Raw genomic sequence first — 72,089 nt, 5'->3', positions numbered from 1 at the left:
CTGCTGGAAAAAAGACACAAAGTGCTGGAGTAACTCAGCGGGCCAGGCAGCATCTCTGGAGAAAATGGGGATGGATAGGTGACGTTTCGGATTGGGATCCTTCTTTGAACACAGAAACATGGAAAATAGGTGCAGGAGTAGGCCATTCGGCCCTTCGAGCCAGCACCGCCATTCAATACAATCATGGCTGATCGTCCAAAATCAGTCCCCGTTCCTGCCTTCTCCCCATATCCCTTGATTCCATTAGCCCTAAGAGCTCTATCCAACTCTCTCTTGAAAACATCCAGTGATTGGCCTCCACTGCGTTCTGTGGCAGAGACTTCCACAGATTCACAACTCACTCTCTGGGTGTAGACTCCCACTTTCACGCCTTGATTCAAAACCTCTGCCGAGTTTAAAGGACCTAAAAAAAGAATCAAGATCGCAGTGATCTACGAACTTCCATGACTCTGTTCTCGAACTCCTACGAGTCTGTCTACGAATTCCCACGGCTATTTCGATGCCCTCCTTACGAGTAAAAAGTTGCAATTTCTTTCATCCCGACCATTTGTTTACTTGTGGACATTTTTTATCGGGCTGGAAAAAACGTCCCGACTTACCTGATGCCGCGAGTACCTACGGCTGGCATAACGAGCCGCTGCGATTTATCTACAAACTCCTACGGACATTCTGCGCAGTTTAAATCAAGGGGAAAACTCAGGAGAATTTGTGAATTACCTCGTGAGAGTGGGACAGGCCCTTTACTCCACTTACACCAGCAGTTTGTAGTTGTTTTTTGTAGACCAGCACCTGCAGTTCTCCTTTTTGAACAGCCCACGCAACCAGGTAGTTTCAGCAAACTATTCCAATAATGCACAGATGTAACTACAATGGTCCCCACCAGTCCCACTAACTGGGGACTTTCCGCACTTACAGTGCTGAGAATAATGGATTACAAAGGGACTGAAATGTACAGGGCAGTGCGCGTTTTATCACAGATAACAACAGTGAAATACACTTTAGGGGAGCAGTGGTAGAGTTGCTACCTTACAGCGCCAGAGACCCCGGTGTGATCCTGACTACAGATGCTGTCTTTGCGGAGTTTGCATGTTCTCCCTGTGTCGGCTCACTACTGCTACACACTTGCACTGACACTTTACACACCTCATGGGTTTCCTCCGGGTGCTCCGGTTTCAAAGACATGCAGGCTTGTAGGTTAAATGGCTTTGGTTGTAAATTGTCCCTTGTGTGGCTGTCGTAGGATAGTGCTAGTGTACGGGATGATCGCTGGTCGGCCTGGACTCAGTGGGCCGAAGGGCCTGTTTCCACGCTGTATCTCTAAACTAAACTAAATGTGTAGGAAGGAACTGCAGATTCTGGTTTAAACCAAAGATAGACACAAAATGCTGGAGTAACTCAGCGGGACCGGCAGCATCTCTGGAGAGAAGGAATGGGTGACGTTTCGGGTCGAGACCCCTCTTCAGATTGCTAAACTAAACTAAACTTGTACTGTATCTGGGAAATTTGTCTAAGATGTATCTCAGCGCTTGTGTATAGTGATACTTGTACTAAACGGTATACAAATATGAATTTCACTGACTCTTGGTACATGAGAAAATAGCGTCCTTTAATCCTTGAACTGTTGAAACGTTAGAAATAGATCAATAGATATTTTACTAAGTGCAAAGCTGCAAGAAAGATATAGCCTTGGGAATATGTCTGAACAGCTCACTTACAGACAAGGTCAACTTTGCATGGGTAATGGTATTAGTCTATATTCTCAGCAACGATTCATTCAAGTGGGGAAAGGAAGGTACACCCTAACTAAAATGACTAAAATGTGGTTAGATTAGATTAGATTATTACTTTATTAATCCCCTTATTCAGGGGAAGGCACAAAGTCCAGTCCCCATCCTGTTGTCCACCAAACGTCTCGGAGAAAATCTACGTGGTCACGGGGAGAATGTACTGTCCTCCGTACAGACAGCACCCGTGGTCGGGATCGAACCTGGGTCTCTGGCGTGTCTCGGAAGATGTGGGATTCATCGCCAGTTAACAGGAGGTCCTTGCAAGCAAAGACAGACACAAAACGCTGCAGTAACTCAGCAGATCCGGCAACATCCCTGGAGTCATAGAGTGATACAGTGTGGAAACAGGCCCTTCAACCCAACTTGTCCACACCGGCCAACAATGTCCCAGCTACACTAGTCCCACTTGCCCGCCTTTAGTCCATATCCCTCCAACCTGACCTATCCATGTACCTGTCTAACTGTTTCTTAAATGTTGGGATAGTCAACTACCTCCTCTGGCAGCTTGTTCCATACACCCACCACCCTTTGTATGAAAACAGTTACCCCTCAGATTCCTATTAAATCTTTTCCCCTTCACCTTGAACCTATGTCCTCGATTCCCCTACTCTAGCCAAAAGGCTCTGTGCATCTACCCTATCTATTCCTCTCATGATTTTGTATACCTCTATAAGATCTCCCCTCATCCTCCTACGCTCCATGGAATAGAGACCCAGCCTACTCAACCTCTCCCTGTAGCTCACACCCTCTAGATCCTGAAAGAAAGGAATAGGTGGCATGTCGTGTGTTGAGACACTTCTTCTGTCCTTACAACCTTATGATAACAGAAGCTGTTTCTTGAATCGGTTTTCGAAAGGCAGTGTGATGTGTAGATGCAGTCGTTGAGGCTGGGGGCTGATTATTTTTAAGGCAAAGATACACAGATTCTACGGGTGTCGGGTTTAAAGGACCTAAAAAAAGAATCAAGATCGCAGTGATCTACGACCTTCAACGACTCTGTTCTCGAACTCCTACGAGTCTGTCTACGAATTCCCACGACTATTTCGATGCCCTCCTTACGAGTAAAAAGTTGCAATTTCTTTCATCCCGACCATTTGTTTACTTGTGGACATTTTTTATCGGGCTGGAAAAAACGTCCCGACTTACCTGATGCCGCGAGTACCTACGGCTGGCATAACGAGCCGCCGCGATATATCTACGGACTCCTACGGACATTCTGCGCAGTTTAAATCAAGGGGAAAACTCAGGAGAATTTGTGAATTACCTCGTGAAAGTGGGACAGGCCCTTTACTCCATACACCAGCAGTTTGTAGTTGTTTTTTGTAGACCAGCACCTGCAGTTCTCCTTTTTGAACAGCCCACGCAACCAGGTAGTTTCAGCAAACTATTCCAATAATGCACAGATGTAACTACAATGGTCCCCACCAGTCCCAATAACTGGGGACTTTCCGCACTTACGGTGCTGAGAATAGTGGATTACAAAGGGACTGAAATGTACAGGGCAGTGTGAGTTTTATCACAGGTAACAACAGTGATATACACTTTAGGGGAGCAGTGGTAGAGTTGCTACCTTACAGCGCCAGAGGCCCCGGTGTGATCCTGACTACAGATGCTGTCTTTGCGGAGTTTGCATGTTCTCCCTGTGTCAGCTCACTACTGCTACACACTTGCACTGACACTTTACACGCCTCATGGGTTTCCTCCGGGTGCTCCGGTTGCAAAGACATGCAGGTTTGTAGGTTAAATGGCTTTGGTTGTAAATTGGCCCTTGTGTGATTGTCGTAGGATAGTGCTAGTGTACGGGATGATCGCTGGTCGGCCTGGACTCAGTGGGCCGAAGGGCCTGTTTCCATGCTGTATCTCTAAACTAAACTAAATGTGTAGGAAGGAACTGCAGATTCTGGTTTAAACCAAAGATAGACACAAAATGCTGGAGTAACTCAGCGGGACCGGCAGCATCTCTGGAGAGAAGGAATGGGTGACGTTTCGGGTCGAGACCCTTCTTCAGATTGCTAAACTAAACTAAACTTGTACTGTATCTGGGAAATTTGTCTAAGATGTATCTCAGCGCTTGTGTATAGTGATACTTGTACTAAACGGTATACAAATATGAATTTCACAGCCTCTTGGTACATGAGAACTTGGTACATAAGTGCCCTTTAATCCTTGAACTGTTGAAACGTTAGAAATAGATCAATAGATATTTTACTAAGTGCAAAGCTGCAAGAAAGATATAGCCTTGGGAATATGTCTGAACAGCTCACTTACAGACAAGGTCAACTTTGCATGGGTAATGGTATTAGTCTATATTCTCAGCAACGATTCATTCAAGTGGGGCAAGGAAGGTACACCCTAACTAAGATGACTAAAATGTGGTTAGATTAGATTAGATTATTACTTTATTAATCCCCTTATTCAGGGGAAGGCACAAAGTCCAGTCCCCATCCTCTTGTCCACCAAAGGTCTCGGAGAAAATCTACGCGGTCACGGGAGAATGTACTGTCCTCCGTACAGACAGCACCCGTGGTCGGGATCGAACCTGGGTCTCTGGCGTGTCTTGGAAGATGTGGGATTCATCGCCAGTTAACAGGAGGTCCTTGCAAGCAAAGACAGACACAAAACGCTGCAGTAACTCAGCAGGTCCAGCAACATCCCCGAAGTCACAGAGTGATACAGTGTGGAAACAGGCCCTTCAGCCCAACTTGTCCACACCGGCCAACAATGTCCCAGCTACACTAGTCCCACTTGCCCGCCTTTGGTCCATATCCCTCCAACCTGACCTATCCATGTACCTGTCTAACTGTTTCTTAAATGTTGGGATAGTCAACTACCTCCTCTGGCAGCTTGTTCCATACACCCACCACCCTTTGTATGAAAACAGTTACCCCTCAGATTCCTATTAAATCTTTTTCCCTTCACTTTGAACCTATGTCCTCGATTCCCCTACTCTAGCCAAAAGGCTCTGTGCATCTACCCTATCTATTCCTCTCATGATTTTGTATACCTCTATAAGATCTCCCCTCATCCTCCTACGCTCCATGGAGTAGAGACCTAGCCTACTCAACCTCTCCCTGTAGCTCACACCCTCTAGATCCTGAAAGAAAGGAATAGGTGGCATGTCGTGTGTTGAGACACTTCTTCTGTCCTTACAACCTTATGATAACAGAAGCTGTTTCTTGAATCGGTTTTCGAAAGGCAGTGTGATGTGTAGATGCAGTCGTTGAGGCTGAGGGCTGATTATTTTTAAGGCAAAGATAGACAGATTCTACGGGTGTCGGGTTCAAAGGACCTAAAAAAAGAATCAATATCGCGGTGATCTACGGCCTTCCACAACTCTGTTCTCGAACTCCTACGAGTCTGTCTACGAATTCCCACGACTATTTCGATGCCCTCCTTACGAATAAAAAGTTGCAATTTCTTTCATCCCGACCATTTGTTTACTTGTGGACATTTTTTATCGGGCTGGAAAAAACGTCCCAACTTACCTGATGCCGCGAGTACCTACGGCTGGCATAACGAGCCGCCGCGATATATCTACGGACTCCTACGGACATTCTGCGCAGTTTAAATCAAGGGGAAAACTCAGGAGAATTTGTGAATTACCTCGTGAAAGTGGGACAGGCCCTTTACTCCACTTACATCAGCAGTTTGTATTTGTTTTTGTAGACCAGCACCTGCAGTTCTCCTTTTTGAACAGCCCACGCAACCAGGTAGTTTCAGCAAACTATTCCAATAATGCACAGATGTAACTACAATGGTCCCCACCAGTCCCAATAACTGGGGACTTTCCGCACTTACGGTGCTGAGAATAATGGATTACAAAGGGACTGAAATGTACAGATAACAACAGTGAAATACACTTTAGGGGAGCAGTGGTAGAGTTGCTACCTTACAGCGCCAGAGACCCTGGTGTGATCCTGACTACAGATGCTGTCTTTGCGGAGTTTGCATGTTCTCCCTGTGTCGGCCCACTACTGCTACACACTTGCACTGACACTTTACACGCCTCATGGGTTTCCTCCGGGTGCTCCAGTTGCAAAGTCATGCAGGTTTGTAGGTTAAATGGCTTTGGTTGTAAATTGGCCCTTGTGTGATTGTCGTAGGATAGTGCTAGTGTACGGGTTGATCGCTGGTCGGCCTGGACTCAGTGGGCCGAAGGGCCTGTGTCCACGCTGTATCTCTAAACTAAACTAAATGTGTAGGAAGGAACTGCAGATTCTGGTTTAAACCAAAGATAGACACAAAATGCTGGAGTAACTCAGCGGGACTGGCAGCATCTCTGGAGAGAAGGAATGGGTGACGTTTCGGGTCGAGACCCCTCTTCAGATTGCTAAACTAAACTAAACTTGTACTGTATCTGGGAAATTTGTCTAAGATGTATCTCAGCGCTTGTGTATAGTGATACTTGTACTAAACGGTATACAAATATGAATTTCACAGCCTCTTGGTACATGAGAACTTGGTACATAAGTGCCCTTTAATCCTTGAACTGTTGAAACGTTAGAAATAGATCAATAGATATTTTACTAAGTGCAAAGCTGCAAGAAAGATATAGCCTTGGGAATATGTCTGAACAGCTCACTTACAGACAAGGTCAACTTTGCATGGGTAATGGTATTAGTCTATATTCTCAGCAACGATTCATTCAAGTGGGGAAAGGAAGGTACACCCTAACTAAGATGACTAAGATGTGGTTAGATTAGATTAGATTATTACTTTATTAATCCCCTTATTCAGGGGAAGGCACAAAGTCCAGTCCCCATCCTCTTGTCCACCAAAGGTCTCGGAGAAAATCTACGCGGTCACGGGGAGAATGTACTGTCCTCCGTACAGACAGCACCCGTGGTCGGGATCGAACCTGGGTCTCTGGCGTGTCTCGGAAGATGTGGGATTCATCGCCAGTTAACAGGAGGTCCTTGCAAGCAAAGACAGGCACAAAACGCTGCAGTAACTCAGCAGATCCGGCAACATCCCCGGAGTCATAGAGTGATACAGTGTGGAAACAGGCCCTTCAGCCCAACTTGTCCACACCGGCCAACAATGTCCCAGCTACACTAGTCCCACTTGCCCGCCTTTGGTCCATATCCCTCCAACCTGACCTATCCATGTACCTGTCTAACTGTTTCTTAAATGTTGGGATAGTCAACTACCTCCTCTGGCAGCTTGTTCCATACACCCACCACCCTTTGTATGAAAACAGTTACCCCTCGGATTCCTATTAAATCTTTTCCCCTTCACCTTGAACCTATGTCCTCGATTCCCCAACTCTAGCCAAAAGGCTCTGTGCATCTACCCGATCTATTCCTCTCATGATTTTGTACACCTCTATAAGATCTCCCCTCATCCTCCTACGCTCCATGGATTAGAGACCCAGCCTACTCAACCTCTCCCTGTAGCTCACACCCTCTAGATCCTGAAAGAAAGGAATAGGTGGCATGTCGTGTGTTGAGACACTTCTTCTGTCCTTACAACCTTATGATAACAGAAGCTGTTTCTTGAATCGGTTTTCGAAAGGCAGTGTGATGTGTAGATGCAGTCGTTGAGGCTGGGGGCTGATTATTTTTAAGGCAAAGATAGACAGATTCTACGGGTGTCAGGGGTTGTGGGGAGAAGGCAGGAGAATGGGGTTAGGAGGGAGAGATAGTGGGAGTGTCGAGGACCAGAGGTCATAGCCTCAGAATAAAGGGACATCCCCTTTTAGAAAGGGGATGAGGAGGAATTTCTTTAATCAGAGGGTGGTGAATCTGTGGAATTCATTGCTACAGATGGCTGTGGAGGCCAAGTCACTTGGGTATTTTTAAGGCGGAGATTGATAGGTTCTTGATTAGTGCGGGTATCAGGGGTTGTGAGGTGAAGGCAGGAGAATGGGGTTAGGAGGGAGAGATAGATCAACCATGATTGAACGGAGGAGTAGACTCAATGGGCCGAATGGCCTAATTCTTCTCCTACCACATATTTTTTTGGGATGGGATGGGATGGGCTGGGTCCACAACTCTCTGTAATGTCTTGCGATCTCCGGCAGATCAGATGCCTAACCAAGCTGTGACGCATATCCAGATAGCGGTGTAACTGTGTAATCGATAAGATGGGAAGACATTTCAGTTTACATGAAGCCCGACAATAACTCCACTGTCTTATGGTTTTCTAAATGCTCCGTTGTTAATTCATTCATAATGCATCTGAGCATTTTTCCCACGAGAGATGGCAGGATAATCGGCCGTGATATAATTATGATGCGTAGTGCGGAGGATCCTGACAATACAGCTCATCCCCTCCATGACCCACTAGCCCCTAGAGCTCTATCTAACTCTCTCCAACATCCTCTCCATATCCACTCTATCTAGGTCGTTCACCTGCCAGCTAAACTCATGGGACACAAGGTCTATATCTCCAGGGATGTAAAGGAAGTAGCTGCAGAGGTAAGGATATGTTGGTTGGAATTAGTTTAGATTAGTTTAGTTCATTATCACCATGTGTACCAAGGTGCAGTGAAAAGCTTCTGTCTGTGTGCTATCTAGCCAGATAAAAGGCTGAATGATATCTGCTCCTTGACCTACAATGGGGGTTATTTTCCAATAAGCCCATCATAAATCAAAAATATCGTAAGTCGAAAACACATTTAATACAATGTAGACAAAAATGCTGGAGAAACTCAGCGGGTGAGGCAACATCTATGGAGCGAAGGAATAGGTGACGTTTCGGGTTGAGACCCTTCTTCAGACTGATGTGGGGGTGGGGTGGGGGGGAAGAAGAAAGGAAGAGGCGGAGACCGTGGGCTGTGGGAGAGCTGGGACGGGCAGGGGAAGGAGGGAGAAAGCAGGGACTACCTGAAATTGGAGAAGTCAATGTTCATACCGCTGGGGTGTAAACTGCTCAAGGGAAATATGAGGCGCTGCTCCTCCAATTTGCGGTGGGACTCACTCTAGCCATGGAGCAGGCCCAGGACAGAAAGGTCGGATTCGGAATGGGAGGGGGAGTAGAAGTGCTGAGCCACCGGGAGATCAGGTTGGTTATTGCGAATGCAATGTTTAATACAATGTGATCACTGAACCGGAAGTGGCATCGTAGAGTCGGGATATCGTAAGTCGAAGCATCGTAAATCGTGGAGCATCTGCACATGAATATAGTCAAGCCGTCCACAGCACAGGTTAACGGGTGAAGGGTACAGCATTTAGTGCAAGATTTCACAGTAGTCCAATTAACAATAGTTCAAAGTTCTCCAATAAGGTAGGTGGGAGGTCGTGACTGCACTCCAGATGGTGAGAGGACCATTCAGTTGCCTGATAACAGCTGGGACAAAACTGTCCCTGAATCTGGAGGTGGGCGCCTCCACACTTCTGTACCTCTTGCCCGATGGGAGAGGGGAGATGAGGGAGTGGCCAGGGTGAGACTGGTCCTTGTTATGCTGCTGGCCTTGCTGAGGCAGCGTGAGGTGTAGATGGAGTCAATGGAAGGGAGGTCGGTTTGTGCGATGGTCTGGGCTGCGTCCGCACTCTGCGATTTCTTCTGAGCTTTGACGGAACTTCCAGAGGACTGGAAGTCGGCAATTATTGCATGAGTGACAATAGACAGTAGGTGCAGGAGTAGGCCATTCGGCCCTTCATGCCAGCACCATGTATGATGGACAGGCGGGATACGTACAGACAGAAGTAGACATTGTTACCTAAGATTAAAGTGGAAGTGTATCTCGGTTACTATTCCCCCTGTTACTATTAATAGAAAACAAGGTTCCTATACGTGTCTGTGAAAAGGTACATTTGAAAAGGAACCTGTAGAACTGAACAAGAAGTGAGATTGCAGAAAAAGTGAAGTTAAAACCACGGGAAGAGTATCTAACTCTGTGTAATTGTGGAGTTGTAATTCCACAATCTAACTCTGCCTCGGTCTGGTCTGGCTCGGAACAAAGTGTTAGTGGCGGCACGGTGGTGCAGCTGGTAGAACCGCTGCCTCACGGTGCCAGAGAACCAGGTTTGATCCCGCCCTCAGGTGCTGTCTGCGTGGAGTTTGCACGTTGTGTGTGCTTCCTCCGGTTTTCTCCCACATCCCAAAAGTCGACCCGAAACGTCACCCATTCTTTCTCTCCGGAGATGCTGCCTGTCCCGCTGAGTTACTCCAGCATTTTGTGTCTATCTTCGATAGGACCGCACAGCGCAGGAAATAGGCCCTTCGGCCCACCAAGTCCGCGCCAGCCAGCAATAGCATACTGTAAAAGGCCCTTCGACCCACCGAGTCCGTGCCGACCAGCGATCCCCGCACATTAACACTATCCTACACAGACTAGGGACAATTTACATTTATAACAACGCCAACTAACCTACAAACCTGCACGTCTTTGGAGTGTGGGAGGAAAGCAAAGATCTCGGAGAAAACCCACGTACAAACTCCGTACAGACAGCACCCGTGGTCGGGATCGAACCCGGGTCTCCTGCACTGCAAGGCAGCAACTCTACTGCTGCGCCACAATGCCACCACAGTTTATAACCATATAACCATATAACAATTACAGCACAGAAACAGGCCATCTCGACCCTTCTAGTCCGTGCCGAACACGTATTCTCCCCTAGTCCCATACACCTGCGCTCAGACCATCACCCTCCATTCCTTACCCGTCCATATAACTATCCAATTTATTTTTAAATGATAAAAACGAACCTGCCTCCACCACCTTCACTGGAAGCTCATTCCACACAGCCACCACTCTTGAGTAAAGAAGTTCCCCCTCATGTTACCCCTAAACTTATGTCCATTAATTCTCAAGTCATGTCCCTTTGTTTGAATCTTCCCTACTCTCAGTGGGAAAAGCTTATCCACGTCAACTCTATTTATCCCTCTCATCATTTTAAAGACCTCTATCAAGTCCCCCTTAACCTTCTGCGCTCCAAAGAATAAAGCCCTAACTTGTTCAACGGCTTTTTAGTTTTAGTTTCTAAAAAGAATGGTAATATTTGCATATGTACAGTGCATTCAGAAAGTATTCAGACCCCTTCACTTTTTGCACATTTTGATGCATTACAGCCTTATTCTAAAATGGATTTAATTCTTTTTTTTAATCATCAATCTACACACAATACCTCATAATAAATAAGCAAAAATAGAAATTTTCGCAAAGTAATAAAAAATAAATAACTGAAATATCGATATTCAGACCCTTTACTCAGTACTTTGTTGAGGCACCTTTGGCAGCGATTACAGCCTCAAGTCTTCTTGGGTATCACGCTACAAGCTTGGCACACCTGTATTTGGGTAATTTCTCCCATTCTTCTCTGCAGATCCTCTCAAACTCTGTCAGGTTGGATGGGGAGCGTCGATGTGCATCTATTTTCAGGTCCCTCCAGAGATGTTCGATCGGGTTCAAGTCCAGGCTCTGGCTGGGCCACTCAAGGACATTCACAGACTTGTCACGAAGCCACTCCTGCTGTGTGCTTAGGGTCGTTGTCCTGTTGGATGGTGAACCTCCGCCAGAGATCCGGGTTCGATCCTGACCACGGGTGCTTGTCTGTACGGAGTTTGTACGTTCTCCCCGTGACTTGCGTGGGTTTTCTCCGACATCTTCGGTTTCCTCCCACACTCCAAAGGCGTACAGGTTTGCAATGTGTCGGATAATAATAATAATAATAATAATAAATTTTATTTATGGGCGCCTTTCAAGAATCCCAAGGACAACTTACAAAAATTTAGCACCTAGAGGAAAAACATGTAAGGGGAATGAAATAAATAGTAGAGACATGACTAGTACACAAAGTAAAGACAGAATTCAATACAAAACATAGTATGAGGCAATGAAACAGATGAAAAGGGACGGGGACGTGGGGCTCAGGATAGGCAGAGGTGAAGAGATGGGTTTTGAGTCTGGACTGGAAGATGGTGAGGGACACGGAATAACGGATCAGTTGGGGGAGGGAGTTCCAGAGCCTGGGAGCTGCCCTGGAGAAGGCTCTGTCCCCAAAACTGCGGCGGTTGGACATGTGGATGGAGAGGAGACCGGCTGATGTGGATCTGAGGGACCGTGAGGGTTGGTAGGGGGAGAGGAGGTCAGTGAGATATGTGGTGTTAATGTGTGGGGATCGCTGGCCGGCACGGACCAGGGTGGGCCGAAGGGCCTGTTTCCGCGCTGTATCTCTAAACTCAGTGGGCGGGCAGCATCTCTGGAGAAAAAGGACAGGTGATGGATGCCTCAGGTCCCGACATTAAGGCCCTTCAAACTGGAAACAGAATTATTGCTCAAGTAATTATTTTGATTCACGGCTGTCAAGTAATGCTGGGCGTACCGTTGAAGTCAAAATACATCAACAAGGTCTGGGATGTTTACGTTTAAAGCTGAATAGGCAGCTATTTTGGGTTTAACTGGAACTGAGTCATGCACCAAAAATAACAGGCCCTTTGGCCGACTGAAGCCACACAAAGCAACAACCACCAGCTTGCTAATCCTACGCTAAACCCATGTTGGTCTCAAATCTTCCAATCAACCTCTCCCACTGTTAGAAACATAGAAACATAGAAATTAGGTGCAGGAGTAGGCCATTCGGCCCTTCGAGCCTGCACCGCCATTCAATATGATCATGGCTGATCATCCAACTCAGTATCCCGTACCTGCCTTCTCTCCATACCCCCTGATCCCCTTAGCCACAAGGGCCACATCTAACTCCCTCTTAAATATAGCCAATGAACTGGCCTAATATAGCCAATGCTCTGCACACCAGGGGCAATTCACAGCCATCAACCCCCTCCCAAGGTGAAAATTCACCGACCAACTACTCACTTAAGGGCGTGACCCACTTAGGCGTTATTAGCGTGTCATTTGCGCTACATCATTTACGTGTCACGACGCACACGACGCGACATCGTGCCGTGACGCCCACGTGACATGCGCATGGCGCGTGGTGAGACGTGGTGGCGTGGGCAGTGACGCACGGTCGCGCACGGCGCCCCAGGATTTTGGGATTCACAAAATCTTCGCACGCCACCTGCGTGACTCGCAAATAACGCCCAAGTGGGACAGGCCCTTTACAACTCATCTGCACACTAGCGAGAATTCTACAGAGGCCCACTCACCTACCAAACCATGTATAACACTACACTATAAATCCCCCTCCCATTCCGTCCTCACACTCCCTTCGTCCTTATAATGACTTCCGCTTTCCGAGCCCCCACTCCCTTTTACAAAAAACAAAACTCAGTCCGAAGAAGGGTCTCGACCCGAAACGTTACCCGTCTCCCATTCCTTCTCCCCAGAGATGCTGCCCGTCCCGCTGAGTTACGCCAGCATTTTGTGCTTCTCCCACACCGACCTTTCTGTCCTGGGCCTCCTTCACTGTCAGAGTTAGAGCCAACACAAATTGGAGGAACAACACCTCATGTTTCAGCGGAGTGGAGTTATATTTATGATTTCTCGGTCCTCTGGGCCTATTCCTGCATCTAGTGGTTCTTGATAGATCACTAATAATGCCTCCACAATCTCTCCAGCTCTCTCTTTCAGATGCCTGAGGTGTAGTCCATCAGGTCCACCTTCGGACCTATCAGTTTCCCAAGCACCTTCTTAGTTTAGTTTCGAGACACAGTGTAGAAACAGGCCCTTCGGCCCACCAAGTCCGCACCGACCAGCGATCCCCGCACATATCCTAAACACACTGGGGACAATTTTTAAACATGCACCAAGCCAATTAAGCTACATACCTGTTTAAGAAGGAACTGCAGATGCTGGAAAATCGAAGGTAGACAGAAATGCTGGAAATACTCAGCGGGTGAGGCAGCATCTATGGAGCGAAGGAAATGGGGCCGAAACTTTGCCTATTTCCTTCGCTCCATAGATGCTGCCTCACCCGCTGAGTTTAACCTAGATACCTATACGGCTTTGGAGTGTGAGAATCGAAGATCTCGGAGAAAACCCACGCGGGTCACGGGGAGAACGTACAAACTCCGTACAGACAGCACCCGTGGTCGGGATCGAACCCAGGTCTCCGACGCTGCGAGCGTTGTAAGGCAGCAACTCTACCGCTAGGCAAGGCAAGGCAAGGCAACTTTATTTATATAGCACATTTGATACACGAGGCAGACTCAAAGTGCTTCACATAAAAACATGTCATACAATAAAATGAAATAATAAAATGAAATAAAATAGAAGAATTAAAAGAAAATAAAAGCAAAGTTAAAAATGCATTATAAAAAGTGCAAAAGTTTAAAGTGCAATGTAGTTAAGATTTAGCTGAAAGCTAAAGTAAACATAAAAGTTTTCAGTCTTGTTTTAAAAGTGGTCAAAGTTGGGGCAAGTCTTCAATCTTCAGGAAGTTTATTCCAGCTATTTGTTGCATAGTAGCTAAATCCTGCTTTCCCATGTTTTGTATTTACTCTGGGAATTACTAACAGATTGGTCTCAGAAGATCTTAGCGGTCTAGAAGGCTTGTATAGTGGAAGCATGTTAGTGATATACTTTGACCCTAAACCATGTAGTGATTTATAGGTGAGCAGCAGGATTTTGAAATCAATTCTCTGACATACAGGGAGCCAATGCAAGGATTTAAGAATTGGTGTAATGTGTTCAAATTTGTTGGTCTTTGTTAGAATTCTAGCAACAGCGTTCTGAACAAGCTGTAGCTGCCTGACAGTTTTTTCGGAAGACCGAGGAGACCGTTACAATAATCTAGCCTACTAGTAATATAGGCAAGTACAAGTTTTTCTAAGTCTTGAGCTGACATGAGTCCTCTTAATCTTGCTATGTTTCCCTTGAGATTCTCACATGACGTCACGCCCTACATAGACACATCACACCGTGGGACAGAAAGCCTTGTTCAAATCCATCTCTCATACGCACACACACACACACACACACACGCACACACACACACACGCACGCACACACACACGCACACACACACACACACACACACACACACACACACACACACACGCACACACACACGACACACGTGAGGTGTGGAGATGGAGTCACGCACGCACGCACACACACACGCACACACACACACACGCATACGCACACACGCACACACACACACGCACGCACACACACACACACACACACACACACACACACACACACATACGCACACACACACACACACACACACACACACACACACACACACACACACACACACGCATACACACACACACACATGCGCGCGCACACGCCGCACACACACACACACATACGCACACACACACACACACACACACACACACACACACACACACACACACACACACACACACACACACACACACACACACACACACACACACACACACACACACACACACACAAAAATTGGATCAAATGCCCTCGTCTGCTCCTAATTGGTTTGGGTTTGGTGTAGGTCTTGTAGTCTCTGTCGAGCTGACCATTTAACATTTTGTAAAAACAGGTCAAACGGTGAGCTTCACATGTGTCTTGGAGAGGGTTCCACCCCAGAGAATTCAGAAGTTTCGTGACACTCGCTTCTCTCTCATAGGTGTTAGTAACAAATGCCTGGAGAGGCATCTGCTAGGCAGATGTTTAAAAGACATTTAGACAGGTACATGAATGGGATATGAGCCAAACCTGCCAGCAGAAAGACTATGACGTACATGTTGCAATCAAGCCGTCCACAGTGTACAGGATAACATGAATTACGCTTTGTACAAGAGAAAGTCCAATAAAGTCTGATTAAAGATACTCCAAGGGTGAGGTGGATGGGAGGGAAGAACTGCAGATGCTGGTTTAAATTGAAGATAGGCACAAAATGTGGTAGATGGGAGGGTCAGGACCGCTCTCTAGTTGGTGCCAGCGCTGTGCCACCGTGCATGGATCAATGTGTGCACTTGGTGTAATGGCAAATGTCCAACTTTTCCAGTGTCCTCTTTTCCACTTGCCATTACTACACAGGTACAGTAGAAGTGATCTTACACGGACCTAATAGAACAGATCTTCCTGACGCTATTTCCAGTTTAGTTGGTTGTTTATTGAAGTAGTTGTACAAACAAAGAGATGAATGAAACTGGTTTTCCTTATTCTGCATGCAACTTGTAGCTGGCTGCTCTGTCCCTGGTCTGGGAAGAACTGGATGCTCTCCCTCCCTGTGCCTGCCACTTCCTGTCCCCTATGTCCTTATATATACACCAACCTGTGCCCCTAATGACTGCCCCAAGTCAAGTTGGGAAAAGGGGAAGTACAATGGCATCTGGGGGTCCTTGCTCATCAGTCTATGAAAGTAAGCATGCAGGTACAGCAGGCAGTGAAGAAAGCAGATGGCATGTTGGCCTTTATAACAAGAGGAATCGAATATAGGAGCAAAGAGGTCCTTCTGCAGTTGTACAGAGCCCTAATGAGACCACACCTGGAGCATTGTGTGCAGTTTTGGTCCCCTAATTTAAGGAAGGACATTCTTGCTATTGAGGGAGTGCAGCGTAGGTTTACAAGGTTAATTCCCGGGATGGCGGGACTGTCATATGTTGAGAGAATGGAGCGGCTGGGCTTGTACACTCTGGAGTTTAGAAGGATGAGAGGGTATCTTATTGAAACATATAAGATTGTTAAGGGTTTGGACACGCTAGAGGCAGGAAACATGTTCCCGATGTTGGGGGAGACCAGAACCGGGGGCCACAGTTTAAGAATAAGGGGTAAGCCATTTAGAACGGAGACGAGGAAACACTTTTTCTCACAGAGAGTGGTGAGTCTGTGGATTTCTCTGCCTCAGAGGGCGGTGGAGGCCGGTTCTCTGGATGCTTTCAAGAGAGAGCTAGATAGGGCTCTTAAAGATAGCGGAGTCAGGGGATATGGGGAGAAGGCAGGAACGGGGTGCAGATCGGGAATGATTAGCCATGATCACATTGAATGACAGTGCTGGCTCGAAGGGCCGAATGGCCTACTCCTGCACCTATTGTCTATTGTCACGCTGCCTCGGCAAGGCCAGCAGCATAATCAAGGACCAGTCTCACCCCTGATCACTCCCTCTTCTCCCCTCTCCCATCAGACAAGAGGTACAGAAGTGTGAAAACGCACACCCTCCAGATTCAGAGACAGTTTCTTCCCAGCAGTTATCAGGCAACTGAACCATCCTACCACCAACTGGAGAGTGTTCCTGAGCTAACATCTACCTCATTGGAGACCCTTGGACTATCTTTACTGGACTTTATCTTGCACTAAACATTAAACCCTTTATCCTGTATCTGTACACTGATTGTAATCATGTATAGTCTTTTTGCTGAATGGATAGCACGAAACAAAAGGTCTCTAATTGTACCGTGGTACACTTGCCAATAATCTACTAAACTGAACTATGTTCTAACTAGGTAGTTGGCCAACCCCTTCCCAATGACAGGGCAGTGCAGCAGTAGAGTTGCTGCCTCACAGCGCCAGAGTCCTGGGTTCGATCCTGACTACGGGAGCTGTCTGTACGGAGTTTGCACGTTCTCCCCGTGACCTGCGTGGGTTTTCTCCAGTTTCCTCCCAACACTTCAAAGGAGTACAGCTTTGTAGGTTATTTGGTCATGGTAAAATTGTAAATTGTTCCTAGTGTGTGTGGGGTAGTGTTAGTGTGCGGGGATCGCTGGTCGGCACGGACTCGGTGGGCCGAAGGGCCTGTTTCCACGCTGTATCTCTCAACTAAACTAGAAAATCTCCACAGTCTTTATCCCATTGACATCATCAGAGCTAAAGGCATCGAGGGAGTGGCAGTAAATGGTGGTGCTGTGGGTGAGGGAGTAGGGAAGAGAGGATGTCAGGGAGAGGCGCCTCTGTGGCAATGACAGCCTCTTTCCGACCGCACCCTCCCCCTATTGTCCCAGGCTGGGTCAACCTCATCCACCCTTTGGCAAGTCCCCATTTGTTGACAGCATTGCAGGAAATCTGATCGCAATAAATCTATTTTAGTTTAGTTTCGAGATACAGCGCGGAAACCCAACGGGTCCGCGCCGACCAGCGATCCCCGCACATTCACACCATCCATCGCCCACTAGGGACACAGAGTGGACCTCACCCCCAAGCCCGACTCTGTCCACAAACCACCAGCTGAACATGGAGCTCAGGTCCAAGATGGTCACAAAATGCTGGAGTGACTCAGCGGGACGGGCAGCGTCTCCGGAGAGAAGTGGACGGGTGATGTTTTGGAACAGGACCAGGCAGCATCTGTGGAAGGTCTCGACTCGAGACGTCACCCAGAGACGCTGCCTGTCCAGCTGTCTATCGTCGGAGTAATCCAGCATCTGCAGTTCCTTCCCACACAATGAGCTCAGATCCCTCGCTGACCCACCAGCAACTCCATGAGGATTGGGCCGAACCGGCAAAGCTAAACGGCCAAGAATATCTCATTCCATCTGGAAAAAGACCACAAGCCACAACCTTATCCCAGCTGGATTATATAACTCAGCAGCAAACTGGGGCCCCACCACCATTATTTAATTTAATTTAGTTTAGCTAAGTTAAGTTAGGTTTTGTTTGGTTTGGCTTAGCTTAGCTTAACTTAACTAAGTTAAGTTAGGATAGGTTAGGTTAGACAAAAATGCTGGAGAAACTCAGCGGGTGAGGCAGCATCTATGGAGCGAAGGAAATAGGCAACGTTTCGGGTCGAGACCCTTATTCAGACTGAGGTTAGGTTTGGTTTGGCTTAGTTTAGAGATACAGCGTGGAAACAGGCCCTTCGGCCCACCGAGTCCGCGCCGACCAGCGATCCCTACACACTAACACTATCCTACACACACTAGGGACAATTTAGAATTTTTACCAAAGCCAATTAACTTACAAACCTGTGCGTCTTTGGAGTGTGGGAGGAAACCGGAGCACCCGGAGAAAACCCACGCAGTCACAGGGAGAACGTACAAACTCCATTCAGACGGCAACTGTAGTCAGGATCGAACCCGGCTCTCTGGCGCAGGGTAGAGCCGCTGTCTCACAGCACCAGAGACCCAGGTTCAATCCCGACCTCGGGTGCAGGCTGTGTGGAGTTTGCATGTTCTCTCTGTGACCATGTGGGTTTTCCCAAACACATGCGGCCCGCAGTCTATTGCCCCCTAATGTGTAGGGAGTGGATGGGATAACTTAGAACTGATGTGGGCGGGTGATCGATGGTCGTCATGGACTCGGTGGGCTGAAGGGCCTGATTCCAACCTTTCTTTCAATCAATTAAGAACCAGTGGCAGGTTTGCTGGGAATACTTCGAACAGTCATGTCCTTGTTGGCGATTGCAGGGGATTGGAGAGATGCTGCAGTTAGTGTGGATCCGAACAATGTTTTCATGCAACAGTGTTCATTTCTGGGCAGGGTACGAACATTACTGGAAGCATAACATCCCGGCTATATCATCCCCGCAGAGATGTTCGGCATGCTAGTTCAGGTTTAGTTTAGTTTAGAGATACAGCACGGTCTCATTGAAACATACAAGATTGTTAAGGGTTTGGACACGTTAGAGGCAGGAAACATGTTCCCGATGTTGGGGGAGTCCAGAACCAGGGACCACACAGTTTAAGAATAAGGGGTAAGCCATTTTGAACAGAGACGAGGAAACACTTTTTCTCACAGAGAGTGGTGAGTGTGTGGAATTCTCTGCCTCAGAGGGAGGTGGAGGCAGGTTCTCTGGATGCTTTCAAGAGGGAGCTAGATAGGGCTCTTAAAAATAGCGGAGTCAGGGGATATGGGGCGAAGGCAGGAACGGGGTACTGATTGGGGATGATCAGCCATGATCACATTGAATGGCAGTGCTGGCTAGAAGGGCCGAATGGCCTACTCCTGCACCTATTGTCCATTGTCTATTGGAATCAGGCCTTTCAGCACACCAAGTCCGCACCGACCAGCGATCCCAGCACACTAACACTATCCTACACACACCAGGGACAATTTTACACACACACCAAGCCAATTAACCTGCAAACATGTACGTCTTTGGAGTGTGGGAGGAAACCGGAGCACCCAGAGAAAACCCACGCAGGCCACGGGGAGAACGTGCAAACTCCGTACAGACAGCATCTTTATAGGACTTTATAGAGGTGTATAAGATGATGAGGGGAATTAGATAGTGTGAATGCACCGAGTCTTTTATCCAGAGAACAAGAACCAAGAACCAAGACGACATGAGTTTCAAGTAAGAGGGGAAAGATTCAATGGGAACCTGAGGGGCAACTTTTTCACAGAGAGGGCGGTGGGAATGTGGATCTTGAGGCAGGTAGTCGAGGCAGGTATTGTCACAGTATTTAAACGACATTGGGACAGGTACATGGATAGGAAAGGTAGAGACGGGACATGGGCCAAACGCGGGCAGGTGGGACCATTTGACGTATTGGAATATTTGGGCCCCTTAGAAACATAGAAATTAGGTGCAGGAGTAGGCCATTCGGCCCTTCGAGCCTGCACCGCCATTCAATATGATCATGGCTGATCATCCAACTCAGTATCCCGTACATGCCTTCTCTCCATACCCCCTGATCCCCTTAGCCACAAGGGCCACATCTAACTCCCTCTTAAATATAGCCAATGAACTGGCCTTGACTACCCTCTGTGGCAGAAAGTTTCACAGATTCACCACTCTCTGCGTGGAAAAAAGTTCTTCTCATCTCGGTTTTAAAGGATTTCCCCTTTATCCTTAAGCTGTGACCCCTTGTCCTGGACTTCCCTAACATCGGGAACAATCTTCCTGCATCTAGCCTGTCCAACCCCTTAAGAATTTTGTAAGTTTCTATAAGATCCCCTCTCAATCTTCTAAATTCTAGAGAGTATAAACCAAGTCTATCCAGTCTTTCTTCATAAGACAGTCCTGACATCCCAGGAATCAGTCTGGTGAACCATCTCTGCACTCCCTCTATGGCAATAATGTCCTTCCTCAGATTTGGAGACCAAAACTGTACGCAATACTCCATGTGTGGTCTCACCAAGACCCTGTACAACTGCAGTAGAACCTCTCTGCTCCTATACTCAAATCCTTTTGCAATGAAAGCTAACATACCATTCGCTTTCTTTACTGCCTGCTGCACCTGCACCATATGATGTGCTGGCCCTGGAGAGGGCCCAGAGGAGGTTTACGAGAACAATCCCAGGAATGAGTGGGTTAACCTACAATGAGCGTTTGAAGGCACTGGGCCTGCACTCGCTGGAGTTTAGAAAGATGGGGGGGGGGGCCTCATTGAAACTTACAGGATAATGAAAGGCTTGGACAGAGTGGATGTGGAGAGGATGTTTCACTAGTGGGAGAGTCTAGGACTAGAGGTCACAGCCTCAGAATTAAAGGACGTTCCTTTAGGAAGGAGATGAGCAGGATTTTTTTTAGCCAGAGGGTGGTGAATTTGTGGAATTCATTGCCGCAGACGGCTGTAGAGGTCTAGTCAATTGATATTTTTAAGGCAGAGATGGATAGATTCTTGATTAGTACAGGTGTCAGGGGTTATGGGGAGAAGGCAGGAGAATGGGGTTGGGAGGGAGAGATAGACCAGCTATGAATGAACATGACTAATGCAGATGGGGCATCTTGGTCAGCATGGATAAGTTGGGCTGAAGGGCCTGTTTCCATGCTCTAAGACTCTGTGCCTGTAACAGAAAGGCTTCACTGCCATGTTGGGAACGAGAGCTGGACAGAGTCCAAAGTGGAGCAATGCTGACACCCCAAGGCGACAGTTGGAACTGCAGGTACTTTTCTCTTGTGCAGAACTACAGTAGCACCTGTCCCTATATCTCGTCCCTCGACTCTGTCCAGGGACCCCGACTCTGTCCTTTCAGGTTAGGCAGAGGTTCGCTTGCACCTCCTCCAACCTCATCTACTGTACCTGTTGTTCAAGGTGTAGAGTCCTATACATCAGCGAACACCTCCGCTCAGTCCGCCTGGACCCACCTGATCTCCCGATTCCCAAACACTTTAATTCCCCTTCCCATTCCCACACTGACCTTTCTATCCTGGGCATTCTCTGTGAGGCTAAAAGCAAATTGGGGGAACAGCACCTCATATTTTGCTCGGGCAGCTTACAGCCCAGTGGTATGAATATTGACATCTCTAACTTCAAGTAACCCCGGCTTTCCCTCTCTCTCTATCCCTCCCCCACCCAAGTCACACCAGCTTCTCGTTCTCACCCAACAAACAGCCAACAATGGGCTGTTTCCTTTATCATCATTACTTTTTTGCATCTTTCATTCATTGTTCTTTATCTCTCTACATCACCGTCTATAGAAACATAGAAACATAGACAATAGGTGCAGGAGTAGGCCATTCGGCCCTTCGAGCCTGCACCGCCATTCAATACGATCATGGCTGATCATCCAACTCAGTATCCTGTTCCTGCCTTCTCTCCATACCCCCTGATCCCTTTAGCCACAAGGGCCACATCTAACTCCCTCTTAAATATAGCCAATGAACTGGCCTCAACTACCTTCTGCGGCAGAGAATTCCAGACATTCACCACTCTCTGTGTGAAAAAAGTTTTCCTCATCTCGGTCCTAAAAGATTTTCCCCTTATCCTTAAACAGTGACCCCTTGTTCTGGACTTCCCCAACATCGGGAACAATCTTCCTGCATCTAGCCTGTCCAACCCCTTAAGAATTTTGTAAGTTTCTATAAGATCCCCCCTCAATCTTCTAAATTCTAGCGAGTACAAGCCGAGTCTATCCAGTCTTTCTTCATATGAAAGTCTATCTCTCCTTTCCCTTATCCTTGACTAATCTGAAGATGGGTCTCGACCCAAAACGTCACCAACTCTGAACATTAATAGCCCATTATCTGCTATTTACACTTGATCAGTTTATTTATTCATGTGTGTATATATTTATATTATGGTATATGGACACACTGATCTGTTTTGTAGTCAATGCCTACTATGTTCTGTTGTGCTGAAGCAAAGCAAGAATTTCATTGTCCTATCAGGGACACATGACAATAAACTCTCTTGAATCTTGAATCTAGAATCCCATTCCTTCTCTCCAGAGATGCTGCCTGTCCCGCTGAGTTACTCCAGCGTTTAGTCTCTATCTACATCTGCAGTAACACATGCCCGCTTCACTCACTCTCTTCCCACTCACCAGCTTCCTGATCCGATTCCCGATGCTCCATTCCCATTCCCAGTTTCCACAATCCCTCTCAACTCCAGCCTGACGCTGCCTGACCCGCTGAGTTCCCCCAGGGTATTTTTTTTTAAATTTAGAGATACACGGCAGAAACAGGCCCTTCGGCCCACCGGGTCTGCACTGACCAGCGATCCCTGTTAACTATCCTACACACACGAGGTACAATTTATTGTAGCCCCCCCCCCCCCTCTCGGTCATGACTGACCATGGGTGATGCATCCTAGTTGTGGCTGCTTGCTCCAAACCTCGGCTGGAGCAGTGCCCCTTGTGGCTGTAGAGACCAATGCGAGCGTGACAGTCTCTGTTCATCAGTTTCCCTTCCTCCCGTTTTGAGATGTTGGTTCAGGGTACCCCACCTCTCCACCTCTCCACCTCGTGGTGTTCAGCTGCAAGTCTCTCCCCGGACTCTACATCAATGTTGAGCGCCCGTCTTCATATCTCTCTTGCAGACACATCCTTGTAGCGTGGCTGAGTGCAGCCAGTGGTTCTCCTCCCAGATGTCAGTTCTCCATAGACGATGTCTTTTGGCGGAATGGTACCATTTGGCGCCACCGTTTCGGGGAGTTAGGGTTAGGGTTTAGGGTTTAGGGTTAGGGTTAGGGTTAGGGTTTAGGGTTAGGGTTAGGGTTAGGGTTAGGGCTAGGGTTAGGGATTAGGGTTAGGGTTAGGGTTAGGGTTAGGGTTAGGGTTAGGGTTAGGGTTAGGGTTAGGGTTAGGGTTAGGGTTAGGGCTAGGGTTAGGGTTAGGGTTAGGGTTAGGGCTAGGGTTAGGGTTAGGGCTAGGGTTAGGGTTAGGGTTAGGGTTAGGGTTAGGGTTAGGGTTAGGGTTAGGGCTAGGGTTAGGGTTAGGGTTAGGGTTAGGGTTAGGGTTAGGGTTAGGGTTAGGGCTAGGGTTAGGGTTAGGGTTAGGGTTAGGGTTAGGGCTAGGGCTAGGGTTAGGGTTAGGGTTAGGGTTAGTTAGGGTTAGGGTTAGGGTTAGGGTTAGGGTTAGGGTTAGGGTTAGGGTTAGGGTTAGGGTTAGGGTTAGGGTTAGAGTTAGGGTTAGGGTTAGGGTTAGGGTTAGGGTTAGGGTCCCACAGCGGTGGGCCAGTGGAAAACAATTTCCACACTCGTTAACATAAAGCTGATCTCACTTGCAATATCCTTGGCATAGGAACTTCTTGCAGAGAGTGATGAATCTCTGGAATTCACTATCCCGGAGTATTATGACGCAAGGAACACTTTTAATTATCTGGAGGTATTTACAGAGGTTAGGGTTAGGGTTAGGGTTCTGATGAGTACAGATATTATAAACGGAGGCGCCGAAACAGCAGCGCCAAAAAGTACCCGACCCGTCTTTTGGAATACGGCCATCCTCCGTGTGGTGGACCTGGCCCAGTCACCGCAGTCCGCGCTGCCTGAGTAGAGTGTACATACTGGGAAGGGCCAGCGCCAGACAGGATCTCAGCGTTGGACACTCTGTCTTGCCAGGATACGGCAGATGCTTCTCAGGTGGAAGGTGTTGAGTCTTCTATCCTGCCTGGCAAATGCAGTCCATGTCTCACTGCCGTACAGCAGCGTGCTGATGACACAGGTGTTGTAGACTGATATCTTTGTCTTCACTGTCAGCTTTGGGTTGGTCCACACTCGAGTTGTGAGGCGAGCGAGAGTTGTAGCTGCCTTCCCGATCCTCTTGTCAATCCTTGTGTCCAAGGAGAGGGTGTGGGTGATGGTGGAGACGAGGTACGTGAACTGATGGGCGGTATCAAGTTCGTAGTTGTCGATGGTGATGACAGGCGATGCTTCTGTATCTGGCCCCAAGATGGTCGGCCCAATGTGCGCGCATGTCCGATACAACATAGAAACATAGGCCCTTCGAGCCTGCACCGCCATTCAATATGATCATGGCTGATCATCCAACTCACTATCCCATCCCTGCCTTCTCTCCATACCCCCTGATCCCATTAGCCACAAGGGCCACATCCAACTCCTTCTTAAATATAGCCAATTAACTGTGGCCTCAACTACCTTCTGTGGCAGAGAGTTCCAGAGATTCACCACTCTCTGTGTGAAAAAAGTTCTTCTCATCTCGGTTTTAAAGGATTTCCCCCTTATCCTTAAACTGTGACCCCTTGTCCTGGACTTCCCCAACATCGGGAACAATCTTCCTGCATCTAGTCTGTCCAACCCCTTAAGAATTTTGTAAGTTGCTATAAGATCCCCCGCAGAAACGGTCCATCAGTGAGTGTAGTACCTGCTGGGTGTGGGACACAACTGTAGCATCGTCTGCAAACAACATGTCTCTGATGAGAGCTTCACGTGCTTTTGTCTTTGCTCTGAGGCGGGTGAGGTTGTAGAGCCTGCCACAGGTAGGTAGATCCCCTCTGTTGCAGTGGTGAAGGCATGTTTCAGGAGCAGAGCGAAGAAAATCCCAAAGAGTGTGGGAGCGAGGACGCCTCAAACCGAAACCGAAGATCTTGGAGAAAACCCACGCAGATCACGGGGAGAACGTGCAAACTCCGTACAGACAGCGCCCGTAGTTAGGATCAAACCCCGGTCTCTGGCGCTGTAAGGCAGCAACTCTACCGCTGCACAACCGTGCCGCCATCCTTATTAACATTTTATCTCTACATGTCATTCCTTAAAGACACAGAGTGCTGGAGTAACTCAGCGGGTCAGGCAGCATCTCTGGAGGACATGGATGGGGGATATTTCGGGTCGGGACCCTTCTTCAGACAAGATGTTATTCTGACCCGAAACGTCACCCATTCCTTCTCTCCAGAGACGCTGCCTGTCCCGTTGAGTTACTCCAGCATTTTGCATCTACCTGCAGTTCCTTCCCACACATGACTTTAGTTGGCTGGTGGAATTCAATGGGATCTGTCATTCCCTTGCAAGCACTGCCACCAAGTGTCAGACTGTGGAACTGCAGACCCACTCCACTGGGATCAACAGCAAGTGTCAGTGGACCATTTAGGCCAAGGATCGCGCTGGGACAGATTTTTTTTTTTTGTTCTTGAGCAACTTCAAATTTTTTTTTGGTTTTAGACAAACCTACAACTGTGGGAAAATGGTGGTGGACCTCATTGAAGCTTATACAAAAGCAGCCTCCCATCCATTGACTCCATCTACACTTCACGCTGCCTCGGCAAGGCCAGCAGCATCATCGAGGACCAGTCTCACTCCCTCTTCGACCCTCTCCCAACACCAACACCTCCAGATTCAGGGACAGTTTCTTCCCTGACGATTTTTGACCTTTGAACCAAGCCAATTAGCCTACAAACCCTGCACGTCTTTGGAGCGTGGGAGGAAACCGGAGATCCCGGAGAAAACCCACGCAGGTCACGGGGAGAACGTGCAAACTCCGTACAGACAGCACCTGTAGTCGGGATCGAACCCAGGTCTCTGGCGCAGTGAGGCGGCAACTCTACTGCTGCTCCACCTTGCCGCCTTAGACTCAGAAGATGGACTAGAAACAGGATATTAGAATATAAATTAGCATAGCTAAACCTTATCGTATTTTGATAAAACTATATTGACATTATATTTACTAATGGGTTACTTTGTTTGATTAGTTTCTTTTCAATGTGCGGATCAATAGAGTTTCAAATCCACCACAAGCAGATACAATATCAATACATTTCTAACACAACGGGGTAACGGTTGGATATCCTGATCTCAGGGATTGGAGACTCTTCAGATTACTACGAATCATAATGAGTGATAAGGGCGGCACGCTGGCGCAGCGGTAGAGTTGCTGCCTTACAGCGCGGGTGCTGTCTGTACGGAGTTTGCACGTTCTCCCCGTGACCTGCGTGGGATTTCTCCGAGACCTTCAGTTTCCTCCCACACTCCAAAGGCGTACAGGTTTGTAGGTTAATGACCTTGCTATAATTGAACAACCCATGGAGTTTCTCCAGCATTTTGTGTCTATCTGCAGTTCCTTGTGTCTATACATTACTAAGTGGATGCTTAAGAACTGATCGCTAAGATATCATTCAATGCCCGGCTGGGAACAGGGATTTAAAAATAAGGCAATTGTATTTTTATGGTGGTCTCAAGATATTCCAATTTACATTATTCCAAAGACGCACAAGTTTGTAGGTTTAGAAGGAACGGCAGATGCTGGAAAATTGAAAGTTACACAAAAATGCTGGAGAAACTCAGTGGGTGCAGCAGCATCTATGGAGCGAAGGAAATAGGCAACGTTTCGGGACGAAACGTTGCCTATTTCCTTCGCTCCATAGATGCTGCTGCACCCGCTGAGTTTCTCCAGCATTTTTGTGTAACCAGGTTTGTAGGTTAATTGGCTTGGTATCAATGTGCTGCTGGCCTTGCTGAGGCAAGGCGAGGTGTAGATGGATTCAGTCGAAGTGAGGTTGGTTTGTGTGATGGTCTGGGCTGCGTTCCACAACACTCTGCAATTAAAAAATAAATTAGGAAGGGTAGGTAGAAAACAAAAAAAATCTAAGATGGCCTTGAGTCTGTCTTGTCATTCAGTTTGGTGCATTTACAATAAAGTTTCCAATTTTTAAACTGCAAACCACAGAGATAGGTGAGTGTGCACTGGGCTAGTAAACGGATGATATTATACAAGGGTATTTTGGGCTTTGTACCATCGCTTAGCCTGGGACTAAGGCTTGGCCAGGCTTGGACCTGCAGTTCACTGTGATAACACTGGGTGGCAGTGCTTGCACAGGGAACAAAGAGCAGTGTTGATCTGAAGAAGGGTCTCGACCCGAAACGTCACCCATTCCTTCTCTCCAGAAATGCTGCCTGACCCGCTGAGTTACTCCAGCTTGCTGTGTCTATCTTCAGTTTAAACCAGATTCTGTAGTTCCTTCCTACACAGTATCGATTGAAGATTAGTTTAGTTTAGGGAAACAGCGCGGAAACAGGCCCTTCGGCCCACACCCATATACTAGTTCTATCCCACACTCCAGGGACAATTTACAGAAGCTAATTAACCTACAAACCTGCATGTCTTTGGCGTGTGGGAGGAGACCGGAGCTCCCGGAGAAAACCCACACAGTCACGGGGTGAACATACAAACTCAGTACAGACAGCACCCGTAGTCAGGATCGAACCTGGGTCTCCAGCGCTGCAAGGCAGCAACTCTACCGCTGCACCATCGTAGAGGTAGAAACCTTAAGATGTAGAAAGATAGAACATAGAAAAATAGGTGCAGGAGTAGGCCACTCGGCCCTTCGAGCCAGCACTGCCATTCAATGTGATCATGGCGGATCATATAAAATCTCTGGCGCTGTGAGGCAGCAACTCTACCGCTGCGCCACTGTAACGCCCTCCACCCACTTGCCCCGAGGCTCAGCCCACCGTGATCCAAAGCCACCTTTGCTTTTAGTCCGCCAGACTTTTGGAATGGAATGCTATTTATTGTCATTCAAACCCAGGTTTGAACAAAATTACATTTAATACAGTTTTTTTACATTACAAAAAAACCCAAGACACACAATTAACACTATTTACACGAACATCCATCACAGTGAGTCTCCAACACCTCCTCACTGCGATGGAAGGCAAAGTCTTATCTATTGCCTTTATTCTTCACCCGTGGTCCAACTGCAGCGTCTAGGCGAACTGGGGCTCCGATGATAGAGCCCACGGTGATAAGTCCTGTGGCCATTTGGCCACGCCGGGCGATGTTAGGCCCCGCTCCGAGTCCTTTAAACCCCGCGGTTCAAGCAGACCAACCAGCGATCCAACAGTCCAACTGCAGCGTCTATGAGAACTGAGGCTCCGATGTTAGAGCCCCCGGCGGGCGATGCTAAGTCCCGTGGCCACTAACCCGCACCGGGCGATGTTAGGCCACGCTCATAGACTGTTGAGATTTGGTATTTGGATCCATTTGCAGAGATGGTTTTATAGAAACATAGAAACATAGAAATTAGGTGCAGGAGTAGGCCATTCGGCCCTTCGAGCCTGCACCGCCATTCAATATGATCATGGCTGATCATCCAACTCAGTATCCCGTACCTGCCTTCTCTCCATACCCTCTGATCCCCTTAGCCACAAGGGCCACATCTAACTCCCTCTTAAATATAGCCAATGAACTGGCCTCAACTACCCTCTGTGGCAGAGAATTCCAGAGATTCACCACTCTCTGTGTGAAAAAAGTTCTCCTCATCTCGGTTTTAAAGGATTTCCCCCTTATCCTTAAGCTGTGACCCCTTGTCCTGGACTTCCCCAACATCGGGAGCAATCTTCCTGCATCTAGCCTGTCCAACCCCTTAAGAATTTTGTAAGTTTCTATAAGATCCCCTCTCAATCTTCTAAATTCTAGAGAGTATAAACCAAGTCTATCCAGTCTTTCTTCATAAGACAGTCCTGACATCCCAGGAATCAGTCCTTATGGAGATGAAGCCTACATGTCCACGGGACCATGGTCATTTGGCAGATGGGAAGCTGACAAGGAATATTGAGCTCCTGGGGATGAATGTACAATTCATTTTGTAAATGTACATGGCTGCACGGTGGCACAGCGGTAGAGTTGCTGCCTTACAGCGCCAGAGACCCGGGTTCGATCCTGACTACAGGCGCTTGTCTGCCCCTTCTCCCTGTGACATGCGTGGATTTTTTCTGAGATCTTCACGTTCCTTCCACACTCCAAAGGCGTACATCTTTGTAGGTTAATTGGCTCGGTATACATGTAAATTGTCCCTAGTGTGTGTAGGATAGTGTTAATGTGCGGACTCGGTGGGCCGAAAGGCCTTTTACCGTGCTGTATCTCTAAACTAAACTAAACTAAATCTCTGGGAACAGACGGGGTTGGTGTGAGTACCTCTGTTCATCTCCAACCAATCTTCATTCAAAATTTTTTTAAATAAAAAATTAAAAAATAAGATTATTAAGGGATTGGACAGGCTAGATGCAGGACAAATGTTCTCCATGTTGGGGGGGTCCAGAACCAGGGGGTCACAGTAAAAAGGGGTAGGTAATTTAGGACTGAGATGAGGAAAAACTATTTCACCCAGAAAGTTGTGAATCTGTGGAATTCTCTACCACAGAAGGCAGTGGAGGCCAATTCACTGGATGTTTTCAAGAGAGAGTTAGATATAGCTCTTAGGGCTAACGGAATCAAGGGATATGGGGAGAAAGCAGGAACGGGGTACTGATTTTGGATGATCAGCCATGGTCATATTGAATGGCAGTGCTGGCTCGAAGGGCCGAATGGCCTACTCCTGCACCTATTGTCTATGTTTCACAACCAGCCTACCACAAACCAATCAGACTAATCATGTATGAGTCAGGGGAGGAAGTGTTGTGACCACATTGCGCTCCAGGCACTTCTAGATCACACGAAGAGATTTAGAATCTAATCATTGAGTTTAGTTTCGGTTTCTTTAGAGATACAGCGCGGAAACAGGATCTTCGGCCCATGGAGTCTGATCCTCGCACCCTACACACACACACCGCACACACACGAGGGTCAATTTTACATTCATACATCATACCAAGCCAATTAACATACAATCCTGCAGCCTTCCAATCCTGCTCACTTTCACACGCCATTTTAGTTTAGAGATACAGCACGGAAACAGGCCCTTTCTACCCTCCGAGTCCACACCGACAAGCGATCCCCGCACATTAACACTACCCCACACACACTAGGGACAATTTACATTTACCCCAAGCCCATTAATCTACAAACCTCCACTTATTTGGAGTGTGGGAGGAATCCGAAGATCTTGGAGAAAACCCACGTGGGTCACGGGGAGAACGTGCAAACTCCGTACAGACAGCGCCCGCGGTCGGGATCGAACCTGGGTCTGTGGCGCTGTGAGGCAGCAACTCTACCGCTGCGCCACCGTGCCTCCCGACACCTTGTTGTTCTTATTGTCACGTGTACCGAGAGATACAACGCACGTCTTTGTTTTGCATGCAGATCATTCCACACGAGTGCAATAATTCCTTACATCAGTACAACATGTGGTGCAAAAGAGAAAATAAACGGATTGTGGAATGTAGTGTTACAGCAACAGAGAGAGCGTGCAAACTTTTCCATTCTGACTCTTACAATTGCTATTGAAGTTGGGAGTTCATGTTGCAGTTATATATAAGACGTTAGTAAAGCCGTATTTAGAGTATGTGTTCATAGAAACATAGAAACATAGAAATTAGGTGCAGGAGTAGGCCATTCGGCCCTTCGAGCCTGCACCGCCATTCAATATGATCATGGCTGATCATCCAACTCAGTATCCCGTACCTGCCTTCTCTCCATACCCCCTGATCCCCTTGGCCACAAGGGCCACATCTAACTCCCTCTTAAATATAGCCAATGAACTGGCCTCAACTACCCTCTGTGGCAGAGAGTTCCAGAGATTCACCGCTCTCTGCGTGAAAAAAGTTCTTCTCATCTCGGTTTTAAAGGATTTCCCCCTTATCCTTAAGATAAGGTTCAGTTCTGGGTGCCGGGTTATAGCACAGAGGATGGCAAGTTGGAAAGGGCATAGAGAAGATTTACGAGGATGTTGCCAGGAGTCGAGGGTCTGAGCTATAGGGAGAGGTTGTCCAGGCTGGGACTCTATTCCTTGGAGTGCAAAAGGTTGAGAGGTGATCTACTCCGCCATTCAATCATGGCTGATCTATCTCTCCCTCCTAACCCCATTCTCCTGCCTTCTCCCCATAAATTCTGACACCTGTACTAATCAAGAATCCATCTACCTCTGCCTTAAAAATATCCATTGTCTTGGCCTCCACAGACTTCTGTGGCAAAGAATTCCACAGATTCGCCACCCTGTGGTTAAAGAAATTTCTCATCTCCTTCCTACAAGAACGTCCTTTAATTCTGAGGCTATGATCTCTAATCCTGGAGTCTCCCACGAGTGGAAACATCCTCTCCACATCCACTCTATCCAAGCCTTTCACTATTCTGTATGTTTCAATGTGGTCACCCCCCCTCCCCCCTTATTCTTCTAAACTCCAGCGAGTAGAAACATAGAAAATAGGTGCAGGAGTAGGCCATTCGGCCCTTCGAGCCAGCACCGCCATCCAATATGATCATGGCTGATCATCCAACTCAGTATCCCATCCCTGCCTTCTCTCCACACCCCCTGATCCCTTTAGCCACAAGGGCCACATCTAACTCCCTCTTAAATATAGCCAATCAACTGTGGCCTCAACTACCTTCTGCGGCAGTGAATTCCACAGATTCACCACTCTCTGTGTGAAAAATGTTTTTCTCATCTCGGTCCTTAAAGATTTTCCCCCTTATCCTTAAACTGTGACCCCTTGTTCTGGACTTCCCCAACATCGGGAACAATCTTCCTGCATCTAGCCTGTCCAACCCCCTTAAGAATTTTGTACGTTTCTATAAGATCCCCCCCTCAATCTTCTAAATTCTAGCGAGTACAAGCCGAGTCTATCCAGTCTTTCTTCATATGAGAGTGCAGGCCCAGTGCCGACAAACGCTCATCATAGGTTTAACCTATTCATTCCTGGGATCAACATTCATACCGTTGGCATGTAGGCTATCTAAGTGGAATATGCGGTGCTGCCCCTCCAGTTTGCATGTGGCTTTACTCAGGCCATGAGGCCCAGGCCAGAAAGGTCAGTGTCGGAATGGGAAGAGGAGTTAGAAAGGTTAAACTGGTTTGCAAAACAAAAGGACACAAATTGTTGATGCAACTCAGCGGGTCAGGCAGCATCTCCGGAGAACATGGATAGGTGACCTATCGGGTCTGAGCACTTCTCCAGACCTGACCGATTGGAGGGGTGGGTGGAGGGGGGTGAGGTGGAAGTTAGTCAGCTGGAAGAGCAGAGGGTCAGGGAAAAGCCAAGGCAGGTAAAAGGTGAAGATACTGTCGACACAAAGTGCTGGAGTAACTCAGCGGGACAGGCAGCATCTGTGGAGAACATAGATAGGTGACGTTTCTTCAGACCCTGTGTCCTACTGAGTTACTCCAGCATTTTGTGGCCCTCTGTCACTTTGATGAGCGCCCCACGCAAAGGTATATATTTAATCAGTTAGAATTATCACGAGGTGTTGCCAAGGAACAACCAATGCCGTGCGGGCTGAGCTGACGGTTGCTAAGGAGAATTAAAGTCCTGTCTAGACACATCGTTAGCGAAGACTCTATAGACAAGTGTTTCTATGTTAAGACATCAGATTCACATCCCTGCCTCCCTGAAAGCCTGTAACTAAATGTCATTGGCATGGCAACGGTTGATGGAGCACAAAGCCTTTACATCTGATATAGTGTCCAGGGGATTGGGCTTGGAAAGACACACAGAGTGCTGGAGTAACTCAGCGGGTCAGGCAGCATCCATAGACACACAGAGTGCTGGAGTAACTCAGCGGGTCAGTCAGGCAGCATCCATAGACACAGAGTGCTGGAGTAACTCAGCGGGTCAGGCAGCATCCATAGACACACAGAGTGCTGGAGTAACTCAGCGGGTCAGGCAGCATCTATGGAGAAGAATGTTGGGCGACGTTTCGGGTCGGGACCCTTCTTCAGACTGGGGGGGGGGGGAAAGAAAGCTGAGAGAGGGCCAGGTAGAGTTGCTGCCTCACAGCGCCAGAGACCCGGGTTCCATCCCGACTACGGGTGCTGTCTGTATGGAGTTTGTGCGTTCTCCCCGTGACCTGCGTGGGTTTCCTCCGAGATCTTCGCACAGGTTTGCAGGTTTGGTGTAAGTGTAAATTGTCCCTAATGTGTGTAGGATAGTGTTAGTGTGCGGGGGGGGGGGGGGGGAATCGCTGGCAGGCGTGGACGGGCTGGGCCTGTTTCCGATCCCAGGTCTCCGGCGCTGTGAGGCGGTGGCTCCACCCGCTGCACCATTGGCAACTATCTACGTCAACCGGCGACAGGTACCAGTTCAGTTGTCGCCGACAGGGTGGTAGCTTGTCGCGGCTGGACGTCGGTTGACTTCGCTTGTTGCCTGTGCGGTCGTAGGTGGACGTTAGGGAGAATGGGCTGCGGGATGGGGGGAGGGGATTGGAAGGGTTGGGTCTACTCTGGGAGTTGGCACATACTCAGCGGCCCACGTGGCCTCTCATCTACGCCACGAGAAATACGAGGATGTGCGGTTGGAAATGTCAGAATAGGATTAGCATGATGGAATGTCTGTCTGTGTGGTCCAGAGGACATGATGTACACTTTGGCAGCTTGCTGGGAATTGACAAGGGGTCACTGGCAAGATAGACCACACCTGCTAAATGCAATGGGCTGACGTGTAGTACGCAATGGAACGGAATGCGGGCCTTTTTTTCACCCATTTCCGTAACCGGACCCGACCCGACCCGACTCGCAGTGTAATCAACGTTACGTGGGAACAGTTTGTGTTAATAAATTATAATTCTGAAAATGAGGAGAAGATTTTTACCAAATAACTTTTATTTTTACGAGGATGTTTCCGTAACCGGCTTCCGTCTCCGCACTAGTATCTTTGCTCCGCTATCAATCAATCAATCAGTTTTATTCGTCACTGCACATAAAGTGCAAGTGGAATGAATTTGCCAGCAGCGGTACAATGAGAAAGAACACACAAAACCACAATAAAGTTTCAGCACAAACATCCACCACAGCATTCATCACGGTGGTGGAAGGCACAAAATTTGGCCGGTCCTCCTCCATTTTCCCCCGTGGCTACGGGATCTTTGGTGCGGAGACGGAAGCCGGTTACGGAAATGGGGCCGAAAATTACCCATGAATCTGCCCATGACCGTACAACGGTATTTTCGTCGAGTGATCTATCTTGCTCGCTGTAGGATCTTTGGTCACTCTAAACCAGAGACCACGACACCACAGGGAAGCTTCAAGGGCTTGTCCCACTTGGGCGTGATTTGCACGTCTTTTTACGCAACATCATTTACGTGTCACAATGCACGAGGCGCGCATCGTGACACGCACGTGATGTGCAAATGACTGCCAAGTGGGACAGGCCCTTTAGTGTCAACTTCCCACAGACCTGGAAACTAGAATCACAGCCCTGCACTAGGAACCATTATCAACATGACAAGATAGACATAAAGTGCTGGGGTAACTCAGTGGGTCAGGCAGCATCTCCGGAGCAAAGGAACAGGTGACGTTTCGAGTTGTGACCCTTCTTCAGACTGAGACTCAGGGGAGAGGTGAACTAGAGGCACGCAAATGGAACACAGGACAAGCGATTGAAAGATAAGCAAAAAGATCACAGCCAGCAACAATAATCATGGAAAGGCAGAGCCCACAATGCTCCATTGTTGGCTGTGGAGAAGGTGATAGCGGGTGGGTACAGTGAAACTCCGCTGGACGACAGTGAAACTAGCACGGCGACTAGGGTGGGGGAGAGACGGAGAGAGAGGGGCTGAGTTTCACTTTTTGTATCATCTCGTTATCTTCTCCACGGGCAGCAATGTGAGGCAGCAGCTCTACCGCTGCACCAACGTGCCTCCCGTTGAATTTGATTCGAGTTTAGCGCAAGGTGTCCAGTCCAGTCCGATTAAAGCTAGTCCGAAGGTCTCCAATGAAGTGGATAGTAGCTCAGGACCAAGAGAGAGTTAAGGGCCTGTCCCACTATACGAGGTAATTCAAGAGCTTAAAACAAAAATCAAACTCGTGGTAAGCACGTAGAATGTACGTAGCGGGTACGTTGGAGCTTGGGGACGTCTCTTAGCGGCTCGTAACGCTAACGGCAGGTACTCGGGAAACGCGGTAAGCTGGTGAAGACTCGTGAAGATTTTTCAACATGTTGAAAAATGTCCACCAGAGCCCCGAGTACCTACGAGCGGCCATTACCATAATTCTCCGAGTTCCAATCAGGGGAAACTCGGGAGAGCTCTGGAATGAACTCGTACAGTGGGACAGGTCTCGGTCCTGAGCTACTATCCACTTCATTGGAGACAGGCCCTTAAGATAGGGCTCTTAAAGATAGCGGAGTCAGGGGATATGGGGAGAAGGCAGGAGCGGGGTACTGATTGTGGATGATCAGCCATGATCACATTGAATGGCGGTGCTGGCCCGAAGGGCCGAATGGCCTCCTCCTGCACCTATTGTCTATTGACCAACTCACTAGTTGTTGGTAGAATGGTTTAGTTGCCTGATAACAGCCTAACGGTCTCAATAGGGTCAGAGTCCACCATACAGAAGCACACTGCGTGTGATTACATCCACAGTGTACAACATACATGATAAAGGAATGAACCTGAATAGTGTTGAATGCAAGATCAAAGTCCGGAGATGTCGGAACAATGTTGGGTTGAAGCCCAAGGCGGAAGTTTTCATTCTTTATACAACGTGCTGTGGGAGTTATTAACAATTAGGTCTTGTCTTTGGCTGGGCAACAGTCAACATACTCCGAATGCATAAGGGATGACCTCTCTACAGCGAGGTCATCCTGTGACGGGATATTGTTATAGCAGACAGACAAAGACAAGTGCTTGTCATCACAGCTCCGTGTGTGTGGACAGCTCCTATCTTTGTGTCTCTGTCATAAATTTAGTTTAGAGATACAGCGCGGAAACAGGCCCTTCAGCCCACCGGGTCCGCGCCGACCAGCGATCCCCGCACACTCACATTTTTTACATTAACACCAAGCTAATTTATCTACAGGGTACAAACCTGCACGTCTTTGGAGTGTGGGAGGAAACCGATGATATTGGAGAAAACCCACGCAGGTCACGGGGAGAACGTGCAAACTCCGTACAGGCAGCACCCGTAGTTGGGGTCGAACCTGGCGCTGTATTGGCTGTAAGGTAGCAACTCTAGCCAACGTGACCGCCCACAACGCTCTAGGAGCAGAGCTAAGCCATCAAGTCTGCCCCGCCATTCAATCATGGCTGATCTACCTTCTCCCTCTCACCCCCATTCTCCTGCCTTCTCCCCATAAACCCTGACTTATGAGCTTGTACTGACTTTAATATCGCGGAGCTTGCGGTCTCTGGTTCGAGACCGGCTTCGGGAGCTCCAGGCCACAGGAACTTCAATCGCCCTGACGCGGGAGCATAAAGAGGACGTAGATAAGACTTTATTGCCTTCCATCACAGTAACGAACATGGGGAATCCACTGTGGTGGATGTTTATGTTATCTTTTATGTAGTTGTGTGTCTTGTTACTTTTATTAATATGGCTGTATGGTCATTTATGTTTCACTGTACCTTAATTGGTACACTAATATACTGATCTTTGAATCTTTGAGAATTGGATTTCACATTGGTAGTTCCTCCAGCACTTTGTGTCCCTTTTGGTAAACCAGCATCTGCAGTTCCTCATTCCTACGATGGACCTTATGTGTTCGCTTTCAAAAGCTGAGGGTGTTTGTCTTTGAGATCTCATTTAAAAATACCCAGTGCATGCAACATTTGCAGAAGATTACTTTGGTGTTCCAGTCTATATTCAATTCAGGACACACAATCTTTAAAACATTAATTATAAGAGTGTTGGTAATATTAATATTTTAATTAATATCTTATCTGGTTTGCCTCTACATGACTCTCCTTGAAGACACAAAGTGCTGGAGTAACTCAGCCGGCAGGCAGCATCTCTGGGGGACATGGATAGGTGACATTTCGGGTCGGGACCCTTCTTCAGACTGCAGGGGTGTGGAACCTCTGAGTTCCGACCCAAAACGTCAACTGTCCATGTTGTCCAGAGATGCTGCCTGACCCGCTGAGTTACTCCAGCACTATGTCCTTTTGTGTAAACCAGCATCTGCAGTTCCTTGTTTCTAGATTTCGATTTTCTCGACTAGCGCTAAGGTTAGGCTTGGCTCAGAGCTTGCTTCAGGGCTGAAGTTACACATTGACAGTGGAGATTAAAAAACATTTTGTTTAGTTTTGTTTCAAGAAACAGGGAGGAAAGAGGCCCTTCGGCCCACTGAGTCCATGCCGGCCAGCGATCCCCGAACGCTAGCATCATCCTACACAGTAGGGACAATATTACAATTTTACCAAAACCAATTAACCTACAAACCTGTACGTCTTCAGAGTGTGGGAGGGAACCAGAGCACCTGGAGAAAACCCACGCAGTCACAGAGAGGACGTACAAACACCGTACAGACAGCACCAGTAGTCAGGATCGAACCCTGGGTCTCTGGCGCTGTGAGGCAGCAACTCTACCCATGTTGCCCATTTCTAATTATACATCTTGAGTTAAAGATAATGGGATTATAATTGGGATTAGAGTTTATTCAGGGCCCTGATCGTGTTGTCGTTAATGTTATTGTCATCGAGCCTCTCTGGACAAGGACAAGTGAATCTTACACAAGAGAGAGGCAAGAAGCCCCGGGCTTTCATCCATTAGTTTTCATCCATTTTATTGTTCGCTTGTAAAAATAAGTCTCTGATGCAGCGGACTGTAAAATAAACCCATTTAAGGGATAATTTATGTCGCTGGAGTATAACACTGACAGTCCTTCCGCCTGCACTGCCACTCAGTTGCAGCATCTATTTATAACGCTGTTGCCAGGCGAGTGATTTCTGCCAGCAACGAGACTTCCGTTCTGAACCACTCTGACCAAATTGTGGTCAGCTACAAGGCTGGTGCCTCATGCTGATATATCAGGTGGCACAGCGGTAGAGTTGTTGCCTTACAGCGCTTACAGCGCCGGAGACCCGGGTCCATTCCCGACTACGGGTGCTGTCTGTACGGAGTTTGCACGTTCTCCCTGAGGGTTTTCTCCAAGACCTTCGGTTTCCTCCCACACTCCAAAGCTGTACGGGTTTGTAGGTTAATAGACTTGGTGTAAATGTAAAAATTGTCCCCAGTGTGTGTAGGACAGTGTTCATGTGCGGGGATCGCTGGTCGGTGCGGACCTGGTGGGCCGAAGGGCCTGTTTCCGCGCTGTATCTCTAAAACTAAAAACTAAATCAGGCTGGAAAGTGTACAGTGAAGATTTATGAAGATGTTACCAGGACTAGAGGGTGTGAGCTATAGGGAGAGGTTGAGTAGGCTGGGACTCTATTCCTAGATCATGTACATCTTGCTACTGTGCATTTATGTAGCATTCCCTCAGGTCTCTGGTTGCCCATAGATGCTTCACAGGCAACAGATTATTTGCTGTACCTGTTATGAAATGAAAACCTACCAATGAATCTATGCACAGAAGTGATTGATGGGTGGCACGGTGACACAGCAGTAGAGTTGCTGCCTTACAGCGACAGAGACCCGGGTCCGATCCCGACTACGGGTACCGTCTGTACGTTCTCCCCGTAACCTGCGTGGGTTTTCTCCGAGAACTTCGGTTTCATTCCCACATTCCAACGACGTACTGGGTTTGTAGGTTAATGGGCTTGGTATAAATGTATTAATGTAAAATTGTCCCTCGTGTGTGTGGGGCAGTGTTCATGTGCAGGGATCACTGGTCGGTGCGGACTCGATGGGCCAAAGGGTCTATTTCCACACTGGATACAAGATCATCAAGATCACTGTCCTTCTTCAACTGAATTGAAAGAATTGATTAAAGAATTGAGCGTAGTATGTGTCATTTAGAGGGGTAGGGGGGAAATGAGTCGGATAGACTCGGCTAGACTGGATAGACAATGAGTCTGGATAGACTCGGCTTGTAACTTGATAAACTCGGCTTGTACTCGCTAGAATTTAGGAGATGGGGGGGGATTTTATAGAAACTTACAAAATTCTTGAGGGGTTGGACAGGCTAGATGCATGAAGATTGTTCCCGATGTTGGGGAAGTCCAGGACAAGGGGTCACAGTTTAAGGATAACGGGGAAATCCTTTAGGACCGAGATGAGAAAAACATTTTTCACAGAGAGTGATGCATCTCTGGAATCTCTGCCATAGATGGTAGTTGAGGCCAGTTCAATGGCTATATTTAACAGGGAGTTAGATGTGGCCCTTGTGGCTAAAGGGATCAGGCGGTATGGAGAGAAGGCAGGTACAGGATACTGAGTTGGATGATCAGCCATGATCATATTGAATGGCGGTGCAGGCTCGAAGGGCCGAATGGCCTACTCCTGCACCTATTTTCTATGTTTCTATGTTTCTATGAGGGTAAACGGGACTATCTTGGCCTTGGCTGCTATGTGTAAGTTTCTGTGCTGTATGAGTGTATGGGTTTGTATTGAAAGATACAGCATGAAAACATGTCCTCTGGCTCACCCAGTCCACGACGACCATCGATCACCTGTTCACACTCGTTCTAGGGTGTCCCACTCTCTCATCCACTCCATACACACCAGGGGCAATTAACCGTTCAGACCCGCCCGCGCATCTTTGGAAACCGGAGCTCTTGGAGAAATCCCACGCGGTTACGGGGAGAACATACAAACACCGTACAGACAGCACCCTCAGTCGGGATCGAACCCGGGTCTCTGGCGCTGTGAGGCAGCAGCTCTACCTGCTGCACCACTGTGCCACTTTTTGCCACCCTAACTATTTCCCGGGATACCTCTCTTCTAGATAGATGGACAAAGGACATTTATTGTCACATACACCAATAGGTGCAGTGAAATTTGAGTTGCCATTGCAGCACTCAAATATAATAAACACAATATTATTGAATTTAACATTAAACGTAGAACAAAAAAGATGGGACCACATCAGCCAAGAATGGCTGAGTATTTGTTTAGCTTAGATTAGAGGAACAGCATGGAAGCAGGGCTTTTGACCCATTTAATGTCCCTGTCCCACTTAGGCGATTTTTAAGGTGCCTGCCAGCAACTAGGACAATGCAATTCACCGGCTACAACCTAAATTGTTACAACCCAAATTGTTGCCACTGTCGCCGAAAAATGTTCAACATGTTGAAAAATTTTCGGCAGTCGCCTGTAGTCGCCTAAAAAATTAGCTGGCATATTGGGCTAATCCCATTTGCCTGTATTTGGCCAACAGCCCTCAACACCCTTCCTATCTATACAGTATATTCGTCCAAATGTTTTACACCTTCGGCGTAAACCAGCATGGTCTCGACCCGAAACGTCGCCCATTCCTTCTCTCCAGAGATAATCCTCAGCCGCTGACATTCCATCTACCTTCGATTTAAACCAACATCTGCAGTTCTTTCTTACACCCTTCTGCATTTCCTTCCTACACGAAGCATTTGAACATTGTCTGAGCAGATACATTTGCAAAGCACCGTTTCTCTGACAGTCCCAATCCAACACAGGTTCAATTATTAAAATCTTAAGACATTAATTTAACATTTGCTCCAATTATCTTGGAGAGAAAGATTGGAGATGAAGGCTGTCACAGTCGTTATATGCCACAGTGGTAATGTGAATTCCCTGCAGTAACTGCAAGATCACCCAGCTTATAACTCAATGTCAAGATTATTAATAAGCCCTGGTATGTAGGCGAATTGTAACTGACAGAAGCCTGCTTGTACTGGGAGACAATCTCAACAGCGCACATTATCATGAACTTTCTCTGCCCTAACCATTCAATTGACAGAGGAAGCAAGCTCCATCATTTCACACTGAAAGATGTTGATGCAAGCGATAATTTTATGGCTAATTGAACTATTTGGTCATAGAAACATAGAAAATAGGTGCAGGAGTAGGCCATTCGGCCCTTCGAGCCTGCACCGCCATTCAATATGATCATGGCTGATCATCCAACTCAGTATCCTGTACCTGCCTTCTCTACATACCCCCTGATACCTTTAGCCACAAGGGCCACATCTAATTCCTTCTTAAATATAGCCAATGAACTGTGGCCTCAACTACCTTCTGTGGCAGAGAATTCCACAGATTCACCACTCTCTGTGTGAAAAATGTTTTCCTCATCTCGGTCCTAAAAGATTTCCCCCTTATCCTTAAACTGTGACCCCTTGTCCTGGACTTCCCCAACATCGGGAACAATCTTCCTGCATCTAGCCTGTCCAACCCCTTAAGAATTTTGTAAGTAAGGAATAGGAAGGAGTAGAATTAGGCCATTCGGCCCATCAAGTTAACTCCGCCATTCAATCATGGCTGATCTATCTCTCCCACCTAACCCCATTCCCCTGCCTTTTCCCCATAGAGTGCAGCTAATGTTATCCCGCTTTTTTAAGAAAGGAGGGCAAGAGAAAGCAGGGAATTATAGACCAGTTAGCCTGACATCAGTGGGGGGGAAGTTGCTGGAGTCGATTATTAAAAGATGTAATAGGTGTAAAAGATGTAAAAGATGCATTTGGATAGCAGTAACAGGATCGGTCCAAGTCAGTGTTCAAGAAGGAACTGCAGATGCTGGAATATCGAAGGTACACAAAAATGCTGGAGAAACTCAAACCCGGCTCTCCCGGCAGACCCATTGGCTCTGCTTGTTCATGCCCCACCAAACTCATCTCCACATACCTTGACTCCATACTATCCCCCTTGGTCAAATCCCTTCCCACCTATGTTCTAGACACCTCAGACACTCTCCGCCGCCTCCGCGCATTCCACTCTCCAGGACCTCACCCCCTCATCTTCACCATGGACGTCCAGTCACTCTACACCTCCATCCCCCACCAGGATGGCCTCAAAGCCCCCCGGTTCTTCCTCGACCAGAGGAGCAACCTATACCCAGCCACTGACACTCTCCTCCGCCTAGCGGAGTTGGTCCTCACCCTGAACAACTTTACGTTTGACTCCTCCCATTTCCTCCAAGCACAAGGCATAGCTATGGGCACACGCATGGGCCCCAGCTACGCCTGCCTCTTTGTCGGGTACGTTGAACAATCCTTGTTCAATATGTACCAGGGCCCCATCCCCGACCTCTACCTCCGTTACATTGACGACTGCTTTGGGGCCACCTCCTACACCCACACAACTGACTGTCATCATCCACTTCACCACCAACTTCCATCCAGCACTCAAATACACCTGGACCATTTCCGACACGTCCCTACCATTCCTTGACCTCACCATCTCCATTGCAGGGGAAAAACTTCTGACCGACACACTACAAACCAACTGACTCACATGGCTATCTGGACTACACGTCTTCCCACCCTGCCCCCTGTAAGGACTCCATCCCCTACTCCCAATTCCCCCGTCTACGCCGCATCTCTTCCCAGGATGAGACGTTCCACACCAGGGCATCGGAAATGTCCTCGCTCTTCAGGGTACAGGGATTCCCCTCCTCCACCATAGATGAGGCTCGCACCAGGGTCTCTTCCATACCCCGCAACACTGCTCTCTCTCCCCATCCCCGCACTCGCAACAAGGGCAGAGTCCCCCTAGTCCTCACCTTTTACCCCACCAGCCGGCAAAAACAACAAATAATCCTCCGCCATTTTCATCACCTCCAACGTGACCCCACCACTTGCCACATTTTCCCATCTCCCCCCATGTCTGCCTTCCGCAAAGACCACTCCCTCCACAACTCCCTTATCAATTCTTCCCTTCTCTCCCGTACCACCCCCTCCCCGGGCACTTTCCGTTGCAACCGCAAGAAATGCAACACCTGTCCCTTTACCTCCCCCCTCGACTCCATTCAAGGACTCATCTAGACTACGGTATCCGCTGCTCTAGATGTCAGCTGATTTACATCGGTGAGACTAAGCGGAGGTTGGGCGATCGTTCGGCGAACACCTCCGCTCAGTTCGCAAGAACCTACCTGAACTCCCCGTGGCTCAGCACTTCAACTCCCCCTCCTTTATCCAAATCCGACCTCTCTGTCCTGGGTCTCCTCCATTGCCAGAGTGAGCAACATCAGAAATTGGAGGAACAGCACCTCATAATCCGCCTGGGTAGCCTGCGTCCGGCAGGCATGAACATTGAATTCTCCCAATTTTGCTAACCCTTGCTGTCTCCTCCGATTGCTTAACCCTCGAGCTGTCTCCTCCCATCCCCCCGCCCTCGGGATCCTCCTCCTCCCCTTTTTCATTCCTTCTCCCCCCCCCCCCCCCCACCCCCTATCATTCTGAAGAAGGGTTTTGGCCCGAAACATCACCTATTTCCTTCGCTCCATAGATGCTGCTGCACCCGCTGAGTTTCTCCAGCATTTTTGTGTACCTTCGGTCCAAGTCAGCATGGATTTACGAAGGGGAAATCATGCTTGACAAATCTCCTGGAATTTTATGAGGATGTAACAAATGTGCAGGGAGTGGATGAGGAAGTGGGAAAACATGGAACTAGTGTGAACGGGTGATCAATGGCCGGTGTGGAAGCGCCTGTTTCCATTATGTATCTTTTCAATTCAACTGAAGGACAGATATGCTGTATCACCAAACTAAAGCTCAATAAAACATTTGTTTTCAAGAAAAGTCGTTTCTCTTCATATTATGAACTATATGGTAAACCATGGTGGTGACAGAAGATAGCATGTCCATCTTCACTAAGGGTGGCACGGTGGTGCAGTGGTAGAGTTGCTGCCTTACAGCACTAGCAATGCCGGAGACCCGGGTTCGATCCCGACTGCGGGTGCTGTCTGTACGGAGTTCGTACGTTCTCCCCGTGACCTGTGTGGGTTTTCTCCGAGATGTTCGCTTTCCTCCCACACTCCTCTGTAGGTAAATTGGCTTTGTAAGTGTAAAATGTTCCTAGTGCGTATCGGATAGTGTTAATGTGGTGGTCTGTGCAAACTCGTTGGGCCGAAAGGCCTGTTTGCGCACTGTATCTCCAAACTAACCTCTGCTGGGTCTATTTGCCAGCACTAGTCTGATATTTCAAGAGAGCTCTTAGTCATAGAATTATAGCATGGAAACAGGCCTTTCAGCCAACTGGCCAACATGTCCCAGCTACACTAGCCCCACCTGCCTGCGTTTGGTCCATAATCCTCCAAACCTGTCCTAGCATGAAAAAATGTCCAAAGGCATTTCACAAACAGGCAAAAGGAAATGTACAGTACATTAAAACTGGATGAGATGGGATAATGGAAAAAAAAACTAATCAAAGACATACTTTGTGTTTTGTAGGATGTGTCAATGATAAAGGACTTCCATGGTGACAAAATAGAGGATTTATGACCAGGAGGGTTAAGATCAAAAACAGGATGATTAAATTCTCTTACTTTGGATCGTTAAACCTACATCCCTCCACAAGTTGTACCATTGCATCAATTTTTTCAACAGCATCTCTAGACGTTGATAACTCGACAAGAATAACAATAACATTTTGAATTTAGATTTAGACTGTGTGTCCAATGTATCTCAGTTGAAGCTTGTGCGATTTTGATGGTTAGGGTGGGAAGAACTGAGGAACACTAAGGAACCTAGCGAATCCCTTCCATTTTGCTAAACAATAAGAATTGAGGAAGGATTCCCCGTTAATAAAAAGAGACACAAAGTGCTGGTGCAACCCAGCGGGTCAGGCTTCATCTCTGGATGTGTGTGTGGTTGCAGGTTAATTGGCCTTTGTAAATTGCCCCTAGTGTGTAGGGAACGGATGAGAAAGTGCGATAACAGAACTAATGGTAATGGGTGATCGAAGATCAGCATGGGCTCAGTGGCCAAAAGGCCTGTATCAATAGACAATAGGGGCAGGAGTAGGCCATTCGGCCCTTCAAGCCAGCATCGCAATTTAATGTGATCATGGCTGATCATTCCCAATCAGTACCCCGTTCCTGCCTTCGTCCCATATCCCCTGACTCCGTTATTTTCAAGAGCCCCATCTAGCTCACTCTTGAAAGCATCCAGAGAACCGGCTTCCACCGTCCTCCGAGGCAGAGAATTCCAGACTCAAAACTCTGTGAGAAAAAGTGTTTCCTCGTCTCCGTTCTAAATGGTTTACCCCTTATTCTTAAACTGTGGCCCCTGGTTCTGGCCTCCCATAACAGCGGGAACATGCCTCTAGCGTGTCCAAACCTTTAATAATCTTATATCTATCTATGCTGTATCTAAATTAAAACTAAAATGGGAATCAAAAATGTCAAATTCTGGTTTGCTTATGTAACATATGCCAGGATGATTTATCAAGATTTGTAATTGCAGTTGTTAATCAAATGCAATGCCATTTATGTCTGAAGACTGGTCTCGACCCAAAACGTCACCCATTCCTTCTCTCCAGAGTCCCAGCTGAGTTACTCCAGCATTTTGCGTCTATCTGCCATTTATGTATAATCTGCTTGGCCCGCCAACATTCTGATGAGAAACTGACTTCAAGAAATGCACAGGTTTAGAGATACAGCATGGGAACAGGCCCTTCAGCCCATCAACAATCACCCATTCGCACAAGTTCTGTTTTCCCACTTTCCCATCTATTCCGTACACCCATGGGGCAATTTGCAGAGGGCCAATTAACCTACAAACCTACACATTTTGGGGGGGGGGGGGGGGGGGGGGGTAAGTAGTAGGGGGGGGGGGGGGGGGGTGGTAACTAGAGCACCCAAGGGAAATCCCCATCCTCACAGGGAGAATGTACAAACACTAAACAGACAGCACCCGAGGCCATAATCGAACCTCGGTCTTTGGCACTGTTCGGCCGTAGCTCCACCAGTTGCACCACTGTGCCGTCCTGTGTTCTTATCAAATCTTTCTTTCCTTCTTAATCCAAAATTTAAACCAGTTAATTTGCAAGTCGCAAGTTGAGAACAACAAAATCTTTAACTCAAAATTCCAAGTTCTTAGGATCACAGGCAACATGGAAGGACAAGTTCTATAACTCAAGGTTAAAAGAAGCATTGACTTGAGCAGATGCCTAGCACAAGTAGCTGAACGGTAATCACTATTCTATTTATGTAGCTGGAGCCTCTGAATATGCAAGTTTATTTGGTCTCTGTTAATCATTATACTTACAATATGTGCCACTATATCAAGCACGTGGGTCTCAAAGCATAGACACAAAATGCTGGAGTAACTCAGCAGGACAGGCAGCATCTCTGGAGAGAAAGAATGGGTGACGTTTCGGGTCGACATCCTCAGGACTCGAGAAGGGTCCTGACCCAAAACGTCACCCATTAGAAGGGTCTCGACCCAAAACGCCACCCCATTCCTTCTCTCGAGATGCTGCCTGTCCCGCTGAGTTACTCCAGCATTTTGTGTCTATCTTCCATTTAAAGCAGCACCTGCAGTTCCTTCTTACACGCAAGTCTAAAACATTGCACCACTCAGTGGCTGTTTCAAAGTGTTGATTTGCTATGGCCAGTGCAGTGGAACTGTGGAGTTACGATTGCTTCTTGAGCAGATGGAAGAGGCTATTTGAAGACGGCAGCTTCAGGATTAACAATTGCCATGATCAACTCCCTAGAGGGAATCAATAACTCAAGGGCCTCGTACATCAATGCTAAATGATCTGCATACATCATATAAGACCTTCATCTAAAACTTCACCAGATCTCATTTTGACAGTATAAATTTGAGACATCAAGGTTACTAGTGCAGCTGATTGCTTGTCATTTTTAAGACTGCACACGACTGCAGCCTTCTTGGTGGGTATATGGAACAAGCTACAAGAGATGGTAGTTGAGGCAGGCACTATGACATTTGGACAGGCACATGGATAGGAAAGGCTGCGGGATATGGACCAATTGCAGACAGGTAGCACTAGTCTAGATGAGGCATCTTGGTGGACATGGGCTGGGTCGGCCCGTTTTCCATCCTACATGGCTCTATGAGTCTCTGTGACTATTGAATTTATAATTAAGCAACCTATACGTGTACCTATAAGATGTTATGCATGTTTGCAACCAGAACTGCCATGTGGAAAGTTTACCTCAACGTGGGAAGGTTATGACCAAATAGAGCAGAAAGCACATCCCTTCAATTACAAAAATAATTAACATAGTTTGTCAATGTTATGATCATGAGCGTAGATTTAATCTCAAGTCTCATCTCCAGTCATTTATTGAACCCCACAACTCTCAATCCCTCGCCCAGCCCTCGAGAGCTATTAAAAACAAAATCAGCCTTGGAAATCAAATATTCTACATCTATTGGGTCTTTATCTAAACTGTTTGAATGCCAATCAAGCTAGGCTTCTCTCAAATCAAAACAGTGGCCCGTGTGGGCATGAGAAACATTTTATGGCTAAAAATACATTAAATTTATGACTTGGGCCCAGTCAGGAAAACTGCTGCTAATGTGGCTTGGTGGAGGGAGTGAATGGCTGTGGATAGGGCATCGATGAAGCAGGCTTTATGTCCCTGATGTGTTATGTACTGTGGGATATTGAGCTTAGTTGAGGATGCACTCAGCCAGGCTAGTAGAGTATTCCATCACACTCCTGACTTGACCTTTATCCATGGTGGGTAGGCTTGGGAAAGTTTGGCGAGATACTGCGCGGAAACAGACCCTTTGTTGTAAGGCAACAACTCTACGACTGAGCCAACGTGGCATCCCTACTTGCCACAGGATTCCTAGCCTCTGACACAATTGTGTAGCTACAACTGTTATTTGCAGTTTTACAGATACTGCATGGAAACAGGCTCTTCGGCTACCGAGTTTGCGCCGACCAGCGATCCCCGTACGCTAGCACTATCCTATACAGTATTTATTCAAGACAATTAACCTCCAATCACGTACGTCTTTAGAGTGTGGGAGGAAAGCCGAGCACCTGGAGAAAACCCACATGGCTACAGGGAGAATGGACAAACTCTGTACAGATGGCACCCGCAGTCCGGATCAACACTGATCTCTGGCACTGTAAGGAAGCAACTCTACCACTGTGCTGCAGTTATTTCCGGCTAGTGGAAACCCCCAGGATATTGATAGTGGGTAATTCACTGATGGTAATGTCATTGAATGTCAGCTGGTGAGAGTCGGATTTTCTCTTGCCTGTTACCTGGTACTTACTACCCATCAGCCCAAGCCACGATAGTGCCATGGTCTTGCTGCATTCCTTGGAGTTGGGACATTGTTTCATCTCCAAACTTGTCTCTAATTTTTAACTACCACCCTGTCTAATCTTCCAATATTTTCACTTGGTAGCCAATTCTGAATGTTTATTCTCTTTTGGCTACATGTTTAATGGTTAACTATGCTATTCACTGTACATGTATACTTTTACTGATTACTAAGGTCATCTTTCCCATTAAGATAGATGACCTGAACAACAATCAGAGTAAGAGTATATATTTACAGTGAGAAGCACAGTTAACCATTAAGCATTTTAGTCAAAAGGGCAATAAACATTTGGAACTACCTACCATGATAAAATATTGGGTGATTTGACAGAGGGTGGCAGTTAAAAATTAAAGAAACAAACTTGGGATTGAACGATGTACAAACTCAACAGAAAATTGTACTATCTATCCATCCATAGGAAGAGCTACGATCATGGTTAAAGGTGTGTGCAGGGTGGTCTCTAAGCTAGGGCACAGTTACGTGTAGCAGCTTTGTTCAAAACAATGGCCATCAATGTCCAGGAACCCTCAAAGGATTAATCAACTGTTTGGTCAATTGCAACAGCAGCAAACACTGCAGAGACATACTAGGAAATGAGAAAACTGATGTCCACAAAGCACGACATTCTTCATTTACATTATTACATAACATGGGCAATTAAAGGCAAGTGTAGTCTTGCACAGTGAAGAGTTATGCTTCAAAATGCAAAATCTGTATCTTGATGTCTCAGTGTGTACATTTATTATAAAATTTACAACCGTCTTCCCCAATAAAATGCCACATTTGAGGAATCTTCTGTTCTACAAAAAAAAAGCACGTTTATGTTGCAAGAAGAAGCTCTTTTTCATATCAAGGGCCAGTTTAAAATCATTTTTCTTCCTTTGCCACTTTATTGCAATTTTACCTGTTGCAACAGATTCTTCAAAAAGCTTTTTACATTTGGATCTTTTATTCAGAGGTTTTAAACTATTTTCAGTGAAGCACAGTTGTAATGACACAACATTGTGCGCTGTCAATTCCCGATCAGAGGGCTAGTAGTCACCTCCAATTGGTAGCTTTTCATAAATTCTGATGGAAATCCCTCTTCACGATGGGTGATGCATCTGGCACAGAAGGCAACCCGGCCAAACATGAAAACAATGTCATGCAAAAGTAAATTTGAAATATTTTATTTTTATTCTTTTTTTTTTAAACAGCTTTCAAGAAGTTACATAAAAACACAGTATGTGAAAGGAATGCACAGGCTTTCAACATTTTCTATAAACAGCAATGACAAATAGTCACACAGTTCAAGAAACAAAGGACAAAAAAAATCTTGACAGATTTGTAATTGGAAACAACAATTACTGCTCAGTATCAATCCATGAAGCTGAATTCAGCCCAGGCTGCCTAAAGAACATCTAGGCAAGATGATCAAATTTTGCTTACGCAAAAGACAACAAAAATGTGCGCCTTTTACAGGCTGCTATGGGTATTACACAGCGCTTATACTAAGGACTAACCTCTCCCAATTGAGCTACATTAAAAAGGAGGGAAAGGAAAACACAGTTTGCGGCTACTCCTCCTCAGATAACGACTGATCAATGGAGTACACCATGAACAAGACACCAGGCCGAGCTGGAACTGACGGATGGCCTGGTTTCACAATCTCAAAGCCCATGAAGCTGAATGTCCTCAAAAGAAAGGCTGTTAAGGGAAAATAATCCAATATTAGTCAAATAGTTCTTGAAATAGCTAACCAATGCAACAATGAATTAAATTATTCTAAACCAAGACTACATACATTTCAAAACATTGACAATGATCAGTCATTTACTGATTAAACTATCCAAAGCCCATTATTTTCCTTAACTATCACCTTCCATTCCTGGATAGAGTAGATGTGGAGAGGATGTGTCCACCAGTGGGAGAGTTTAGTACCAGAGGTCATAGCCTCAGAATAAAAGGATGTACCTTTAGAAAGATGAAGAATTTTTTAGTCAATGGTGAATCTGTGGAGTTCATTGCCAGACGACCGTGGCCGAGCCAATGGATATTTTTAAGGCGGAGATTGACAAATTCTTGATTAGCAACGGTGTCAGGGATAGACAGAATGCTGTAGTAACTCCGTGGGACAGACAGCATCTCTGGAGAGAAGGATGGGTGACGATTCGGGTCAAGACCCTTCTTCAGACATTATGGAGAGAAGGCAGGAGAATGGGATTGAGAGTGAAAGATAGAATGACAGAAGACTTGATGGTCCGAATGGCCTAATTCTGCTCCTATAACTTATGAACCACCAAAGGACGTTAATGTGCAGCCCAATCTTGAGAGAAAACGCTAGGTAAAAATTAGCCAAGCTAGCTAAAAAAATGTTTAATCATGACTGTCATGCATCAGACATTGTTACTTGCTAGTGTTTATGATTACAGAACAAATGTAGAAAGCCCTTACCTCGATCTTCTCTGTTTTTGGAGAAGTAGACAAATACATACTCCACCTTCAGCTTCTCTTCAGCAAATTCTAACAGCACCGTTAACCTGGGCAAAAGAAAACATGTCTAAAGGAACTGAACGTTTTTGACCTGTTCCATTAATAGTGATTTTGTATGTTAAGAGTCTGCAACCAACCAATGCCCATTCGCAATCATCCTATCTCAATTCCATTTTTTGTTCTTACCACAGATTCGACCACTCATCGATGGACCAGCAACAATTTAGTGGCCAGCTAACCTACAACCTGCAAATTTTGTGGATGTTGGATGGAACCAGTGAACATAGGGCACAGTCAAAGGGAGAACATACAAATTTCACACATTCAGTACTTGCGGTCAGGACTAAACCTGGCACAGATCTCTGGTACAATGAGGCGGCAGCAATTCTACTAGCTGTAGAAGCTAGTGAGGTGACGGTGCCATCCTATATTTTTTACTTTCATTATATCCAAACTAAAATGATTAACCACAGGTTTACAGCATGTCAAAATGGTTCATAGCGCACAAGAGGATTTTGCAAATTCCATTTTAATTTTCGAAGAATCGATGGTTATATTTCATTAAGGCACTCTGTGCAAGTGAGCAAGAATAAGCGAGTTCTGTATTCCGTAAAACAGAAGGAATCGTGGGATTTGTAAAAGGTCATTTGCCATAAAGAAAAAGCGAACAAAGCGCTGGCTGATGAAACTGTGTATAAATTCATATCTTTATCATAATTTATGTGTAAAAATATTTAATCTGAGGAACAGGGGTGCCAGGTAGCGGGAGAGCGGGGTGTAACAGCAAGAGAGAGGGGGCAGATGAGAGTGGGAGACAGGGGAGAGCGTACAGACCCGCGCCTTATCCGCAGCCAGGATGGAACCCGGGCCCTGCTGGACCACCACTGAGACCCGGCCGGAGACGTTGGCCTGGGGCCAATCCTGGAGCAGAGGCGGCCCCAGGCCCACAGCCAGCGTGGACAAGAAGCGCCTACACCAGCCCAACCCCGCTCCTACTCCCGAGGAAACGGCTCCCCACCTAGATGGGGGCTGCCTATCCCCAGCTCTGACTAACTCACTGTTTGTAAAGACACATGCACTCCACCGAGGGGGCAAACCGACAGCCACTGGACAAGGAGAGAGTCGCAGCCAACGGCCCCCGGCCCACCGGAGCAGAGCTGGAGCCAACGCCTCCCCCCCACCCCCCTCGCCCAACCTCGATCACGGACCTCGACCCCACGGAGCAGCATGAAGCATAAAGCACTCACCAAAGCAAAAAGCCATAAAAACAAAATAGCTTTATACAAAGGAACAATAAATGCAACTAATTCATAGTTTGAACGCAGCATTTTCTTACCTAGAAGAATCAAAGCTGGAAAATACGGATGAAATGAAAGTTGATAACACACAGATCTGCTAACAACAATGTTTATGGCGAGTGACCTATGACCTGGGCACGTGCAATCGAAATACCGAACTCACTTATTGCAAAACATGTCAAAGAAAAGCCAAAGAATGAAGCAAACAAACCAAGCACATAATCAAAACTAGCTTAATTATAGTACTGTGTTTGAGCAAGGTCAAATGTTTTAATGGTGGATGGTTAATAGATACTTCATAGGAAAGCTTGTCCAATGCATTTAAATGGATAGTACCAATACCATTCTAATGGAGTAAAAAAAAGCACAAGACCAGTTTAAGATATTAATTTAGTCAGAAGGAGCCATTTGGAAGTACAAACATCCAGTATTATTTATTGACTAAATTCTCGTCATGAGACCAAATTCAATACACAATCACTGCCAAGAGAGAAGCCTTAGGCATTCCACGTTATTCATTTCCCAAAGTCAAAGCAACAGAAGTGAATCAACATCCCACTCTATTTTGCTGCAAAGAGAAATCCTGCTTCTACCAGTTCCACTCTCAATGCTAAAACTAATTGCATCCGACAAGCTCCTCCTCCCAGGCAACACTTACGAAAGAGGGTGTTAAAAAGATGACTTTGAAAGTTAAAACAGGAAAAATATTTTTGCGCGCTTCAATGCAAAGGCAAGGACTTGGAGAGCATGACAGGTTTCACAGCACTCACCCTTCTTTGCTTCCTTCTGCCAAAATGCCATCAGGAATCTCCACAAAGAGATTATTCTTGGAGAAAACTGCATTCCATTTGGAGACCTTGGAGTCTGTCAACTTGTACTGAAAGTGGATGATGTGTTGTTTTCCATTTGCTGGTAGATCTTGTGTTACGGTTAGCTTCTCATCCTGCAAATAGGGAAGGCACTAATTGGAAAAGGGTATTCCACTATCTTACAGTGTTAATCACAGGTCCCAATGTACAATGTTAGCTTTTCACCCCCCAAAATCACTGCTTTAATTTATATTTGTTGTTGTTCAGGGTCAAAGCAGTGCATATCAAAGATCAAGTTCCAATTTCCCTCAATTTTAAGGGCTTGAAAATTCCATTCATAGTATGCAGCAATAGTCACAAATTTGGTACAGCTATAGAAACCATGGCAGACTACTTTATAGGGACTGGAGTCCAATTTGATTTAGTGCAGAAGTCAGTAATGAGGTATTATCAACTAGCAATGATAAATTAAAATCCAAAGTACATGTTATAACACCAGGATAAGCACGCAACCAAGAAAACCAAGGTCAAAGCCAAAGTAGTATCCAAACTGCCTACACACACCTATTCTATAGGACAATTACTAACTCCATATTCAATAATATCAATCCAGATGGGATATGATACAGCAACATTTTTAGAATACAAGTTCAACCTTGCTTAATAAAATAGTGCCTCATCTTATATAATGAAACATTACAGCCTTAAAATTGAGAGAAAAAGGGATGAATGGTCAATATTCCAACAAGCTGAAGGTCTCAGCGAGCCACAGAGCAGCAGGTCTGGTGCACCCGCTTAGGAACCGGGAGGTAAGGCAACATGCCCGGCCCCAGCTCACCCAAGTGACCAGGAACCAGAGAGGTTGGAGGGAGTCGGCGAAGATGGTCGTACTAGAGTCACTAAGAATAGGTGGTTTGGGAATTTAACATTCCCAATATTCATGTATTTTGCTTGGACGCTGGTCGTGAAAAGCACTAACCATTACAGTTTAGCACATCTATAAAATAGCACTGCAAGATTTCTAATTAGATCTTTTTAGTTCCAAGAATCTACATGCAAAGACTATGGGTTGCTATAATTTCAATATTTCACTATTGGCTGCTGTAATTGTAGATCTCCATCTCATTGCAAACAATAGCAATGGGCCCTCAGCCTTTGATATTTTTGTTCAAGATAACCTCTGCCACATGATCTCTTGTAAAATAACACGGTAACACAATTAAGGAAAAGTTTGACATCCTGTTGCAAGCACACCCATGTTATACAATGCACACTGCGTGATACAGGAACACCTTTGAAACTGCTTTAGCACTGCAACTCATATTAATGTGTCTGAAATATTTGTTGGATTTTTTTTTTTTTTTTTAATTGCTAACACAACCAATTTACATTCCTCACCGTAACTGCTTTCAACTACGTAGATCCACCCAACACGCCACATTTCTGGATTACACTTTCCTATACATCACCATTCCGCAGATAATTTTATGTACAGAAAATATACTGACCGCATGCAAGAGAGCTGCAAGAGTGTGATCCCTTCCGTTTCCTCGCCCACCCGGGATCTTCAAAGATGGGTGAGGGGCATCAGGAGCACCACAGAGGCCCTGGACCGAGGTGCCTGCAGTATTGTTGCTGGGAGGTACTACACAAAGGAATATTACTGCAACAAAACAAACAAAAGCGTCAAGAACTTGCATTTCAAAACAACCACATATGCACTATTAGTAATAATGTCTGAACAGAAACCCAGCCACCCACAAGCTTTCTCACAAACACATACTCATTTCAAGCAAATTCTACCTTTGCATTTAAGAACATACAGCCCATTGAGAATCATTTGCTTCAACGTGTGTGTACATATCCTTCATTTTACATACTCTGGCTAACGAAGGTTACAAAGAGTGAACAAACATCTTACACAAGGACAGTCCAAGCTTTAAGGACAAATGCCAATATGTTCCAATGTTTCATTTTAATTCAGTTGACATTAATTATGATAATAGAAAGGTCACAGCATTTAATTGCCAGGAAATAATGGACATTTGCTTCCTTAGCAAACATCGCAACATAGCAAGTACCCTCCGATGTCAACTGACAAGAGTACAAAATGGCTACCTACGAGGGTTATATGGATTCAAATGTTCTTCCATCACAAAATATTGTGATCACCTCAAATAATTCATTTCTTAAAAAAAGTCAGAGCACGTACAATACGAGTAGATAAGTAATGTGACAAATTGAATTATTGCTCTGACAACAAGCAATTCTACTTATCCTGATCACCAACCTGGTAGGATATATAATGCTCTAAACTAGTCCTTTCAATTATGCTTTCGAGCTTTGTCAAAAATATAAATTAAAACAACAAAAGGTCCACATGCCATTAAATATATTAAAGAAAAATGTACCCTATAGCTAATGATCAAAACCATACCACCCAGAAACCGTTTGGGTAATCTAAAGGCCAGAGCGCAGGGATTTTTTTTTAAAAAGGTCTATCATGGATGCTTTTGTAATGCATTGTTTAGTAGGTAAATATAATAGCCAGTTTCCCCTTACATGCACATAAATGACCATGAGATTAATGACAGAGACAAAACTGAACCTTAAATTACTGGTTTGTCAAAAGATTGTTGATACAAATGCCCTATGATAACTACTTATTGATTAAGGAACTGCAGATGCTGGAAAATCGAAGGTAGACAAAAGTGCTGGAGAAACTTAGTAGGTGCAGCAGCATCTATGGAGCGAAGGAAAAAAACATTGCCTATTTCCTTCGCTCCATAGATGCTGCTGCACCCACTGAGTTTCTCCAGCACCTTTGTCTCCCTATGATAACTACATTCACCCAAAGTTGAACTGCAGCAATGCAAGACGGCTCACCATATCAAGGTCTGTTAGGGTTGAACAATAAATGAGATATGAAATAGGGATGAGCATAATTCAGTGCTGAAAATTAAAATTTAAAAATATTTAAATATTTTGCAGAGCTGGTGAAACTGACAGCTCACATTTCTTATCCTGCACAACCTGGTATTTAAGAAAGCTTGCTAATGAGTTTTAGTCCAACTAGCAGTAATGAGTGAGATGCCCAGAGTGCATTCTGAATGCCTTTGCCAAGGCATACAGAGCCATGAGCCTAGCCTTAAATTTCAGGAAGACCCAGGTCCTACATCAACCTCCACCCAACCAGCCATCTACCCAGCCCACTATAAAAGTGGACAACACCACTCTTGAAAACATTGACCACTTCCCCAGACCTAGGCAGCATTCTTTCCACAAAAGCTGACATCGACTCTGAGGCCAACAATCGCCTGAGTTGCGCCAGCAAACCCTACGCCAGACTCATGAAAAGAGTCTTTGAAGACCGAGACCTAAAAGCTCAAACAAAACTGCTGGTCTACAGGGCCGTTGTCCTCTCCACCCTGTTGTATGGAGCCGAGTCATGGACCACCTACAGCAGGCACCTGAGAGCCCTGGGATAATACCATCAAAGATTCTTACAAAAGATTCTGATTGATAAAAATACTTCTCTTGATGCTCCTGAACACATCATCAGTGATGTAACCTGGGGTCATTGGGTGTTTCGGGTCATTCAACATCCGACACGCCCAGGCGACCCAGCCGTGGTTGATCAGACCACGACTTGTGTTCAGGTGGCATTCGCTCCTCCCCATGGACCTTCTCTCCTGATCCAGATCCATCTCAAGGCCCTCTCCGCTGCCTCTGTGTTCTTGATGGCCTTTCTCCTCGCCACTTTGTTGATTACCAGTGCACTCAAGGCTTTGTAGAGCGATTGCCCTGCAAAACCTCTACAGTCAACCGCGATGGGCATACAACTTGCCTTCTTGCCCTGCTTACAGTAGTCTATGACCAGCTCTTCATACTTGGTCATCTTCCTCTCGTGGGCCTCCTCCAGACGGTCCTCCCACGGCACTGTCAGGAGGATCAGCTGGGAGGAGAAACGCACCAACAACAACGTTTTGGAGGAAGCCAACATGACCAGCATCACCACAATAATGCAGCACCAACTTCGATGGACTGGCCATGTCATCCACATGTCCAACACACGTCTCCATAAACACATCCTGTTCTCTAAAATTGACGGAAGGTCGGTGAGCTCCCGGTGGGCCAAAGAAACGCTTCAAGGACAACATCGAGAACAGTCTGAAGAAATTCCACATCACATCACATCAAGCAACTGGGAGCATATTGCATTGGACAGGCGCTCCTGGAGGAACTCCGTGCGGGAAGGAGCTGCACGTCATAAAATAGACATAGAAACATAGAAAATAGGTGCATGAGTGGGCTATTCGGCCCTTCGAGCCTGCACCGCCATTCAATATGATCATGGCTGATCATCCAACTCAGTATCCTGTACCTGCCTTCTCTCCATACCTCCTGATCCATTTAGCCACAAGGGCCACATCTAACTCCCTCTTAAATATAGCCAATGAACTGGCCTCAACTACCTTCTGCGGGAGAGAATTCCAGAGATTCACCACTCTCTGCGTGAAAAAGTTTTCCTCATCTCGGTCCTAAAAGATTTCCCCTTTATCCTTAAACTGTGACCCCTTGTTCTGGACTTCCCCAACATCGGAAACAATCTTCCTGCATCTAGCCTGTCCAACCCCTGAAGAATTTTGTAAGTTTCTATAAGATCCCCCCTCAATCTTCTAAATTCTAGCGAGTACAAGCAGAGTCTATCCAGTCTTTCTTCATATGAAAGTCCTGACATCCCAGGAATCAGTCTGGTGAACCTTCTCTGTACTCCCTCTATGGCAAGAATGTCTTTCCTCAGATTAGGAGATCAAAACTGTACGCAATACTCCAGGTGTGGTCTCACCAAGACCCTGTACAACTGCAGTAGAACCTCCCTGCTCCTATACTCAAATCCTAAAATAGAACTACACCGGGTTGCAGAGACAAAGCAACAACACTAAGGAGAGAGAGAAGGGGGCTCGACGACTACCAACCACCACCAGTCACCACTGCCCACATTGCACCATGTCAGCCTCTACAGACATCTGCAGACCCACAAGTAGACAACCCTATGGAGAGGAGAGGACAGTCATATTCGTTTCGAGTGACCGCCGATGATGAATGAGTGAGAGTACACTCATGATACCCTTGATGAGGGATATAATTAGACACACTGCAAATTTAAGCTATAAATATTTTAAGCCAAAGACATCTAAAGACTGTCAGTGTAGCACCTCAACCACGTTGACTGACCACAGTACACAAAGTAATTCTCTGTTGAGATAGTGGAAAACAAAACACTTGACCACATTATTAACAACATTTCCAATGCATGTAAAGTAAAAATAAATTCTGTAGAATGGTTTAAGATTCTGTAAAATTCAATGTGCATTTAAATCCTGCTTTATTCGTAAAACTGCTAGATGAAGGCAGCCGAGTTAGTTAAGGGGCTGAAATTAAAAACATTTTGATCAACAAGTGAGCAGGAATAAACTAGTCTCTTAATTTAGCTCAACTATTTATCAAGACCCCAGAAGCTTCAACCTCAACTTCTAACATTAGCCTCAATCTGAAGCACACACACAAGTGTCTGGACATATGATAAACAGCAGTAGGGAGATTGGGGATAGCATCAAGCAGGAAATTGGGGATGCATGTAGCAAAGGTACAACGGTTATTATGGGTGACTTTATCTACATATAGATTGGGATAACCAAATTCTTAACAATGCTGAGGAGGATTTCCTGGAATGTATACGGGATGGGTTTATAAACCAATATGCAGAGGTACAGACTAGAGCGCAGGTCATCCTAGACTGGGTATCGTGTAATGAGGTAGGATTAGTTAGCGATCTTGCTGTGCAAGGCCCCTTGGGCACCAGTGACCATAATATGGTGGAATTCTGCATTAGGAAAGAGAGTGACACGGTTAATTCAGAAACTACGGTCCTGAACTTGAATAAAGGACACCTAAGGTATGAGGCAGGAATTGGCTGGCAAATTATACTGAAAGGGTTGACAGTGGAGATGCAATGGCAAAGATTCAAAGACCGCATGGATGAACTCCAGAAATTGTGCATCACCGTCTCGCAAAACAAATCTGGGAAAGTGGCTCAACCTCGTGGCTGACCAGGGAAGTCAAGGACAGTGTTAAAGCCAAGGAAGAGGCATATAAATTGGCCAGATTAAATACTTGGGGACCGAGGATCTAATGAGAGGGAAGAACTGAAGAGAATACAACATTAGTCAGAAAATGTCAGTAACATCTCTAGGTTATCGGATGACACAAAGCTGGGTGGTGGCAGTGTGAGCTGAGAGGAAGATGCTATGAGGCTGCAGGATGACTTCTTCAAGCATTAGGGTCAGGCCATTTAGGACTGAGATGAGGAATAACATTTCACCCAGAGAGTTGTGAATCTGTGGAATTTTCTGCCACAGAAGGCAATGGAGGCCAATTCACTGGATGTGTTCAAGTGGGAGTTTGATTTAGCTCTTAGGGCTAAAGAGATCAAAGGATATGGAGAGAAAACAGGAACAGGATGATCAGCCATGATCATCTACACATGCACCTATTTTCTATGAATCTCTGAGAATCTGGAGTATTTTGGGGGCAGATTTCCCAAGGTTACAATAGTGAAGAAATTTGTTTATCCATGCCGAATTAATTGTTTTAAGATGTCAACAACATGATAGTTTCTAACCACAATAAGAATCTCTGCAGCATCTGTGCCGTCAAGGCCCTTTAAAGTGTTATAAGTACAGGTGCACAACCTTTTATCCGAAAGCCTTGGGACCAGACACTTGTCGGATTTCAGATTTCCGAATGGAAGATTTTTAGCGTAGATTAGGTAGGTAGCGCGGGCGGCTTGAAAAGTCTGGAGCGGCTGCCTCCTCCCCGGAGACCGGGGAATCATTGTAAATCATTGCATAAATGTTAGTCAGTTAGTTTGGAGGGATTTTATGTGGTGGGGGGGTGAAGGTGAATTTAATTCTTAGTCCTCTACCTGGTCGCCGACTCCCAACATCGCGGAGCTGGGGGCTCCGTCCGGCTGCGGGCAGCACTGGTTGGAGCTCCGACCCTGGCAACTCTACCCCTGGCTGCGAGGCGCTCCAAATCCAGCGTCGCCCACAGCCCCAGCTCCGCGAATGTTGGCAGTCGGCGGCCACAGTGCTCCGGAGCTTACCGCACGACGACCCGGTAAGGCATTGCCCGCTCCCCGCTGGTATCCCAGCGCTGCGACGCCGCCGACTCCCAACATTCGCGGAGCCGGGGATGCGGGCGTCCGGCCGCAGGCGGCGGAGGATTTGGAGCGCCGCACACCCAGGGGTAGAGTTGCCAGGGTCGGAGCTACAACCGGCGCCGCCCGCGGCCGGGCGCCCGCAGCCCCAGCTGGGAGTTGGAGGAGGCCCAGGACAGAGAGGTCAGATTGGGAATGGGAAGGGGAGTTGAAGTGCTGAGCCACTGGGAGATCAGGTAGGTCAAGACAGATTGATATCAGGCAGGTTAAGATGAACCATTGTTGGCTCTGGATGTGAGGTTAACAAAGAAATACGAATGGTGAAATTGGCAAGAGGACTAGGCGGAGGAGGGATGGAGAGAGAGGGAATGCAAGGGTTACTTAATGCTGGGTTGTAAGCTGCGGAGCTTACTGCACGGCGACCCGGTACGGCATTGACCGCTCCCCGCCTCTCCGACCAGGTAGGGGACTAAGAATTAAAGTTTACCCCTTCACCCCCCCCCTTCACATAAAAGCCCTCCAAACTAACTGACTAACATTTAAGCAATGATTTACAGATGTTTAAGAGTCTCCCCGGTCTCCGAGGAGGAGGCAGCCGCTACAGTAGTACAGACCTGGGTTGACCGTGGGTCGTTTCGGGTCAAGTTTGGCGCCAAACGCGAGCTTTGGTGTGCAGACGACATCCTGGAAAAAATGGCCGGTTTTCTGAGTTTTTCGGTTTCCGGAACACCGGATACAAGGTTGTGCACCTGTAGTATTGTCACATCTAAAATCTACTAGAACTTGAGGTTTTATAAATCAAATAAGGAATAAAGTACTGCAACAATATAACACAAGTTCTCAGCAATTTTAAATCCACACTCATTGCCCATAGCAAGCTGGGAGAAAAAGCTCACAGCTGCTTCCTGAATTTAAGGATCGAAAATATTATCCTTCAGCAGTACTTGGAATTTTGAATTACATTATTAATAAAGAAAATCAGTCTGGCTTTTAAACATGTAGTCCGACTTAGTGCCCTCCATAATGTTTAGGACAGACCCATCATTTATTTATTTGCCTATGTACTCCACAATTTGAAATTTGTAATAGGAAAAAAAAAATGTGGTTAAAGTGCACATTGTCATATTTTAATATAGGCCATTGTTATACATTTTGGTTTCATCATGTCGAAATTACAGTTGTGTTTATACATAGACCCCCATTTCAGGGCACCATAATGTTTGGGACACATGGCTTCACAAGTGTTTGTAATTGCTCAGGTGTGTTTAATTGCCTCCTTAATGAAGGTATAAGAGATCTCTCAGCACCTAGTCTTTCCATCACCTTTGGAAACTTTTATTGCTGTTTATCAACACGAGGAAGGAAAGTCAAAAAAGCCATTATGAAACTGAGAAACAAAAATAAAACTATTAGAGACATCAGCCAAACCTTAGGCTTACCAAAATTAACTGTTTGGAACATCAATGAGAAGAAAGAGCACTGATGAGCTTGCCAATCGCAAAGGGACTGGCAGGCCAAGGAAGACCCCCACAGCTGATAACAGAAGAATTCTCTCTGTAATGAAGAAAAATCCCAAACACCTGTCCGACCGATCAGAAATTCTTTAGGAGTCAGGTGTGGATTTGTCAATGACCACTGTCCACAGAAGACTTCATGAACAGAAATACAGAGGCTACACTGCAAGATGCAAATCACTGGTTAGCTGCAAAAATAGGATGGCCAGGTCAGAGTTACCAAGAAGTACTTAAAAGAGCAACCAATGTTCTGGAAAGAGGTCTAATGGGCAGGTGAGACGAAGATGAACTTATATTAGAGTGATGGCAAGAGCAAAGTATGGAGGAGAGGAGTAATTGCCCAAGATCCAAAGCAAACCATCTCATCTGTAAAACACGGTGGTGGGGGTGTTATGGCCTGGGCATGTATTACTGCTGAAGGTACCAGCTCACTTATCTTCATTGATGATACAACTGCTGATGGTAGTAGCATGATTAATTTTGAAGTGCATAGACACATCCTATCTGCTCAAGATCAAACAAATGCCTCAAAACTCATTGGGGGGGAGAGAACTATGTATAAACACTGCTGTGATTTCTACATGGTGAAACCAAAATGTTAAAAATGGCCTTTATTAAAATCTGACAATGTGCACTATAACCACCTGTGATTTTTTTTCTAAGGCAAATAATTTCAGAGGCAAATAAATAAATGATGGATCTTTGTCCCAAACATTATGGAGGGCACTGTAAAACTCTTCCTGCCCAGTATGGCAACTATATGCTGCTGAAGTATTAATCAGTCAAAAATTTGAATAATTGGCAAACAATAAACACATACTGCTCAAAACTCCTATCCAACTGCTGCTCTCTCTTAATGTCTTTAAGCACAAGCTCTTTGCAAACAGGGCAGATATTGCTGCCAAGTGCAGGACATCATCTTTTAATGGATGATTTGTTAACTATAACAAATGCTCATTTGTATACAAATAATCTTGTAGCCCATTGAGCAACATTAACTCAAAATCAATTGAAAGGAGAACATATAACAGCACACTCAAAACAGAGCAATAGACATTATCTGCAAAAAAACACGCATCAATGAATCTCCTATCAGCAAGGTAGAGGTACAACTATAATGTTGAGGATTACAAAACAAATGTACTGCTTTATTTGTTCATAACTAGGAAGCTAATCAATTTAACTCAGAATCTGCACAGGTTATCACAGCATGAATATGATCGCAGCATTGGAAGAACCATTTGACACGCCAGTTTTGCCTAAATAGAAAGGCATCGAAGAGAACAAGCTTCAGAATTTATGCTGAATGATTTCATAAAGCTGTACATTTAAATAAATATTTGCAGCAGCTGAACAAATGCATTATTTATCAAAATGAGTTTGTTCTTCTTATTTCATGCAAATTTGCATGGTTGGCTGTGACCAAATGATAGTCCTTGATCCTCATGCAAATGAGAAATGCATTTTACTGCAACCCTACGTGAATAAAGTGCTCACAGTATATAATTAGATAGATATTGATTGGCTCATGAATAAATACACATTCGCCACAATTTAGACCAGTTTACAAATACAAGTTAAAATTGTTTCTAACCAATAATAATGAAACCATCATCAAGGTGCAGGTTTATTTCATGGAAGGAAGTCTGCCATCTATACCCCAGCTGTTCTACATGACTCAGCAATGCAGTTGATCCGAGTACCCAACCTCAGACCCCACAACAAATTGCAGTAACACAGTTTGCTACCGTAACATTTAAAAAAAAATAATAAGCATAGCATTGCTAGTATCAGTGAAACAGAAACTAGATCCTACTGTAGCTATTTGTAATAATGCTGGAGGTTTTTTAATTGCCGAATCAGGGCAATCTTTGATCGCAAGATGAAGGAAAACCTTCACCTTTTCGAACTGTATCATGTCATGAGTACTATTAACTTCATACTCATTCGAGGCTCTTTAATCCTGTCACACACCTTCTGATTTTATCTCTTGCCATTGTTCCAGTATCTTTGGTTCCAGCCATCTATAACCCCCCCCCCCCCCCCCCCCCCCCCCCCCCCCCCCACCTATTACCCTTTGTCCCCCCCCTTCCCCCCAACCCCTACCAATCAGTCTGAAGACTCAACCAGAAACATCACCAATCCATGTTCTCCAGAGTTCATCCATTACTGTAGAACGTTTAATAGGTGTGCAAGATTTGGCAACTATAAAATATTCCAACTCAGCCACCATAACATTCTTTACACCAATTTCTACTCTATTCGCTATTCGATCAATAGAAATATAACATAAATCAACTTATTCACTACATTAAATACTCTTGGATACATTCCACAGAAAACTTTTCTTTAAATGTAGCACTACCCCTACTGACAAATGTATAGAACAAAACATCATCCAAGATCAAACACTACTCTTATTTTATTTTTTTAAATCTCTCATTACTAGTACTATGCCAAGACAATACACTAAAAAGTGTACTGTATACAAGCACTATTGTAATAATTATGTAACACAAAACATCAAATATTTAGAACCAAAAAGGAAAAAACAAAATACGAGTACTGCTTAAGAGTTCAACTCTGGAAGCATCCATAATGCCTGAATATTTGACATATAATATTACAGCAAGCAAAGGCATATCACAATACGAGTCCATTCTAAGTTACGGCAGGATTCTGTTGCTGTGAACTGTTTGAACAGAGGCAATTCGCAGGTTGGGAATGCAGCCTTGAACCGAGTTCCCACATACTAGAAAATGCCTGCAGCATCTGGCAAATCCATCCCATGTGTATTCTCTGGTGATGTTCTGAACACTTGTGTGTACGTAGGGACTACACACACACAAAGGTCTGATGAAGAAACTCAACCCTAAACGCCACCTGGTACACAAAAATGTTGGAGAAACTCAGCGGGTGCAGCAGCATCTATGGAGCGAAGGAAATAGGCAACGTTTCGGGCCGAAACCCTTCTTCAGACGCTGCTCCATAGATGCTGCTGCACCCGCTGAGTTTCTCCAGCATTTTTGTGTACCTTCGATTTTCCAACATCTGCAATTCCTTCTTGAACACCTAAACGTCACCTATTCCTTTTCTGCAGCGATGCTGTCTGACCCGCTGAGTTACTCCAGCTTTGTGTCTATCTTTGGCTATTTGTAATGTGGGCTGGACCTGTGTACAAGTTAGGATTACAGATATTGCAACAAGTAATTATAAAGAACAGGGTGCTATCCATCTCATGTACACGGCATTTCAATTGCCTCTTCCAATAAAATTTTCCTCTTTAAATTATTTATCACCTCATTAAAAGCTATTATAGTCTCCTCTTGGCTCAGGCACAATAATCTTTCCATGGTGGCTGCCTAACCTCCCGAGTGCTTCCAACATTTTTGTTTCTATTTCAAAATTTCAGCCTCTACATTGTTAATGTGTGTGTTGGGTGAAAATTTTAGATTAAAAACTGCAGCTAGGTGCATAAAATATGTCACATAACAAATTCAAATTTCTACCACCACCATCTCTCCCTGACACCTCCCTACCCATACTCCCCACCCCCTTCCAAGACCCTCTCACCCCCCCTCCCCCACCCTCCCACGCTCCCATTTCTACTTCACCCTACCCCAGGGCGCCTTGTTCTCCCAACCCTCCCCCAAGTGACCCTCCCCTCCCCCCACGACAGTAACCCACACCCTCAACCTACCACTCCTCCCTTCCACCCAGCAAACCCCTCATTCCGTTGCTCCCCTCCCCATGCGATTATCCACACTCCAGTCTCACCCCCCTTCCCGTCAACCAGTAAGCCCACCCTCCCTCCGATTCACCCCCCACCCACCAGTCTCATCCCACAACCCCCTCCCCCATGGTCAACTCCTCTACCCTATTCCCAGTGAATCCACTCCCACCCCACTCATAGACCGGACCACCCCCCAAACCACCGACCTCCTACCCTTGTGAGCCCCCCCCCCACCTTAATCCAACTCCCACTCCCCAAAAAACACCTCTCCTCCACCCCCTCCCCGGTGACCTTTCACCCCCTCAGTGAGACGACTCCGCCCCAAAGACGGACCTTCCCCTCCCCCCCCCCCCCCCCATCCATCGCCCCTCACTCCCCCCCCCCCCGACCGCTCCCCACCCCCTCCACTCTCCCCTTGTGACCCTCTTTCATCCACACGGCCAGACGCCACCTGCACCCTGCGGACAATCACCCCCCCCCCCCCCTCCTCTTTACTCACCGAATTCATTTCCCTCCCTCCTCCTTTCCCTGCCACCCTCACCCCCGCTCAGACCCCCCCCCCCCCCCCCCCCCCCCATCCCCTCCCCCTAATCACCTCCTCCTCAGTGAATTACCCTCCCCCTAAAACGACGACCCCCTCTCTCTTACCCCTCGCCCCCCCCCCGGGCGCCCCTCCCCCCCCCCCCTAAGTCGGTCGGATCCCCCCCCTCCCCCTCCTCAATAATTCCCTTCCGCCCCCTCCTGGGCCCATAACCCCCCCCCCCCTAAACCGCCGACCTCTTCTCCCCTCCCCCCCCCCCCCCGGGGTCGGTCGGACAACCCCCCGCCCCCACCTCCCTGACAACGTCCCCCCCCCCCCCTAAACTGCCGACCCCTCAGATTCAGATTCAGATTCAATTTTAATTTCCATTGTCAGTGTACAGTACAGAGACAACGAAATGCATTCACCCCCCCCCCCCCCCCCGACTACACTGACAGCCCCCCCCCCCCATCTTTAACCCCCCACACGGACACACACACCCCACCCACGGCCCAGACCTCACCCCCCCCCCCCATCCATCTTTAACCCCCCCCCTCAGTCCCCCCCCCCCATCCCCCCCCCCCCCCCCCCACACACACACGGTCGGACACCCCCCCTCCCCCCGATCTTTAAAAAACCCCACCCCCTCACCCCCCCCCCCCCCCCCATCTTTAACCCCCTCAGTCCAGTCCCCCCCCCCCCCCCCCCCATCTTTAACCCCCTCAGTCCCCCCCCCCCCCCCCCCCCCCCCCCCCCCCCCCCCCATCTTTAACCCCCCCAGTCCAGTCCAGTCCAGTCCCCCCCCCCCCCCCCCTCACCTCTCCTGGCCGTTCCTCATGCCGCCGCCGGGCGCCGCTGGGCTCTGCTCTCTCTCTTTACCGAAGTAGTGGCTGTTTAGTATCCGCTCGACGGAGCTCCTCACCATCCGGCCGCAGACGGAGGCCGCGTCGTGGGTAATGTTGCCGCCGCCCGCCCGCCCTCACACACACACACACTCCCCGCCTCCCTCCCTCCCTCCCTCTCTCCGCCCGCCGCCGCTTCCAGAACCTTCAGCGCCGCCGCGCCCGCTCGCCGCCGCCTATATACCCGCGCGGGGCATCACGGCCAACACGCAAAAAACAAAAACACAACCGCACCATTATTCCACCCAACGCCCACCACAAAACATCACTGTGTCCCGCCGGGGGTTTTTGTACACATTTTAATCGCGGAATTCGCGCCGTGTTTGTTTTGTTTTGGCCGGTGACGTCAGCGCCTCGCTGTTGGGGGAGGGGTGGGGATCAGGGAGCATTTTGTGTAGTTTCCCTTGTATTGCTCTAACATGCACTATGCACACATTTAATATTTAACATGTGTGTATATATATATGTATATATGTTTAACATATATATATATTTTTAACATGTATATATATATATATATCTGTTTAACATGTATATAAATATATGTTTAACGTATATATATATATATAAATTTAACATGTGTGTGTATATACATATATGTTTAACATATATATATATAACATGTGTGTATAAATTTAACATGTGTGTATATATATGTTTAACATGTGTGTATATATATATATATTTAACATGTGTGTATATATATATGTGTTTAACATGTGTGTATATATATATATGTTTAACATGTGTATATATATATATATTTAACATGTGTATATATATATATATATATGTTTAACACGTGTGTATATATATATGTTTAACATGTATATATATAACGTGTGTATATATATATTTAGCGTATATATATTTAACGTGTGTATATTTATGTATAAATGTAACATGTGCCTACATATATTTAACATGTGTATGTGTGTGTATATATATATATATATTTAACATGTGTGTATATTTATATGTAAATTTAACATGTGTACATATATATATATTTAACGTGTGTATATATTTATATATATATATATATATTTAACATGTGTATGTTTGTGTGTATATATATTTTTAATGTGTGTGTGTGTGTATATATATATATATTTAACATGTGTGCATATATATATAAATGTGTGTTTCGGTGTGTTTGTGTGCGAGAGGCAAGATAAAGTTAAATAGATCTCAAAGTTCCTTCTCATGGATCAGAAGCAATTTTGATTTAAAGCAACGCTCTATTTCTGTTTTTATCTTTTTTCTCACATAATGTACAAAAACCATAAAGGTGATTATATATATATATATTATATATTATATATATATATATATATATATATATAATGTGCGTTTGTATATATATATACAAACACACACACACACACATATATTCCATCGCAGGTGATAGACTACTGACCAACTTCCACTATAAACCCACTGACTCCCATGGCTATCTAGACTACACTTCTTCCCACCCTGCTTCCTGTAAGGACTCCATCCCCTACTCCCTATTCCTCCGTCTACGCCGCATCTGCACCCAGGATGAGGTGTTCCACACCAGGGCATCGGAGATGTCCTCATTCTTCAGGGAACGGGGTTCCCCTCTACTGCCATAGATGAGGCTCTCACCCGGGTCTCTTCTATACCCAGTAACTCTGCTCTCACTCCCCATCCCCCCCCCCCCCCCCCCCCCCCCACTCGTAACAAGGGCAGAGTTCCCCTTGTCCCCTTGGGGGGGGCGGAAGGATATGCATGGGGGGAGGGGCATCTGTGCAGCTTAAAGATAAACTGGGCAATGTCAACCCAACCCAACCTCTTATCAGTCTGAAGAAGGGTCTCGACCCGTATCGTCACCCATTCCTTCTCTCCAGAGATGCTGCCATGAGTTACTCCAGCATTTTGTGTCCAGCCTCTTTTGTATATTTCCTTGCAAATTAAGACTTGCAGAAGGAATTTGGGCCTCAGAATAGCAGTTCAAAGGATGCTCAGATGTAGATGTATCCTGAAATGACGTCCCCCCCCCCCCCCCCCCCCCCCCCCCCCCCCCCCTCCTCCCCCACCCCCCCCCACCCCCCCCCCCCCTCCTCCACTCCCTCCGAACTAGTCCAGGATTGCCTTAAGAACAATCTTGCAAAAACAAATTACTGACATGCACCTCAGGTAAGAGTCAAGAGTGTTTTATTGTCATATGTCCCAGGTAGAACAATGGAATTCTTACTTGCAGCAGCACAACAGAATATGTAAACATGGTTACACTGTAAACAATTAAATAATCGAGAAAAAAAAAGTTCAGTGTGTGTATAGACACATACTCACATATACACACATATTTATGTGTATATATAAACACACATACATGTAGATAGACAGACACATAAAAGACAAACAGGAAATAATAACAATCATAGTCAATGTGCAGGGCTTATTTGAGGTTGTAGTGTTTAATAGCCTGATGGCTGTAGGGAGGAAGCTGTTCCTGAACCTGGACAGTTTTCAGGCTCCTGTACCTTCTTCCCAATAACAGGAGTGAAATGAGTGTGTGGCCAGTGCAGTTTGGGGCTCTGATGATGTTTGACAAGGCATTCAACTAAGACTTGCAGAATGAATTTGGGCCTTAGAATAGCACCTCAAATGATTCTCAGTTCCTGAAGGATCCTGAAATGACTCTCAACTAATCAAGCATAGCCTTAAGGGCAATCTTGCAAGGTTAAAATGCTGACTTGCATCACAGGTAACAATATTCCACTTGGAATTAAGACTGAAATGACGTCTATTTGTTTGTAATGTGTTATTTTCACAAGAGGGAGGGTGTACCGGATACTAGTCTGAAGAATAGTCACAACCTGAATCATCACCTATCCGTTTTGTTCAGAGATGGTGTCTGATCTGCTGAGTTACTTCATCACTTTGTGCCTATCTTTGGTATACACCAGTGTCTGGAGTTCTTTATTGCTACCAATTCTCTGAACATTTAGTTCTATCTTTTGCTCCTTTGCATTCACTAGCATGGTTGGATCCGGCAAATATCGCACTAAATGTTCATATTCATAAGTTATAGGAGCAAAATTAGACCATTCAGCCAATCAAATCTGCTCTGCCATTCAGCCATGACTGATCTATCCTTCCAAGAATGTGTCAAAGTTCCGGGACCGCTGGGCTCCGCAGGGTGTTGAATGTATCCTCAATAAGGATTGTAATCACCTCCGGTGTTGCATTAGTTGTATGGTAGTTTATTATGGATACATGTTTGTAGTGTATTATGGTGGTGGGTTCTGGCTTGTTTTATTGTAGTGTAAATATTATTTTTAATAATTGAATACATTTTTTGATTAAAAGAAAAAGAAAAAAAAGAAAGAAAAAAAAAAGAATGTCAATCTACACTTTTAAAATATCCATTGACTTGGCCTCCACAGTCTTCTGTGGCAATGAATTCCACTGATTCGCCACCCTCTGGTTAAGAAATTCCCAAGTATTTGAGAATAGAAACAAGTAAGCTGATGATCATACCATACCCATTGCTGAGGAAGAATTGGGATTGTGCAGGTTGCAAGAAAGAGAGGCATAGACTTATTTACTAAATGGTGAGAGGATTCAGAATTTGGAGGCACAAAGGGACGCAGGGGAGTGCTTGTGCAGAGTTTGGAAATATAGCGCGGAAACAGGCCCTTCGGCCCACCGGGTCCGCGCCAACCAGCGATCCCCGTACATTAACGCTATCCCACACACACTAGGGACAATTTTTACATTTACCAGGCCAATTAACCGACATACCTGTACGTCTTTGGAGTGTGGGAGGAAACCGAAGATCTCGGAGAAAACCCACGCTGGTCACGGAGAGAATGAACAAACTCCGTACAGACAGCACCCGTAGTTGGGATCGAACCCGGGCCTCCGGTGTTGCATTCGCTGTAAGGCAGTGACTCTACCGCTGCGCCACCGTGCTCTCAGAAAGGGAATGATAGTTCCTGATACTGAGCAATAGTCATAGTCATAGAGTGATACAGTGTGGAAACAGGCCCTTCGGCCCAACTTGCCCACACCGGCCAACATGTCCCAGCTACACTAGCCCCACCTGCCTGCGTCTGGTCCATATCCCTCCAAACCAGTCCTATCCAACTACCTGTCCAACTGCTTCTTAAACGTTGGGATAGTCCCAGCCTTAACTACGTCCTCTGGCAGCTCGTTCCATACACCCACCATCCTTTTTGTAAAAGGTTACCCCTCAGATTCCTATTAAATCTTTTAGGCGAAAGGCAATCTCTTAAAATGAAGATGTTTGAATTTTGCCATTTGGCATTGGGGCTAAAATATTTCCATTTAGGCCACAAGTATAAAGGCAATATGCAATTACTAGGCCCTTGTGCCTTAATTCGTGACTAACCAAAGGACATGTTATTGGAAATGATAGCAGGTAAGATGAAGGATGGGATGTGAAGGTTTGTGGCGCAGTTGGTAGATCTCCTGCCTCAGAACTCCAGAAATCCGGTTCGATCCTGACCTCAGGTGCTGTCTGTGTGGAGTTTGCACGTTCCCTCTGAGATCACGTGGGTTTCCTCCAGTTTCCTCTCACATCCCAACGGCATGCAGGTTTGTAGGTTAATTGGCCTCTATTAATTGCCCCTCGTGTGTAGAGAGTGGGACAGGAAAGTGTGATAACATAGAACTAGTGTGAACGGGTGATCGATGGTCGGCATGGTCTCGGTGGGCTCAAGGGCCTGTATCCATGCTGTATCTCTAAACTAAACTTACATCCTCCTGGTTGCTCCGGTTTCCTCCCATATCCCAAAGATGTGCGTGTTTGCTCTGGTTCTGGTTGATTACTCCACAAACACCTCCTCAGTGGTTATCGGAGTGAGTAGCATAGCGATTACATTTTGAACTGGGCCCTTTGTAGGTTAATTGGTCTCTGTAAATTACCCCTAGGGTGCAGAGAGTGGATGGGAAAGTGGAACGACATAGAAACATATAAGCTTATTAAGGGTTTGGACACGCTAGAGGCAGGAAACCTGTTCCCGATGTTGGGGGAGTCCAGAACCAGGGGCCACACAGTTTAAGAATAAAGGGTAAGCCATTTAGAACGGAGACGAGGAAACACTTTTTCTCACAGAGAGTGGTGAGTGTGGAATTCTCTGCCTCTGTGGAGGCCGGTTCTCTGGATACTTTCAAGAGAGAGCTAGATAGGGC

At 46.4% G+C, this 72,089-nt stretch overlaps 1 protein-coding gene across 1 annotated transcript; it reads right to left on the bottom strand.

Moving 5' to 3' along the window:
- Positions 1-49,585: 49,585 nt before the first annotated feature.
- On the bottom strand, positions 49,586-66,925 carry LOC129713608 (ornithine decarboxylase antizyme 2-like). Its single transcript, XM_055662798.1, has 6 exons — positions 66,819-66,925; positions 59,189-59,220; positions 54,520-54,674; positions 52,973-53,145; positions 50,866-50,951; positions 49,586-50,118 (listed from the first exon to the last, which is right to left on the bottom strand). Exons 1-6 carry the CDS (start codon positions 66,923-66,925, stop codon positions 49,988-49,990), a joined length of 684 nt encoding a protein of 227 aa, XP_055518773.1. The 3' UTR covers positions 49,586-49,987.
- Positions 66,926-72,089: the final 5,164 nt, after the last annotated feature.

Source organism: Leucoraja erinacea, chromosome 36, assembly GCF_028641065.1.
Source record: "Leucoraja erinacea ecotype New England chromosome 36, Leri_hhj_1, whole genome shotgun sequence".
NCBI classification, from domain to species: domain Eukaryota; kingdom Metazoa; phylum Chordata; class Chondrichthyes; order Rajiformes; family Rajidae; genus Leucoraja; species Leucoraja erinaceus.
Note: the sequence above shows the minus strand (reverse complement) of the source record. Positions and strands in the feature narration are given on the sequence as shown.

What these genes read in the sequence shown, in the direction of transcription:
- LOC129713608 (XM_055662798.1), bottom strand. Translation starts at nt 66,925, where the DNA reads ATGGTGAGGAGCTCCGTCGAGCGGATACTAAACAGCCACTACTTCGGT. An exon ending in ATGAGGAACGGCCAGGAGAG is followed by an intron (nt 59,221 to 66,818) that starts GTGAGGGGGGGG and finishes TATTCTCTTCAG; the next exon opens with TTCTTCCCTCTCATTAGATC. An exon ending in CAAAAACAGAGAAGATCGAG is followed by an intron (nt 50,119 to 50,865) that starts GTAAGGGCTTTC and finishes TTCCCTTAACAG; the next exon opens with CCTTTCTTTTGAGGACATTC.